Raw genomic sequence first — 71,518 nt, forward strand, 5'->3', positions numbered from 1 at the left:
CCAGAAGGACATTTCTTTCAACAGAGCTAAGGTGAAGGTTCCCCTCGCACATCTGTGCTAGTCGTTTCAAAGCCGAAGAGCCAGCGCTGTCCGAAGACGTCTACGGATAATATTTGTCTTATAACTGTTTGTTTAATGGCGATCCAAATTTAGGACTCTGGAAAAAAAATTAGAATTGCAACTGTTGTAGCATCCCCATGCTCAGTGGCTAAGATGCTGAGCTTGTGGATGAGAAAGGTCGGCAGTTCGGTGGTTCGAATCCCTAGCGCCGCGTAACGGAGTGAGCTCCCGTGACTTGTCCCAGCTTCTGCCAACCTAGCAGTTTGAAAGCATGTAAAAAATGCAAGCAGAAAAATAGGAACCACCTTTGGTGGGAAGGTAACAGCGTTCTGTGTGCCTTCGGCATTGAGTCATGCCGGTCACATGACCACGGAGACGTCTTCGGACAGCGCTGGCTCTTCGGCTTTGAAACGGAGGTGAGCACCGCCCCCTAGAGTCGGGAATGACTAGCACATATGTGCGAGGGGAAGCTTTATCTTAACCTTATTGTCCAAAGCTTTCACGATTTAACATTCTTCGACTGTGAAAGCTTTTTCTGAAAAACTTCTCAGATCTTTCCCTCTTTGAAATCTTGAGAATAGTTTTTTTTTTTTTTTTTTTTTAAAAAGAATCTGCTTCAGTTCCCATGTCTTTTATCTTCTTTCATAGCTTCTCCGGTAACATAAGTTAAGAATACTAAATCTGACTGCATCTGCTCCAAGCCAAATCTTGCCGTCCCACCTGTTCTCTTCAGTTTTCCCAACGTTAACCTGTCTTTTGGATTTCAATATTGTGACATCTTGATTTAAGGCATCGCTGTCTTACTTAGAGGACTTTTGAGATGATGGGTCAAATTTTCATCCGAAGATCCTTGCAAAATACAAAACAAATCAGAAGTAATCCAGATGAGGCAGTCAGTTCAATTTACATTGTTCTTATATCGTTCGGGACAATTTTGCATCATTTTCATAACGACATCGTTATGCAAATCACAAAAGAACAATTTAAATTCCATCGTTGTGTACCCTTCATGCAAATGAAACAATGACTGATTTTTAATCACCTGCATAGTGATGTCATTGCACAAATGACCTAAACCCCACAAACGATGGATCGGTTGGTCTATTAAATCAAGTACAATTCACAGTCTTTGTCACAATCTCACCTGAATTACCGTATTTTTTGGACTATAAGCCGCACTGGGTATAAGATGCACCAAGTTTCAAAGAGGTAAGTAAGAAAAAAAAATTGTCCTCCCAGCCCCCAGAAGCACCATGAAGGCTTCAGCAGGGCTGGGGGGGGGAGGCAAAAATACCCCCGTTTTTGTGAAAAACAGGGCATTTTTTGCAAAAAACAGAGGCATTTTCTCTCCCCTCCAGCCCTGCTGAAGTCTGCAGAGTGCTTCTGGGGGCTCAAATAAAGTAAAAATACCTCTGTTTTTGCGAAAAAGGGCCTGTTTTCACCCATTTTTTGCAAAAATGGGATGCGAGGACAGGGCTTCGGGAGGGCAAAAATGGTTCTATTCGTTGTATAAGACGCACCAACATTTCCACACTCTTTTAGGGGGGGGAGGTGTGTCTTTGAAAAATACGGTATATTTTTTTGCTGAACCTAAGTCTCCCTATAATACCAGCTTCTTCTATTTCTCCAGTTTTTCCAGTGGCCCTAAAGTCACATTGACCGTGGCACGACAAAACCGCGCTCCACTAAAGCGCGCCCAATTAAACCGCGTCGCTGACGTCATCAGCAGGACGACAACAGCGAGCGCGGAGAAAAAAGGGTGCTTTAAATAGCGCTTTGAAAGCAAGCCGATTCAAGTTAAGGTAAGGGTTAGGTTTAGGGTTACTTTTAGGGTTAGGTTAAGGGTTAGGGTTAGGGTTAGGTTTAGGGTTAGGGTTAGGTTTAGCGTTAAGTTAAGGGTTAGGTTAAGGGTTAGGGTTAGGGTTAGGGTTAGGTTTAGGGTTAGGTTAAGGGTTAGGGTTATGTTAAGGGTTAGGGTTAGGTTTAGGGTTAGGTTAGGGTTAGGTTTAGGGTTAGGTTAGGGTTAGGTTTAGGGTTAGGTTTAGGGTTAGGTTTAGGGTTAGGTTTAGGGTTAGGTTTAGGGTTAGGTTAAGGGTTAGGGTTATGTTAAGGGTTAGGGTTAGGTTTAGGGTTAGGTTTAGGGTTAGGTTAAGGGTTAGGTTTAGGGTTAGGTTTAGGGTTAGGTTTAGGATTAGGTTTAGGGGGGTTAGGTTTAGGTTTAGGTGTTAATTTTAGCTTTAGCGTTCACAGCGTGCTTTTTTCGTCGCGCTGTGATGACATCAGCTACGCGGTTTCGTCGAGCGCGCTTTAGTCGAATGCGGTTTTGTGGTGGAACCACATTGACAGCACTTTTCAGGGCAAAAGATCAGTTGAAGTCTTTGTGGCTTCAGTCTGTTCTCTAAGGGAGAGGTGGAAAAAAAGGTTTACGGTTCTCTTTCCAACTTCAACCACGAAACCTGTTGCGGGAGGACCCAACACATTTTTGACATTCTCATCTCGGAGACAACTTCCTTTGTCTTCTTCTCGCTTGACGTTGAAAGCCTGCGTTCAATCACGGCACATCCTTTTTGATGCCCTTCCTTTCATCCTTCGACTTTGAGCTGCAGATCATCATTTATTTTTAGACTGCTTAACATATATGCTAAGTGCAGGGCATCACTTCACTTGAAATAAGGGTAGTCCTTCCTTCTCTACAAAGCCATGTCGTAAGAGTTCAGATTTCTTGAAGATAAGATACCTGTTCTGACCCCCCTCGTTCCACCCCAAAGCACACTCCGAGCCAGAGATAAATTACAGCATTTAATTAACAGACAAACAGGTTCTTGGCAGCAACCCAGCACAGACAAGCTTGGGGAGCAATAACCACAGATAAGGCTTGGCAGCAATCCAGCCTGCCAAGCTCACACAAAGTTCTCTGACATTCGATCCTGTGTTGACTTCTGCAAAGAGGGCGTGTGCACAAGCAGTCCTTTTTATAGTCTGGAGAGGAGCCTAATGACCATCAGCTGAGTGCAATTACTTCCTGTAATTGCATAATTGTTCCTGACGCTTAGTAGCTCTTCGATGGCGTGCATCCAGGAACAACTCACTACTGGCCTCCGGCTCACTCTCCCTCGTCTCCTCCCCACTGGTCCAAGGCTCAGATGCCTCCTGGTGGCCAACCAGCCTCTCTGCGCCCTGCTCGGAGTCGGAACCCTGTCCAGGGTCCTCCACATCCTCCAGAGCCGACTCAGAGGGCCCCTCACTGTCGGAGTCTGGTGGCAGCTCCAATGGCTCCTGCTCGGCCACAACAGACACCCATATTTTTCGGAGTATAAGACGTTCCGGAGTAAAAGACGCACATTAGTTTTTTGGGAGGAAAATAAGGAGAAGAAGAAATTCTGGAACCCATGGTAACAAGGTCAGCCAATGAATAGTCATAGCAACTACTGTATTTTTAGGAGTATAAGACACACTGGAGTATAAGACACACCAAGATTTTGAAGAGGTAAATTTTTTAAAAAGGTTTTGCACCCTGATGACCTCCCAAACTTTCTGCATGCCTCATTTTTTGTGAAAAAACAGGGCATGCAGAGAGATACACAATAGTTTGATCAGGTAAAGGTAAAAGGTTCCCCTTACACATATGTGCTAGTCACTCCTGATTCTAGGGGGCGGTGCTCATCTCTGTTTCAAAGCCAAAGAGCCAGTGCTGTCCGAAGACGTCTCCGTGGTCATATGGACTGGACTGGACTGAACTAGGATAGAATAGAAATAGAAATAGGAATAGGAATAAGGACAGAATAGGATAGGATAGGATAGGATAGGATAGGGTAAGATAGGGTAAGATAGGGTAAGATAGGGTAAGATAGGGTAGGGATAGGGTAGGATAGGATGCAATGGAATGGAATGGAATGGAGTGGAGTGGAGCAGAGTGGAGTGGAATGGAGAGTAGAACACAATATCAGGCTGGACTGGGCTGGACTGGACTAGGATAGCATAGGAATAGGAATAAGGACAGAATAGGGTAGGGTAGGATAGGATAGGGTAAGATAGGGTAGTGTAGGGTAGGATACAATGGAATGGAATGGAGTGGAGTGGAATGGAGAGTAGAACACAATATCAGGCTGGACTGGACTAGGATAGAATAGGAACAGGAATAAGGACAGAAGAGTAGAGTAGAGTAGAGTAGGGTAGGGTAGGGTAGGGTAGGGTAGGGTAGGGTAGGGTAGGGTAGAGTAGAGTAGAGTAGAGTAGAGTAGAGTAGAGTAGAGTAGAGTAGAGTAGAGTAGAACACAATATCAGACTAGACTGGACTGGACTGGACTAGGATAGAATAGGAATAGGAATAGGAATAGGAATCAGGATAGCCTAGCCTAGCCTAGCCTAGCCTAGCATAGCACAGAACAGAACAGAGCAGAACAGAACAGAACAGAACAGACCTGGAAGGGACCTTGGAAGACCAATCATAAATCACCTTTTAATGCCATTTGCCACTTCAAACAGTTGATAAGGAATAGTTGTAAACTTCATGCTCACTGCAATGATTAATAAATTTCCACTTAGGACGCCTTTTTTAAAACAAAGTAAAACTCATAACTGTGTTCTTGAAACACATTGTTCTCTCTCGACAATTAGCAGTCTGCTGTGAGAAATACGAGAAGAACTGGATACAGTCGGAGTTATTGCAGTGATCCGGTCCCTTTTGCTATTAATAGAAAGCATTTGCTCTTTCAGCCAATGCAGGCTCCAGCTGCAATCAAGCAATAAACCTTAATTAAAAGAGGATTACTTCGGATCAACAGTACCCTCCTTCTGGCAAAGTGTTTGTGATGGTTTTTTTTCCCTGGTCAAACTTTCAGCAGGACAGGATGGGATGTCCCACCAAGATTCAGAATGGCTATACTCACACGTGACCCGTCAAAACCACGGTCCACAAAAGCGCGCTCGACGAAAGCACGCATTTGACGTCATCACAGCGCGACTAAAAAAATTAAAAATTGAAATAAAAATAAAATTAAAGCAAGCCAATTCACATAAAGGTAAGGGTTAGGTTTAGGGTTAGGGTTAGGGTTAGGTTAAGGGTTAGGGTTAGGTTTAGAGCATTAGGGTTACGTTTAGCGTTAGGTTAAGGGTTAGCGTTAGGTTTAGCGTTAGGTTAAGGGTTACGTTTAGGGTTAGATTTAGGGTTAGGTTAAGGGTTAGGTTTAGGGTTAGGTTTAGGGTTAGGTTTAGGGTTAGGTTTGGGGGGGTTAGGGTAAGGTTTTCGCTTTATTTTTACATTTATCGATCACAGCGCGATGTTTTCGTCGCGCTGTGATGACGTCACGTACGCGCTTTCGTCGAGCGCGATTTTGTCGTCCGCGGTTTTGTGGTGGAACCATACTCACATGCTGCATAAGACAGTTCATTGGGGATTTTGTGGGTTACATCCAGGGATGGGATTCAGCCTTCAGGCAAACCAATAGATAGGTGGCACGTGGAGCCATATCGGTGGGCACGTGAGCTCAGTTCCAGCGCATGCCAGCTGATTTTCGGGCCTTCTGGGCCCATCAGAAGTCGGGAAACAGGGGCCTCCAGGGAGTGGGGAAGGCTGTTTTCGCCCTCCCCAGGCTCCCCGAAAGGCTCTGGAGCAGTGGTGAGACGGCACTGTAGATTTGTGGAACCTCTTCTATAGAAGAGGTTAGAACTGGCAGGAACCCACCTCTGGTTGAATCCCACCATTGGCTGCATCGGGTCAGCTACTGTGATTTGGAAACTTATGTTTCTTGAGTTAACGAGTTGTGTGAATTAATAAATTAAAGGTGACCTTGACTTAAACTTGACTCCTAAAGATTATATTCATGGCTGTGCTGATGTAGAAGTATTTTGCCATTCCTTTCTTCAGGACTTCTTTTTTTGTGCCTTGACTTCCCAGTCTAGCTTATATAGAATAGAATAGAATAGAATAGAATAGAATAGAATAGAATAGAATAGAATAGAATAGAATAGAATAGAATAGAATAGAGCGGAGCGGAGCAGAGCAGAGCAGAATATCAGATTAGACTGGAAAAGAAGAATAAAAACTTTATTGTCACTTTAAAACAGAGGTGGGTTCCTACCAGTTCGCACCAGTTCGGTAGAACCGGTTCGTCAAATCTACCGAACCGGTTAGAAGAGGTTCCACCAGTGGACCCGGAAAGCAGGCCACACCTACAGAAGAGGTGCCAAAAAATTTTTGAAACCCACCACTGACACACACAAACACACACACAGAGAGACTCACACAGAGAGAGAAAGAGAAAGAAAGGAAGAAAGAAATAAAAAAAAGAAAAAAGGAAAAAAAAGTGAGAGAGAGATGAAAGAAAAAGAGGAAAAAGGGACAGGGAGACAAAAGGAAGGAGAGAGAGAGAGATAGAGAGAGAGAGAGAGAGAGAGAGAGAGAGAGGGAAAGAAAGAAAGAAAGAAAACACATGGCCGACAAGCCACTCCCACCAGGTCACATGGCTGGCAAGCCACTCCCACAAAGGAGGCCACACCCACAGAGTAGGTTCGAAAATTTTTCGCAACCCACCACTGCTTTAAAGGTACACTTATCAGCAGACATTAAAATGAAATTTCGTTACATTCAGCTCTCAAAAGATAATCATTATGCCTACACCCACATGGGTATGGGAATGGATATCCCCGGGGATCCTCCAGCCGAAGCCTTAAGCAGACCTGATATTTATAGTGTCCAAGATCAGACAAAGCCTTAGTAAGGCCACACCTAGAGTACTGCATCCAATTTTGGTCACCACACCATAAAAAAGATGTTGAGACTCTAGAAAAAGTGCAGAGAAGAGCAACCAGGATGATGAAGGGACTGGAGGCTAAAACATACGATGAACGGTTGTAGGAACTGGGCATGGCTAGTCTAGTGAAGAGAAGGATCAGGGGAGACAGGACAGCAGTCTTCCAATATTTGAGGGGCTGCCACAGAGAGGAAGGGGTCAACTTATTTTCCAAGGCACCCGAAGGCCAGACAAGGAATCATGGATGAAAACTGAACAAGGAGGGATTCAACCTAGAAATCTCCTGACAGTGAGAACAATCAACCAATGGAACAGAAGTTGCCTTCGGAAGTTGTGGGAGCTTCATCACTGGAGGCTTTCAAGAAGAGACTGGACTGCCGTCTGTTAGAAATGGTGTAGGGTCTCCTGCTTGGGCAGTGGGTTGGCCTAGATCAGGGGTCACCAACCTTTCGGTCCTTGGGGAACCACTAAATTCATAATTTTAAATCCCATGGACCATCAATATGAATCCAGTGCCCAACTCACTGAAGCGCCTGGACTCCCAGTGATGGGATGGGGTTCTTCAGGCATTTAGCTCGGCCACCTGTTGCAGATCAATCTGACATTGTTAAAGGGGCAATGCCATCACCCATCTGGACTTAGGTCGGGCTAATCCTAGAAGCCAAAGATGTGTGCGGGGTGTTGTTCTGGCACAGGGGTGTCAAACTCAATTTCAATGAGGGCTGCATCAGGGTTGTGTTTGATCTTGGGGGCCGTGGTGGGTGTGGCCACAGTGGGCGTGGCCAGCTTGACATCACTTGTGTCGGGGGCACCTGTGGTGGCCCAAGTGCTCTGCTCGTGAAAACGGGCTCCCGAGCTCCGTTTTCAGCTGCGACCGCCTCCTGCAACCCTCTGCCAGCAAAAACGGGGCTCGGTAGGGCCGCCCATAGCCCTTAGGAGCTCCGTTTTTGCTGGCAGAGGCACCACGGGCTGGTCTTTCACTGTTCCCAGAGAGGCCCCGCGGACCAGATCTAAGCATCCCCTGGGCCAGCTGGGCCCCCAGGCCTTGAGTTTGACATCCCTGTTCTTGGTGGATCCTGAACCCCTTGCCCAGGGGTGGGTTCCGGCTGCTGCTACTGCCAGTTTGCTCAGTGATGCACCACCCCATACATGCTTGATGCGTGCTATGTGCGCATGCACAGTACTTGAAAAAAATGGAACTCCCAAGGGCTGTGGGCGGCTCTCCCACGCTCCATTTTTGCTGGCAGAGGGTTGCAGGAGGCAGTCACAGCCGAAAATGGAGCTTGGGGGCCCGTTTTCGCTAGCAGAGCACTCGAGCCACCACAGGCGCCCCCAACACAAGCGATGTCAAGCTGGCCACGCCCACTGTGGCCACGTTCATCATGGCCCCCAAGGTCCAAAAAGAAGATGGCAGTGCCTACGGCGCCGCAGAGAAAACCGGTTCAGGGACGTGGCAGGCCGAGTTACTACCTGCTCGGCTGAACTGGTCCGAACCGGTAGGAACCCACCTCTGCCCTTGTCACTCCCTCGCAGCTGCTGCCCACCGTTTTGCCTCCCCAGAGCCTAGAACCGCACAACGTCATCTTCTGCTCTCTCGTTTCCTTTCGGGTTCAAAAAGCTTTGGAGCTCTTGCTGCCAACGCTCCTTGGAAGAGCCACGCGGCCGAGCTGATGCCCAGGAGAAATGCTGGGGAGCCTGCGACGGTAACCGAAATCCAAGGCTCACCGAATTGTGCTTCACAAGAGTCGGCAACCTAATGCTCCAGATTTGTACACCCCGAACGCCACCCCCTCGGCACCTGTTGGGAGTCCGAGGGGATGAAACAGGCCCCTCCGGGACTCCTGTTCCCTCGAAATACTCCCAGCAATGCCAGGAATTGGGAGCCGGACCAGAGAAAAGAGATGAAAACATAAAACGTTGCAGCTAACGTTTCAAAGGCAGCCCTTGTTAAAGGGGCTGAACCTGCTGGCCTCTGGCTGAACAAGCCACCGAAAACATTTCAGCCAGAACAAAGATCTCTATTTGTTCAGACAGCAGCAAACGGATTTCACCAGGCAGGGAAGAGAGAGGCGGCGTTGGTCCCTGGAGGTGGCATGTTGAAAGTGGAGGAGGCCACGTGCCACCTGCCAGCGGGGAAAGACGGTGTTGAAATGGACAAAATCAGATTCGTGTGAGCCAGGAGAAAGTCAGCATATTCCCAGTTTACGACCTTTCTTGTCACAGTTGTTAAGCAAATCACTGCAGTTAAGTTAATGAGACAGTTGTTAAGTGAATTGATTGGCAGAAGGTGGCAAAAGGTGATCACACAACCCTTGGATATTGCAATTAACAGTAGCGGAAATTTTGTTTCCGGTAGCGGAAATGTTGATTAGTTCGGAGAACCGGTAAATACCACCCGTGGCTGGCTCCGCCCCCATCTATTCTCTGCCTCTTGAGTCCCAGCTGATCGGGAGGAAATGGGGATTTTGCAGTATCCTTCCCCTGCAGTAACCTTAACACAGTGGTGGGTTTCAAAAATTGCTCGAACCTACTATGTGGGTGTGGTCTCCTTTGTGGGAGTGGCTTGCCACCCATGTGACCGGATGGGAGTGGCTTGCCGCCCATGTGACCGGATATGAAGATGCTGACGACACTTGTCAGAACCACCTTAAATTACCTCACACACAGCACTGGCATGCATAAGAATATGATGTAAACTTGTTTTTTAAAAGGCATCTTTGGTTTGCGTTAAAACAACTTCAACATACGCAATGTTCTGATTGCACCACAAACACAGTAGTCATCCTTACCTTTCACAGAGGCACTGAGTTTTATAAATATGAGCATGATAGTGTAGAATAATCATATCCAAGGACCAGTGGTGGGTTTGAAAATTTTTTGGAAGCTCTTCTGTAGGTGTGGCCTGCTTTCCGGGTCCACTGGTGGAACCTCTTCTAACCGGTTCGGTAGATTTGACGAACCGGTTCTACCGAATAGGTGCGAACTTGTAGGAACCCACCTCTGCCTTAACAGTGTTGGGAGGTACCTTGTAGGTCATCCAGTCCAACCCCCCACTCAAGCAGGAGACCCTAGACCATTTCTGACAAATGGCAGTCCAGTCTCTTCTTGAAAGCCTCCAGTGATGAAGCTCCCACAACTTCCGAAGGCAACTTCTGTTCCATTGGTTGATTGTTCTCACTGTCAGAAAATTCCACCTTATTTCCAGGTTGAATCTCTCCTTGATCAGTTTCCATCCATTATTCCTTCTCTGGCCTTTGGGTGCTTTGGAAAATAGCTTGACCCCCCTCCTCTCTGTGGCAGCCCCTCCAATACTGGAACATTGCTATCATGTCTCCCCTGGTCCTTCTCTTCACTAGACTAGCCAGGCCCAGTTCCTGAAACCATTCTTCATATGTTTTAGCCTCCAGTCCCCTCATCATCCCAGTTGCTCTTCTCTGCACTTTTTCTAGAGTCTCAACATCCTTTTTATAGTGTGGTGACCAAAACTGGATGCAGTATTCTAGGTGTTTGTCTTACTAAGGCTTTATAGAATGGCATTAGTACCACACTTGATCTTGATTGTATCCCTCTGTTAATACAATTTAGGATTGCATTGACTTTTTTGGCTGCCGCTGCACACTGCTGGCTCATATTTAGCTGGTTGTCCACTAAGACTCCAAGATCCCTCTCACCGTTACTGCTATTAAGCCTGGTTTTATCCAGTTTATATGTGTGTTTTTAGTTTTTATTGCCCACGTGTAGGACTTTCCTTTCCTCTACAGTGAATTTCATTTTGTTAGGTAGGGCCCAATGTTTAAGTCTGTCAAGTTCAGTGGTGGGATTCAGCCAGTTCGCACCTGTTCGGGAGAACCGGTTGTTAACTTTCTAAGCAGTTCGGAGAACCGGTTGGTGGAAGAAATCTCCTTTTGGTTTTTTTCCATTTTTACAGGGCTAATCCTGTAAGGAAGGCAGGAAGGAAACATTCTGGTGATATTTCTAACCTAATCTATTGCCCTGCTTACAGAAACTGCCTCTCCCATTAACCCTTGTTACATTGTAACAGCTAAAGCAAAGCGGCCATTGACGTGAGTGACTTTGAGTTGGCTACGCCCACATGGTCACATGACCACTGGTCCACACCTACCCAGCTGGTCATTAGGGCAGAGAACCAGTTGTTAAATTATTTGAATCCCACCACTATCTTCTAGGGTGTTAGCTATTCCTGCCATCTTAGTATCATCAGCAAATTTGGTAAGTTTCCCATTCTGTTTCCTCATCTAAGTCATTTATGAAGATACTGAGGAGTACTAGCCTAAGACTGAACCTTGTAGTACCACACTGCTTACTTCTGTCCATGTAGACGTAGACCAGAGGTGGGTTCCTACCAGTTCGCACCTATTCGGTAGAACCGGTTCGTCAAATCTACCGAACCGGTTAGAAGAGGTTCCACCAGTGGACCCGGAAAGCAGGCCACACCTACAGAAGAGCTTCCAAAACTTTTTGAAACCCGCCACTGGTCCTTGGATATGATTATTCTACACTATCATGCTCATATTTATAAAACTCAGTGCCTCTGTGAAAGGGAAGGATGACTACTGAGTTTGTGGTGCAATCAGAACATTGCGTGTGTTGAAGTTGTTTTAACGCAAACCAAAGATGCCTTTTAAAAAACAAGCTTACATCCTATTCTTATGCATGTCAGTGCTGTGTGTGAGGTAATTTAAGGTGGTTCTGACAAGTGTCGTCAGCATCTTCATATCCGGTCACATGGGTGGCAAGCCACTCCCATCCGGTCACATGGACAGCAAGCCATTCCCACAAAGGAGGCCACACCCACAGAGGAGGTTCGAACAATTTTTGAAACCCACCACTGACGTAGACCCATAAAGGACTACTCATTGAGTACAGTCTGTCAGCCAGTTGCAAATCCATCTGGTGTGGTGAAGCTATTTGTCCCACTTTTTTTCTAGCTTACGAAGAAGTAGGTTGTGATCTACTTTGTCGAATGCCTTGCTGAAGTCTAAGTATATACTATGTCCACAGTATTTCGCTGGTCTACTAATTTAGTCACTAGGTTGAGGAATGAAACAAGATTGGTTTGGCATGATCTGTTTTTAGCAAACCTGTGCTGGCTGCTACCGTATTTTTCGGAATATAAGAGGGTGAAAATCTGGGTGCGTCTTATACACTGGATACAGCATTTTTGGCCTCCTGAAACCCCGTGCCCTTTGCAAAAATGGCCACGCATGGCCTTTAGGAGGCTTCCAGAGTGCTCTTGGGGGCTGGGGAGGGCAGAAACGAACAAGAAATGGGCAGTCTTTTGCTTGTTCCCCCCACCACCACCACTCCTGGGAGCACTCTAAAAGCCTCCTAAAGGCTATGCCTGCCCTTTTTTGACAAAAAAAACGGGTCCATTTTTACAAAAAACAGGCCGTTTTGGGGAGGTCAGCAGTGTACAAAACCTTTTTTTTTTATTTGCCTCTTCAAAATCTTGGTGCGTCTTACACTACGGTGCATCTTATACTCCAAAAGTTATTCCTAGCAGCGATAGTGATCTGCAGTGATTCACAACCATCATGGCAAAAAGAAGGTCATGAAATGGGGGACAAGGCTCACTTAACAACCGTCTCGCTTAGCGATGGAAATGTTTGGCTCGATTGTGGTCGTAAGTCGAGGATTATCCCTATCCCATTCATCCGCCCTAGTGCCACGAACGCACAGAAACTCGGAGGCTGTGGATGAGGGGGTCTGTCTGTCTGTCCGTCCGGAGATGGGATTTACGTAGGATTTGCAGCTCAGCTTCCTCGAAACATCAGCTGCTGCCGAAGGCCAAGGTCCATTTGGGAGCCTGTGCAATTTGATCCCTGCCCTCAGATCCCAAAGATCCTGGCCTCGGTGTCTCAAAAATCTAAGAAGGGAAGCAGCTCAGCTCTGGCTGGCAGTTGTTCAGGAGAGACGGGGAGAAAATATTTCAGAGTCATTCCCCTACCTACTTTCTGAAAGAATTCTGCTGTCCTTGTACAAAGCCCTGGAAAGGGAATGCAGAAGCAGCTAAAGAGAGAGGGAGACCCCCTCACCCAGAGCAAAAGAGAAAGAGGAAAGGAAGACATTGGGTCGGTATAAGAAGCTCCCATCTCCCTAGATATGTGGATTTGTAGATGGTCCTTCGGGGAGGGGGTTGGGGGGAAAGAGTTTGAAAATCATTTAAAATTTTAAAATATCTCTCTTTTTAGCAGCGTGATCTTTAATTATTCAAAATAAGAAAAGAAGGAAGGAAAAAGGAAGGAAGGAGGAAGAGAAAGGAAAGGAAAGGTGGAAGGAGGGAGGAAGGAAGAAAAAGGGAATAAGGAAGGAAAGAAAATAGGAAAGTAGAGAAAGGAAAGGAAAGAGGGGGAGAAAGGAAGGAAGGAAAGTAGAAAGGAAAGGAAAGATGGAGGGAGGGAGAAATGAAGAAAATGGGGAAAAGGAAGGAAAAAAATAGGAAAGCAGAAAAAGGAAAGGAAAGAGGGAGGGAGAAAGGAAGAAAAGGGGAAAAGGAAGGAAAGAAAATGGGAAAGTAGAGAAAGGAAAGGAAAGAGGGGAGAGAAAGGAAGGAAGAGGGGAAAAGGAAGGAAGGAAAGTAGAAAGGAATGGAAAGAGGGAGGGAGAAAGGAAGAAAATGGGAAAAAGGAAGGGAAGAAAATAGGAAAGTAGAGAAAGGAAAGGAAAGATGGAGGGAGAAAGGAAGAAAACGGGAAAAAGGAAGGAAAGAAAATAGAAAAATAGAAAAAGGAAAGAGGGAGGCAGAAAAGGAAGAGGGAAAAAGGAAGGAAGGAAAGTAGAACAGAAGAGAAAGGAAAGAGGGAGGGAGAAAGGAAGGGAGAAGGAAAAAAGGAAGGAAAATAGGAAAGAGAAAGGAAAGGAAAGAGGGAGGGAGAAAAGAAGGAAGAGGGGAAAAAGAAGGAAGGAAAGTAGAACAGAAGAGAAAGGAAAGAGGGAGGGACAAAGGAAGGGAGAAGGAAAAAGGAAGGAAGGAAAATAAAAATAGAAAGAAAGATTAAAAAGGCAAACTGTAGCTACAAACTAAATAGGAAAAAACATCCATCCAATGTGTGGTGGAAGGAGAGGAGAAGGAAAGAAGAAAGAAGAGGAAAATAGGGAGGGGTGGGAAGAGTAGGTGAGAGAGTATGAAGGGGAAGAAGAGGAGAGGAGTAGGGGAGAGGAAGGGGAAGAAGAAAAGGGAAAGGAGGAAAGAAGAAAGTAGAGAAGAAGGGAGGGAGGGAGAAAAGGAAAGAAAAGGAGGCTATTGGTAAAATAAAATAGGTTTATGGGATGGTACGCACAGCAATCCCGATTATGTATTTTCATTTTTACATGGAAAAATGAATTTTCCAAAGTGTAAGTACGCACTGTGAATAAATAACTATGAGAATGTATACCTGTAAATGTATGTATGAGATTAAAAAATAAAAAACAACTTTTTATTAAAAAAAAAAGAAGCAATGTGTGGTAGAAGCTTAGCTGATGGATCGAGTTGCAGCTCGTGAAAAGCTTGTTTTCAAAGTTGGAGTTTGAACATTTCTTTTTTGAATGGGTTTTATCACTTGGAAACCTGACACGTGCGTTAAGGGACTATCCATATTCTGTTGTTGTTTTTTTTAATTCCGCAGCCCTTGTTCCTGGGTATTTAGATTCCGAAATCCCGGTTGCATTTCTACAACACCCTCTTAAAAGAATCTGGGAACAATCCATGAAACTTAAGCCTGGTTGAGTAGATTGACAACCCACCAACTGCCTCTGTTCTATTTATTTTGGAAAAGACCAGACCTCAAATCTTGGCGTTGGGCATCCCTTGTTAACAGATGTGGTAGCCACAACTATCTTAATTTAAAAGCCGGCCTGTCCTTCCTTATCATTGTAGGAAGTTAAACCCACCTCTCTCCTAGAAAAAAAAAAGAAATATCCTGGGAAATATTGAAAAGGCAGAATATTATATTTCCCTGGATGAGAAATGGAGAAACATGTTTTTAGGCAGGAAGCAGACTCACTCTTAATAGCCCCCACCTTTGTCAATGGACCATTAAAAGGCCTGAGCCAGTCTGTTCTGCATAACAAAGATCTCCCCCTTCAGCTCCAGGGTGATGATGTAGGAAGTTAAAACTCACCTCTCTCCTAGAAAATTATGAAATAGCCTGGGAAATATTTCAATATTGAATATTCAATATTGAAATATTGATATTATATTTCCCTGGATAAGAAATGGAGAAACATGTTTTCAGGCAGGAAGCACTCTTAATAGCCCCCGCCTTTGTCAATGGGCCATTAAAAGGCCTGAGCCAGTCTATTCTACATAACAAAGATATCTCCCCTCTTCAGCTCCAGGGTGATGGGATTAAGGCATGATACCCATCTCAACACAGGGCACCTGGGAAGAAGCAATGCTCAACCCAACCTGGACTCAAAGCCCAGCCTAGAGAGTTGCCCCTGCATGGCCCCATGGGAGTCTGACAACCAATCAGAATACAAGCTCAAGATCAAAGGCCAGAGAGGGCATAAAACCAGGGACTTTCAGCATCTCTCTCTTTTCTCTTCTTCACCCAACATCTGGAAGCCTGTGATCCCCCTTTTCTGTTCAGGAACTCAAGCCATGTGGTCCTGTCCATCATTAAACCATCTTTGCAAGCAGCCTCCATGTTTCCAGGGTCTTTCCCCCCCCTTGGCACTGAACCCAGAAGGACATTTCTTCCAACAACATCTTCTCTTTGAAATCCATAAACTGTCACTGGGTCTTCAGGTTGCCCCAAACAGCTGTTTTTTCTCCCCTCTGCTCTCTATTTCTTGTGAAAACTCTAAAGGTTTTTTCCCCCTATTGATACATTCTCCTGTTACCATTTCCAATTTCTACCAACAGATGTTTCTCTCTATATCCAGACAACAGGTGTTTCTTCGCCCGCCAAAGGCAGGGAGGATAATAGGAAACACAAAATCCATGTGCTAAAACCATCTGCCCTAATTAAAATGTGCAGAAAATCCCTATTGTGGAAGGAGCGATAAAAGGGCCAAAGAACGAATTTTGTGCTCTTTGCTTTCCAAGGAAAAATAAAAACTTAGACATTGCTTCCAATTATATTAGCATTCAGGACACATTAAATCAAAAGGTGGGGGTAGTCCTCAACCTACGGCCACAACTGAGCCCAAAATTTATGTTGCTAAGTAAGATGCGTTAAATGAATTTTTATTATTTTTTATATAGGGAATTTATATTGCCGCCTATTTGCACATAGCAACTCAAGGTGGCTTACGTGTTAAAATATTCATGACTGGGAGAGACATGGGAACAAGGTCAGCCAATGAATGGGCACAGCAGCCAAGTCAGCCAATGGGATCTTAAACAGATCTGAGTCTGTGCAGAGAGTTGAAACAGAAACTTAAGCAGTCTGCTGCTCTGAGAAGTAAACCAGCAGTCCATCTGGGTTTGTCTGCTAAAATGAAACTAACTGCTAATGTCTGCTTGTAACTCTTCTGCCTTGTGTTTACTTGGAAAAACCACCTGTTGGTATTGTACATTTATTCATCTATTCTTATGTATAGAAAGAAGTTAATGAATCCAGCTGAATCAGGGGACGCACATGCGTGGGGGCCGCATGCATGGGGGGGTTCGGGTTGCGTATGCGCACATGCACATGCTTTGGGCACTCGACACCAAAAAGGTCAGCCATCACCGCCCTGTGCCATCCATCTGGTAAACTCGCTGTCAGGCCTGCAATTATATTCCTTTTAGAATTTTGGCCCGCCACACTGTCTCTTATTTCATTATGCTGTTTCATTAATATAGTTGATGGGAGGAGGGAATAGACAGGAGTAGGATTGTGGAATGTATTGTTATCATTCTTTTCTAGAAGCCAAGGTCATCTTTTCTCTCCACACTTTTACACCTGATCGGAAGCAGCTGGGTGGAGACGCCAGCGTGAAAGAAGAAGATTGGACCATGCGATGGATTGTGGGTGTGGGGACAAGATCATGTACTTTTAGCTGGGTGGGATTCTGATGTCATCTCCAGAATTGGGATTAACACAGACGTGCTAAGATGTCTGCTTTATTAAATTGGAACTTTAAGGATCGTTTTGCCTTGGACTCTGATTTAATTCTACATGACACTTGGAACGCTGACACTCGCAAGATTCATTTGTCTTGCCGTGTACATGTATACATCCAAACCAGATTGCATTGTTTCTCCGTGTCATATAAGATATGTGGGTTTATGCATTATTTATTTATTTATTTATTTATTTATTTATTTATTTATTTATTTATTTATTTATTTATTTATTTAGTTAGTTAGTTAGTTAGTTAGTTAGTTAGTTAGTTAGTTAGTTAGTTAGTCAGTCAGTCAGTCAGTCAGTCATATTCATGCTTTCGAACTGCTAGGTTGGCCGAAGCTGGGAGAAGTAACTGGAGCTCACCCCGTTACTCGGCGCTAGGGACTCGAACCGCCAAACTGCCAACCTTCCTGATCCACCAGCTCAACGTATTCATGTTCATGCAGTGTATATCGGAGGTGGTGACCCTTTGAGAGCTGCACGCAATGAGATTTCATTTGAAAGTATGCCGATGAGTGTACCTTCAAAGTGACAATAGCATTATTCTAAGTCTTAAGAGAACCATCTGTCCTGGCTGCTGTTCTTTCTTTTGCTACTTTTTCTGTGCAGCCGAGATCAAAAATGGTTGTTGTTTTTTTTTGATTTTTTGGTTTTTACAGGCTGCTCTTTCTTTTGCTACTTTTTCTGTGCAGCCGAAATCAAAAGTGGTTGGTTTTTTTTGGGTTTTTACAGGCTCACCCCATCCCGTTCTTTGTTGGGTTTTGCGGTTTGAAGCTCTCACTGTAATTTCAATGGATGAAGCTTTTTTTCTTTTTTGCTCAGGGAAACAAAAATTGGTTTATCACGAGGGCATTTGATAACACAGATGGTTTGGCACCAAAGGGGTTAAAATAGCACGAGAATTTGCAGATGGCTCAGTGCAAAAAAACAAAAAATGTCAAGAAATGGTGAGATTGCAGATATACAGAATTGCAAGAATATCAAAATGCTCGTTCTCGTCCTTCAGACCTCCAAACCAGTTTACAAAACGCAGGGTAGAATTCTTTGGACAAATCCCTGCGTCTTCGGAATATAGATTTGCTAAATTTGGGGGCATCTCCCATTCAAATCCGGATGAAAAATCTTCAGCAAAGAATCCGATCGAAGATGTCCGACAGCAAGAGGTTTGTGGTCTGGAGTCTGTTGTCTGCGCATGCAGGTATGAACGACAGATGAAAGGACTCCAGCAAATGTCAATCTAAGAGGTTTACTGATTGCGCGATGCTTGGTTGTTTTCTTGCAGATGTTTCATTACTCAACTAAGTAACATCATCTGTGCTGTAAGGGAGTGAGATTTGCTCTTTGTTTACATACAAGTGGCTCTATTTATTTCCAGTTTGTAAACATTACTTCTTTAGGTAAAGGTTCCCCTTGCACATGCAGGCTAGTCATTCCTGACTCTAGGGGGCAGTGCTCATCTCCATTTCAAAGCTGAAGAGCAGGTGCTGTCTGAAGACATCTCCGTAGTCATGTTGCTGGCATGACTAAACGTCGAAGGTGGACAGAATGCTGTTAGCTTCCCACCAAAGGGGGTCCCTATTTTTCTACTTGCATTTTTACATGCTAGGTTGGCAGAAGCTGGGACAAGTAATGGGAGCTCACCCCGTTATGCGGCACTGGGGATTTGAACCGCCAAACTGCTGACCTTTCTGATCCACAAGGTTCAAGGCTCATTTTATTTATATGCCACCCTATTCCCAGCGAGACTCAGGGCGGCGCACAAACCCAAGGAGGGGAAGGGAAACACAAAAACTACAACAAAAAGTACAGGGCATATAAAACAACCAACAGCCACACGATTCGAGAGGGGAAGGGAACTCATCGACACAGCCAGGTTTTAACGGCTTTTCGGAAGGCCTGGAGAGAGGTGAGGGTCCGAATCTCTGCGGGAAGCTCGTTCCAAAGGGCCGGAGCCACCACAGAGAAGGCCCTCCCCCGGGTAGTGGCCAGATGACATTGGCTAGTAGAGGGAACCTGGAGGAGGCCTAATCTGTGTGATCTAATGGGTCTTTGGGAGGTAATTGGCAGCAGGCGGTCTCTCAAGTACCCAGGTCCAATACCATGAAGGGCTTTATAAGTGACGACTAGCACCTTGAAGTTTATCCGGAGACCAATCGGTAACCAGTGCAGCTCGCGGAGGATAGGTGTAACGTGGGTGTACCGAGGTGCACCCACAAGCTCAACATCTTAGCCACTGAGCCATGGCATCCCCTACAAATGGCTTGCCATGCTCCATTTATTTCTAGTTTGTAAACCTTACTTCTTTATGTAACTTTAAATGTTACTTCCTTATAGCTAGCACTGATGCTGAGAGCACAAAGGACCCCTCATTTCAACCCTGGGCTACCAACTTCCCCTTCCTTGTTTATTTGATGATCAATTGTCCTCAAGAGACCATCAATGGCATTTCATGGGAAGATATGTAGGTCATCCTCAACTTACAATGTATTTGAGCCCAGAATCAGAGACTTTAAGTCATGCCAGTCCTTAAGCAGGACACCACATGATTGCACCTGGTTTTATGACTTTTTTGCAATGAAGTTTGAAGTTTCATTTTATTTATATGCCGCCCTATTCCCTAAAAGGGACTCAGGGCGGCGAACAACTCCAACGGGAAGGGGAACATGCAATACAAAATAGACATTTAAAATAACCAACAACCACACCTGTCGAGAGGGGAAGGGAGCTCATCAACCCCAGGCCTGCCGGCACAGCCAGGTCTTAACAGCTTTTCGGAAAGCCAGGAGAGAGGTGGTCATTAAGGGAACACTATAGTTGTTAAGTGAATGCTGGGGTCATTAAGCAAAACCATTGTCTGTTGTTGTTTTGCCAGAAACTGAAATTAAATGCCAGTTTCCAGCAAAAATAAACAAACGCCACCATATATTTTGGTCCTATGACTGCAGGATGCTGCAAAAAGCAATAAATGCAGGCCAGGTGTTGAGTGTTCCAAATGTGATAAGGTGACCCCAGTGTGTGAGTGTGTGTGTGTGTGTGTGTGTGTGTGTGTTTGTTTGTTTGTTTGTTTGTCTGTCTGTGAGTGAGTGAGAGAGAGAGAGACAGAGACAGAGAGAGAGGTACACAGAGAGAGACAGAGACAGAGAGAGAGGGAGGAAGGGAGTCAGAGAGAGAGAGACACAGACACACAGAGAGACAGAGAGAAACAGAGGGGAAGGGAGGGAGAGAGACAGAGACAGACAGACACACACACAGAGAGAAGGAGGGGGAGAGAGGCAGACACAGACAGACAGGCACACACACAGAGAGACAGAGAATGAGTGGGAGACAGACAGACACACACACACAATGACAAAGAGGGAGGAAGGGAGAGACAGAGACACACACACAGAGGGAGGGAGGGAGGGAGAGAGGGAGGAAGGGAGTCAGAGAGAGAGAGACACAGACACACACAGAGACAGAGAGAAACAGAGGGGAAGGGAGGGAGAGAGAGAGAGAGAAAGAGACAGAGAGAGGCACAGAGAGAGAGACAGAGAGGGAGGGAGGGAGTCAGAGAGAGACACAGACACACAGAGAGACAGAGAAACAGAGGGGAAGGGAGGGAGGGAGAGAGACAGAGACAGACAGACACACACACAGACAGAGAGACAGAGAATGAGTGGGAGACAGACAGACACACACACACAATGACAAAGAGGGAGGAAGGGAGAGACAGAGACACACCTACACAGAGGGAGGGAGGGAGAGAGAGAGAGAGAGGGAGGAAGGGAGTCAGAGAGAGAGAGAGACAGACACACAGAGAGACAGAGAGAAACAGAGGGGAAGGGAGGGAGAGAGAGAGACAGAGATAGACAGACACACACAGAGAGGGAGGGGGAGAGAGGCAGACACAGACAGACAGACACACACAGAGAGAGACAGAGAATGAGTGGGAGACAGACAGACACACACACACAGTGACAAAGAGGGAGGAAGGGAGAGACAGAGACACACATACACAGAGGGAGGGAGGGAGAGAGAGAGAGAGAACTTTTGAAATTGTATTTTATAAACAAGGCTTTTTTGGGCTTAGTATTACCCATGAACTGTACCGTGGCCAACAGACCACGGTTAAAGCCAACTGTGACACGCCAAAATGGAAACGTAACTTGTGGTTGGGTATGTGCAGAGCGTAGTTTTTTTAAACGGCACCAGAAAACATTGTGAATAGCAAACCATTGGATTCCCTCCTCATCCCTGGGGAATCACATCCTCCTACAGTTGTTGTTGTTTGTTTGTTTGTTTGTTTGTTTGTTTTACAAAAGATAGGATAACTTCGATGAATTACGCATCCAGCCATCCTCACCAGACATCAACCGCGGGCTCCTCGTGGGCGCTCGAGAGAGGAGACAGCCAAGGACTCACGCACCGGGCCGGGGAAAGGAAGACTGAAGGGGAAGCGGCGGCTGGCGAGGCGGGCGCGCCTTTGGCTCTGGCATCATCGCCACGTCGGGTGAATAATTCATCGGCCGGGCAAGCCGTCCGCTAGAAGCGCGCAGGGCGCAGAACAAGACGCCTCCCGACGTTTTTCCGACCTTGGGACGCGCTGCGCCCGTCCTTGCTATCCAGACGCGTCTGGGGTGGACCACAACACCCATCACCCAGCTTTGGGGCTGAAAGCTGGCGTGATGGGGCTTGTAGTTTAAGCACGTCGCAAGGAGCCCGAGGAAGTAAAAGGGACCGAAGGAGGAGGAGGAGGCGGCGACCCCCATACGAACCTGCCAGCCTTGCCCACCGAAGCGATACCCGCCGAGGTCTCAACCATTCCCACGCTCTGGCTGGCTTTCCCACGAACGCGTTTCCCTCGATTAGGTGACTAACTTTCCTGACAGTTAGTAAAATTAATCAGTGGAAGGACTTGTGAATGCTCCAACCCTGGAAGTTTTAAAGAAGCTGTTGGGCATCTATTTGTCTGAAATGGTGTAGGGTTTCCTGTCTAGGCAGGTGGGTTGGACTAGAAGACCTCCAAGGGCCCTTCCACGGCAATTCTAGAGTAGAATAGTCTATTCCAGTGTTTCTCAACCTTGGCGACTTTAAGTCCTGTGGACTTCAACTCCAAGAATCCCCCAGCCAGCTGTGCTGGCTGGGGGATTCTGGGAGTTGAAGTCCACAGGACTTAAAGTCGCCAAGGTTGAGAAACACTGGTCTATTCTATTCTATCCTATCCTATCCAGTAGCGAAATTCATTTTTTTTACTACCGGTTCTGTGGGCGTGGCGTGGCGGGCGTGGTTTGGGGTGGGCTTGCCTAGTGGGCGTGGTAGGAGAAGGAAACTGCAAAATCCCCATTCCCACCCCGCTTTGGGGCCAGCCAGAGATGGCGTTTGTCGGTTCTCCGAACTACTTAAAATTTCCGCTACTGATCCTCCAGAACCTGTCAGAACCTGCTGGATTTTACCCCTGATCCTATCCTATCCTAACCTTACAGCCCATCAAACAAAGAATATCTAACCCAGGTTAACTCGAACCAAGCTATCCCAAAGATGCTTTTTTTCAAGAGCCCATTGGACTTTCTTGTTGTTTTTTTTAAAGACATTTGGCTCTCCTCCAAGAAGCTTCTTCAGCCCTGAGTGGATGGTGAGGAATGGAAGGGTTTGCCAGTCTTGATGCCCACCCATCCAGTAGGAGCTGAAGAAGCTTCTCGGATGAGCAGCGAAAGGTCTTCAAAGAGAAACAAGGAAGTCCAGTTGAAAATAGCAATAGCAATAGCAATAGCAATAGTTAGGCTTATATACCGCTTCATAGGGCTTTCAGTCCTCTCTAAGCGGTTTACAGAGTCAGCATATTGCCCCCAACAACAATCCGGGTCCTCATTTTACCCACCTCGGAAGGATGGAAGGCTGGGTCAACCTTGAGCCTGGTGGGATTTGAACAGCCAAACTGCTGAACTGCAGTGCTGCATTTAACCACTGCGACACACACACACACACACACACAGACACCCACCCACCCACCCACCCACCCACCCACCCCCCTACCTTTGGGACAAAATCCATGACCTGGGATGACTGAGAATCTCCACGGACATCTCATTAAGATAAACCCGCGTGATGGGAGAGTGGAGGATCTCCCACGCTTTCGCCGAAGCCAGGCACAACAAGAAACTCACGGAGTCCCACGGTGTGAAATGAGAGAGGCATTTGTAGGTGCTCAGCCATAAACCACAGCAATTTTAAGCTTTTTTTAAAAAAGCGCAGCGGTCCCGGAGCTCAAACTGCTAGATGCCAACTTTCCCGCACTTTAAATCCAAATTTTGGTCTTTTGGGATCATTTACGGCGCGCTGGAAAGCGTGGGAAAAAATAAACAATAACTCGGGATGCGGCCAACCGAGCATGCGCAGAACGGTATCGCAGTTCGCCGGCTGGCGTTCAGCTAGCTCAGTGTTTCTCAACCTTGGCAACTTGAAGATGTCTGGACTTCAACTCCCAGAATTCCCCAGCCAGCGAATGCTGGCTGGGGAATTCTGGGAGTTGAAGTCCGGACATCTTCAAGTTGCCAAGGTTGAGAAACACTGAGCTAGATATAACCCAGGTTTATAAAGATGGTTCGTTTGAGCCAGCGGAGGAATCGTCCTTCCAGGCCTGGGTGGGACTTTCCAAACTGGACTCTTTGCTCCGGCGAGACTTTCTCCAGTTGACAAGGAGGCAACCTTGCGCGCGCCCCCTTTGGTACTCTCAGTCCCATCATCCCCCGCCCAACAAGCCCGCCTTTATTGAGATCATGAAAACCGCTCTCCTCCTCCTCCTCCTCCCCGCCCCAGGCGGTCGAGGGCTGGCGGGATCTGGTGATTCGCTTAGATCTACTCCCCCCCCCCAAAAAAACCCTCCCGCGGGCAGCCCGATCCGGATGCCGAATCTTTTAGGCGATCCGGATTGGGAATCTTCAATCCGGATTTTATTTTTTTTGGGGGGGGGGGTGTCTTCAACCAAAGGGCTATAAATGGGAACCGTTTAGAGTTTAACAGAGTTGGAAGGGACCCTGTGGGTCATCTAGTCTAACCCCGGCGCACACTTTTTCCCCCCTCTGTTGCAAACCCCGCCACGAGGTTTGGTTGTCACAGGGAGACACTCGCGTCCCTTCTTACTCTTCCACTGATTTCTCTCCCCACGCCGCGCCTTGTAAAAAAAAAAACACCTTCCACGCCAGTATTTTTCCTCCCTTTTTTTAAGTTTTATTTTTCTTTCTCCTATATACATTCACAAATATATATTCTCCTAAGTACTATTAATATATCACAATATATTTAAAAATATAACCGGGATCGCTCTCCTGCCCCCCCCCGCACATCCATTTATTTTGCAACAACCTTAACTCCTTTCATCCTCCCTTCTCTCCCTTCTTCTCCCCTCCTCTCTTTTCTCTTTTCTTCTTCTTCCCCTCCCTCTCCCCCACTCCTCCTCTCTTCTTCTCCGTCCTGCCCCTTCTCTTACTCTTATTGCTCTTTCCTTACTTCCTCTCCCTTTCCCTTTCTTCTTCTTTTCCCTCCTCTTTCTCCCTCCTTCCATTGTTGCATTTACTTATTTTCTTCTTCACTCTGATGGATCCCCCCCCTTTCAAACCTTGACCGTTTGAAGACGCGTGGACTTCCAAAAGTCCCAGAATTCTTCGCTGGCTGGGGAATTCTGGGAATTTGGAGCCCAGGCGTTTTCAAGTTGAGAAAGTTGGGCACCCACCCATCCCATCGCGAGGCAGGGAATTCCGCGGGACGCTACTGCAAAAGTCCTCTTTAATTTTCTTTTGGAGAGCTAGCCAGAAGGGCGGGATGGAGAGGTCGGGGATCGAACCGCTCTTCCGTCAAACAAACCCCTTACATCGCCTGCAGCCACTGGTGTATTAAACCATTAAGCAGACTAAGCCCGTGCTTAGGGTACCAGGCCCAAAGGGGGGCACCACAAAGTTGAGAAAGAAAGAAAGAAAAAATAAAGATTTGTACAGAATGTACAGGGGGGGGGGGAACCAAGATTTGTCAGCTCTTAGGGCACCAGCGAGCCTTAATCCGCCACTGCCTGCCGCGATTCCGGACCGACGTGGGAACAGACGTGACACCCGCCTCCACCCTCCACCCCTGGCCAAAAGAGATCCCCGGCTCCGTTCCCGGCTCCTTGGCTCGCTCTCTTTCTCGCTTCCTCCCAATTCGGGAACCTTGCCCGGCGGGGAAGAAAACCCACCAGCTGGTGCGTAAAAGCGCGTTTGGTGCGTAAAAGTGCCGGCTTGCGCTCTCTTTTCGCCTCTCCGGCCCGGCTAGGGGTGACCCTCGCCTGCTTGGCCGTCCTTCCTCCTCCTCCTCCTCTTCCTCTCCTCCTCCCCCCAGTCGGTGGTCCTGCCAGACGCGCCTACACCTCCGCCCCTTTTCTTCCACACACACACACACCCGTTCCGCTTTGGGAAGGTCTGGCGAAGCGAGCCTCCTTTAGACTCCAAGCATGTCCAAGAGAAGCTGCGTGAGATCACCCGGGTTATAAATATCTCCGTGCCAGCGCCGCGCTCTCGGAACCCCGCGCTCGCTCGCTCGCTCATTCTCTCTCCCTCTCGCGGGGCCGACGACTATGCCGCCTTCCCGGCGCGGCGGAGCGCACGGCCGGCTGCCCCGTAGGTGCAGCGGCGGCGGCGGCAGCTGCAGCGGCGGGAGGAGTAGCAGCAGCAGCAGCCGCCGCCGCTTCTCCTCCTCCTCCTCCTCCTCCTCCTTCAAAATGCCAGGCGCGTCTCTCGGGCTGGAAGCATGAGCTTGCCTTTCTCCAGCTGCCTCCTCCTCTTCCTCTTGCTTAGTGGCCACTTGAGCCTCCCGGCTTTGGCGCACCCGCGGCCCCCTCGGGCGCAATTTGGAGAGGCCGCCGAGCGCCACAACCTTGGCAGCAGCGGCAGCAAGCTGGGAAATCGTTCCGCTACTTCGTCTCTCTCTTCTTCCTCCTCCTCCTTTTCCTCTTTCTCCTCCTCCTCCTCTTCCTCCTTTTCCTCCTCCTCTTCTTCTTCCTCCTCCTCCTTTTCCTCCTCCTCCTCCTCCTTTTCCGCACCTTCCTCTTATTCCTCCCCCTCCGCGGGAGTTCAAAGCGGCGGCGCGGAGATGAGCAGCTTTAAGTGGAGTCCCTCCGGGCGTCGAACGGGCAGCCTCTACTGCAGGGTGGGCATCGGCTTCCACCTCCAGATCCATTCGGATGGGCACGTCAACGGCTCTCACCACGACAGCCTTTTAAGTAAGTAAGCAGGCCAGCAAGCGAGCAAGCGTGGGCGCCTCTCCGGCCCCCCTCGTTTGGCCGAAGTGGGGACGGCGGCGCCCCGGTCTCTAACTTCTGCATTGAGGGGAGCCGGGATGGGGGAGGGAGTCGGACTTGGCCGTCCGTGAGCGCGTCTGGTTGCACGCCTGAGTTTTGTTGTTGTTTTTTAAAAAGTTTTTTATTTTTAATCTCATACATACCTTTGCAGATATACATTCCTATGGTTTTATTATTCACATGGTGTAGTAACAATTTTAAAAATTCATTTTTCAAATATAAAAGTTACAATATATAGTCGGAGTTGCTTTGCTTGCCATCCCATCCCCCTATTTTATTTTAACACAACCCTGCTTTCCCCCCCCTTTTTCTCCCTCCTTCACTACTTTCTTCTTTCCTCCTCTCCTTTCCCTTTTCTTCTTCCCCTTCTTCTCCCCAACTCCTCTCCTCTCCTTCCTCTTCTCCCCCTTCCTACCCTCTTCTCCCTGTCTTCCTCTCCTTTCCTCTCTCTCTCTCCTCCTCCTCTCCTCTCTTCCTTTCCTCTTTCTATTGTTGTGATTACATATTTTCCTCTTCCATCTGGCATTATTTTTGGGATGATACTCCAGCAAACCCAATTCTATCTTTCTATTTACCATTTTCCCTTCCCTTTTCCTCATTATATTTTCCAATCTATTATTTGCACATGCCTCATCCTTTGAACATATATTTGTATATTCATACTTTTTTGAGTTTTTTTTTTTTAAAGTGCATCTTAAAAACATTTAATTGATAGTTCAGAATGTCTCACTTGGCTCAGTCCCTGGGTGATTCCACTCGGTTACTAGCTTTGAAGCGCTCCGGGAGTTAAATTCAGGTGCTTCAACCCCTTTGGGAATTTTTGCTGCTGTTCAGCAGGCAGTGAAAATCCTAAACACTGAACAGTGAAATCTGGACGAGAGTTACATCTCTAAATAAAGTGTCTGCAAATTGGAAGAGATCTGATGCTAATGAAAGCTGCTGAGCAAAGCCTTAACAAATATGTGGATAAGCAAGCCACAGGATAATGACCAGGAAAATGAAAATACACCAGATTGAAGAGGAAAATATGTAAATACAACAACGGAAAGAGGGGATGGAGAGAGGAGTAGAAGGAAAGGTAGGAAGAGGAGAAAGGAGAGGGAAAGAAGAAAAGGAAAAAGAGAGGAAGAAACGGAGGGGAAGTAACGGTAGGAGAGAGGGTAGGAAAAGGAAGAAGAGGGGAGGAGTGGGGAAGAGGAAAGTGAAGTAGAGAAGGGAAAGGAGGGGAGGAAAGAAGAAAGGAGAGAAGAAGGGAGGAAAGGAAGAAAAAAGAAGTTGGATTGTTGTAAAATAAGATGGGTGTACGGGATGGTAGAAAAGCTATCTCGATTATATTTTTAAACTTAAGGGGAGAAAAATGGTTGTAAAAAATAACACGTTATAAATAATAATTATGAGATTGTATATTTGTGATTGATTATGAGAAATAAAAAAAAAATCAAAAAAAGAAAAGAAAATGACCGGGAACATATTAGCAATAATTATTGAGGGTGGGGGGACTCAAGTTTCTACTTTCTTGAAATCTGGAATATTTCTTGGCTCTTCAGGGCACCAGTGTCCAGTTAAGTAGGTTTAGACTTTCAATTTAAAAAGACAGAATTTTGTCCAAGCTGTTAGCTTCATTGACTTGATGGGAAGCAAGGCCTATTGAAGTTAAGGGCACGTCAGTTGATGTAACTTTGGAAGAAATGGGCCGCTTGGGATTACAAAATAGCAATAGCAATAGCAGTTAGACTTATATACCACTTCATAGGGCTTTCAGCCCTCTCTAAGCGGTTTACAGAGTGAGCATATTGCCCCCACAGTCTGGGTCCTCATTTCACCCACCTCGGAAGGATGGAAGGCTGAGTCAACCTTGAGCCGGTGAGATTTGAACCGCTGAACTGCAGATAACAGTCAGCTGAAGTGGCCTGCAGTACTGCACCCTAACCACTGCGCCACCTCGGCTCCAAAAACCAATTCCAGAACTCAATGCAAACATCTGACTAGGTGGCTTAGTGTCTAAGATGCTGAGCTTGTCGATCAGAAAGGTCGGAAGTTTGGCGGTTCAAATCCTAGAGCAGGGGGTTGGACTAGATGACCTCCAAGGTCCCTTCCAACCGTGTAACCTTTTTACTGTTTATTTGAAGGAATGCAGTACAGGTAATTCTCCACTTAGGACCACAATCGAGCCCAAGTTTTGCGTTGCTGAGTGAAGAAGTTGTGAGCTTTCCTCATTTTACAATTTGTTTTTTTGTGTGTGTGCCCTGGTTGTTAAGTGAATCACTGCAATTGTTTTAAGTTAGTAACATGAATTAAGTTCAAGTGAACAAGGTTGTAAGTCAGTTGCTACCGGTTTGCAACGGTTCGGGTGAACTGGTAGTGGAAATTGCAACTGGATCTCCGAACCGGTAGGAACGGCAAGCTCGTCATGCCCCCCGAACTGGTTCCCCAGTCATCGCGGCATGGATTTTTTTTTTGACATTTTCAATGTTCTGCACATGCGCAGACCTATTTACAGGCAACTGTGCAGGCGCAAATCACATGCACACTGAACTGGCAGTAACGTCGACAGAATAGCAATAGCAACAGCAATAGCAGTTAGACTTATATACCGCTTCATAGGGCTTTCAGCCCTCTCTAAGCGGTTTACAGAGTCAGCATATTGCCCCCAACAACAATCCGGGTCCTCATTTTACCCACCTCGGAAGGATGGAAGGCTGAGTCAACCTTGAGCCGGTGAGATTTGAACAGCCGAACTGCAGAACTGCAGTCAGCTGAAGTAGCCTGCAGTACTGCACTCTAACCACTGCACCACCTCGGCTCTAAAGCAACCCCTGTTATATGTTTGAAAAACGGTCCTAAGTCACTTTTCTTCAGTAACTTTGAACAAGAGGTGGGTTCGGACCGGTTCGGACCAGTTCGACTGAACCGGTTGAAATTTTTGTGCAACTAATGCCAGGAGCAACCCAACCCTGCTTTGAACGGTCACTAAATGAATGGTTGTAAGTTAAGGACTATCTGTGGAACAGTGGGGGTATACAACCAGTACGCCCAGGGCCGGATTTAGATGAAAAGTGGCCCTAGGCTATTCCACTTATGAGGCCCTTTCACCTCCCATTTTTAAGTTTGTAAATTACATGAGAGACAATAAAATACATCATTACTGTGATAGATATCAATATATATCAATATATATATAGCTGGCCTCCCGACGGAGGGCGGCTCTGCTCTGCGGCAAAGGCAGCGAGGCCAGCCGCCTCCCCTGCTGCACTCAGCTGCCCTGCTCGGCCCCCTCACCCTCACCTGCCTGGCCGCTGGTGGGCTCCACGTCGACGGGGCGGCTACTGGGAACGGCCGCGCCTCTCGCCCGACCGCCGGTGCCGGGAACGTGGGCGGGTTCCCCAACTGCCGCGGCGCTGGAACGATCTTAACCAATACATTTTTATGTTTGTTTATTAGTCATATGCGTAGAATTTCTCCTTATTTTCGGTTCAGTGTTTTAGTGTTCACTGTTTTTAGAATAGTGTAATTTTAATTTTGCTAACAATTTGAATGTAGGCCCCTCTTGATCTTGAGGCCCTAGGCTGAAGCCTATTTAGCCTATAGGAAAATCCGGCCCTGGGTACGCCCCGGTACAGGCGTACCAGTGCGTGCTGGGAGCACCAGGTACCGTTCAGGTATGGTGCTCCAGAGGGCCCACCTGCAGGCCCTCCTTACCTGTATTTGAGCCGATCGGGGCATTCGCGCGCACACACGGAGTGTATGGTGCCTGCAGGCTGTGGGTACGCATGTGCATGCTGCAGGCATGGATTTGGTGGACGCCCGGCCCCGTTGCAGCCTACCGGTTGCAACAGGATCCGGAACCCACCACTGCCGTGGAATGATTGGCCAATGCTAAGGGTTGGGAGGGGTCCTGTTGCAAATAATGCATGGTGCAAATGAAGGGGGGGTACGTGAAAGGCACCACAAGAGTGAGAATCACAAGGCACAGAGTTGATATATTTTGCAGCGTCGCATGTTTTTCCTGGACTGAACCACTTCAGGCAGCAGCTAGGAAGTTTGTCTCCCACCCCAAATATTTGGCATCTTGAAAACGCATCAGGTGGAAGGATACGCTCCAAGGGGGTCTCCCTCTCTTTGAGGAAACAATTAAATGCTAACCTTCATTTCCATTGGCAGTGATAATGTCGGCATAGGTAGAAGCCAATCTGGTGGAGCATGGGAGCCTAGCGGTGAAGACACTCAACCCCCCCCCCCGTTCTAAAGGTTGAGAGTTCAGTCCTAAGTAGAAGCAGATATTTCTTTTGCAAAAGAAAAAAAAACATATCTGCTGTGAACTCCACGTAGGTGTCAGGAAGGGCAACCGGCCAGTAAATGCTCAGGTCCATTCAAGTCGCCCCTCAATTCTATCCTGAAATAAGGGATTAGAGGGTTGTAAAAAGGAAAAAAAGGGGATGGAGAGTGGCTGGCTGGCCTGAGAAATCAAGGCGACTCCAGCCTTGTTCCTCCTGCACCTGAACCAGAGTGGATGAGAAACATAGGATGGGGAAAGGAAGGCATCTTAGAATTACAATCTCTTGTGGCACTAGCATATCTATTAAAGCAAGAAAAATAAAATGCACAGGTACAGTATAGGTGGTACCTTGCTCAATAGTAGTAACTGTGAGAGGGATCTTGGAGTCCTAGTGGAAACCATTTAAATAGGAGCCACCCGTGTGCAGCAGCTGCCAAAAAGACAACACAGTTCTAGGCTGTATAAACAGAGAGATAGACTCAGGATCACGTGAAGTTACCAATTTAGAATGCCTTGGTAAGGCCACACTTGGGATATTTGCATCCAGTTCTGGTCGCCACAATGTAAAAAAGATGTGGAGACTCTAGAAAGAGTGCAGAGAAGAGCATCAAAGAGGATTAGGGGACTGGAGGCTAAAACATATGAAGAACGGTTGCAGGAACTGGGTCTGTCTAGTTTAATGAAAAGAAGGAGTAGGGGAGACATGATAGCAGTCTTCCAATATCTCAGGGGTTGCCCCAAAGAAGAGGGAGTCAAGCTATTCTACAAAGCATCTGAGGGCAGAACAAGAAGCAATGGGTGGAAACTAATCAAGGAGAGAAATAACTTAGAACTAAGAAGAAATTTCCTGACACTGAGACCAATTAACCAGTGGAACAACTTGCCTCCAGAAGTTGTGAATGCCCCAACACTGGAAGTCTTTAAGAAGAAATGGGACAAGCTAACGATGGAACTAAGAGATAGAGAGGAAACAGAATACTATCAGGCATGGAATAGGTGGTATAATTGGCTTGAAAAGAGATGTAAAATGAATGCCCAATGAATACATATAAAATATAATGAAAGGAGAATGGTATATATTTAGAAAGTAATAGAGATGTAAATATTGTATATGTATGTAAAAATGAGAAATTAGGAAACAGAGAGGAATATGTCTAAGACAATACGTTGTAGAAAGGAAAACCTGAAATTAGAAACAAGGAATACCGATGACAGAAAGCTGTAAAAGGATAATTGTGATTTTAATGTTTGGAAAATGTTCCATAATTTTTTTTTTTAATAAGAAGAGATTGGACAGCCATTTGTCTGAAATGGGATAGGATGGAATGTTTTTAAGAAGAGATTGGATAGCCATTTGTCTGAAGTAGTGTAGGGTTTCCTACCTGAGCAGGGGGTTGGACTAGAAGACCTCCGAGGTCCTTTCCAACTCTGTGATTCTGTTAACCACGGTGTTGCTAAGAGTCAGCTAATGCCAGAAAGCCAATTCAGTGTCCTTGCCAGCAATAAAGTTTTGAATTCAAACATCACTTCCTCCATCTGACCAACATGTGGCAGAAGGCAAATTTTCTGTCCAGAATACGATTTCTCAGTCTTAAGTACCGACATAATTATGTCCAAATTCTATTCATCACCCAAGGATTCAGAAAGTGATGATAGTGATTGAACTCCCCTTCTTTTTAAAATTAAGAGGGATGATTATGTTGTTGTTGTTAGTTGTGAAGTCATGTCCGACCCATCGCAACCCCATGGACCACGTTCCTCCAGGCCTTCCTGTCTTCTATCATCCTCTGGAGTCCATTGAAGCTCACAGCTACTGCTTCAGTGACTCCATCCAGCCACCTCATTCTCTGTTGTCCCCTTCTTCTTTTGCCCTCCATCTTTCCCAGCATGAGGCTCTTCTCCAGGGAGTCCTTCCTTCTCATTAGGTGGCCAAAGCATTTGAGTTTCCTCTTCAGGATCTGGCCTTCTAAAGAGCAGTCAGGGTTGACCTCCTCTAGGACTGACCAGTTGGATGGCCTTGCAGTCCAAGGGACTCGCAGGAGTCTTCTCCAGCACCAGAGTTCAAAGGCCTCAAAGATGACTATGACAAGTGCTATTAATAGATGGGACAGCCTAAACATATCCAGGTAGTCCTTGACTTACAGTTGTTCATTTAGTGACTCTTCAAAGTTATAACCGCCCTGAAAAAAAGTGATGTGTGTGACCATTTTTCACACTTACGACCTTTGCCGCCTCAACAGCGGTCGCATGGTCAAAACTCAGGCGCTTGGCCACTGGTTTGCATTTATGACCGCTGCGGTGTCCCGGGGGTCACATGATCCCCTTTTTGCGACAAGCAAAGAAAATAGGGAAATTAGATTCACTTAACAACCTTGTTACTAACTTAACAACGCCAGCGATTCACTAATCAGCTAAGGCAAGGGAAAGGCCGTAAAACAAAGCAAAATTCACTTAACAGCTGTCTCACTTACCAACAGAAATGTTGGGACTCCATTGTGGTCGTAAGTCGAGGACTACCTGCCTTCAGGCTTGATGGCAGTAGAGAAATGGCCAAGATGAACTTTTGGGAGCCCCTGGATTTCTTGTGGTTGGCTGGGCTGTTTTTGCAAAATAATGAGCTTGTCGGAGAGCGATTCTTCCTGCTTCTATTGCAGTCTTCGACCTCACAACAATATTGATGCTGTTTAACCAAGGCTTTTATTTACACAACAAGAACTGGAACATCTGCTGAGCTCTTCCAGCTGGAAAAAATAGCCCTGTGTCAGCATTTCCCACGATTCACCCCATTTTTTTCAGTCTCTCCCTGTCTCTCTCCCTCTCTCTCTGTCTCTGTGTGTGTCTCTGTCTCTCACTGTGTGTGTCTGTCTGTCTCTCTTTCTGTCTGCCTGTCTCTCTCTCTCTCTCCGTGTCTCTGTCTCTCTCTCTGTCTCTCTCTGTCTCTGTCTCTCTCTTTGTCTGTCTCTCTCTCTCCCTCTGTCTGTGTGTGTGTGTATGTGTCTGTCTGTCTGTCTGTCTCTCCCCATCTCTGTCTCTGTCTCTCTCTGTGTGTTTCTGTCTCTGTGTGTGTTTGTGTTTGTCTGTCTGTCTCTCTTTCTGTCTCTCTCTCTCCCCATCTCTGTCTCTGTCTCTGTGTGTTTCTGTCTCTCTCTCTGTGTGTGTGTTTGTCTGTCTGTCTCTCTTTCTGTCTCTCTCTCTCTCCCCGTGTCTCTCCCTCTCCCCCCCCCTCTCTCTCTGTGTGTGTGTGTGTCTCTGTCTCTCTCTGTGCGTTTCTGTGTGTGTGTGTCTCTCTCTCTGTGTCTGTCTGTCTCTCTCCCCGTCTCTGTCTCTGTCTCTCTCTGTGTGTTTCTGTCTGTGTGTGTGTGTGTGTGTCTGTCTGTCTCTCTTTCTGTCTCTCTCTCTCTCCCCATCTCTGTCTCTGTCTCTGTGTGTTTCTGTCTCTCTGTGTGTGTGTGTTTGTCTCTCTCTCTCCCCGTGTCTCTCTCTCTCCCTCTCTCTCTCTCTCTGTGTCTCTGTCTCTCTCTGTGCGTTTCTGTGTGTGTCTCTCTCTCTCTCTGTGTCTGTCTGTCTCTCTCTCCCCGTCTCTGTCTGTCTCTCTCTGTGTGTTTCTGTCTCTGTGTGTGTGTGTCTGTCTGTCTCTCTTTCTGTCTGTCTGTCTCTCTCTGTGTGTCTGTCTCTCTCTGTCTTTGTCTCTCTCTTTGTCTGTGTGTGTGTGTGTCTGTCTGTCTCTCTCTCCCCGTCTCTCTCTGTCTATGTCTCTCGCTCTCTGTGTGTCTCTGTCTCTGTCTCCCTCTTTGTCTGTCTCTGTCTGTCTGTCTGTCTGTGTCTATCTGTCTCTCTCTCTCTTTTTCTGCCTGTCTGTCTGTCTGTGCATCTGTGTGTCTGTCTCTGTTATCTGTCTCTCTCTGTCTCTCTCTATCTCTGTCTCCCTCTTTGTCTGTGTGTGTGTGTGTGTCTGTCTCTGTCATCTGTCTCTCTCTTCCACTGCATTTTTTTTGACTGCCTTGTTTGAATGACCTCTGCAGTTTCAAGCCAATTTTTTTCTTGTATTCCCCTTTTGTTTTTCAGTAGCTTTTCTTCTGTTGGAAGGCAATTCCCATCATGCTCAGAAACGGAGCTCTGCTGGCGGGGAATTATGTTATCTTGTGTGATAAAACATCAACGCAGGGGGAAACCCGCACTATTATAAATTTTAAATATTTGTAAAATGAACTCACCAATACAGGAACTCCTCAATTTATGACCACAATGGAGGCCAAAAGGTGTTGCTAAGCAAAGCAGTGATTGAGTTTTGCCCATTTTATGACCTTTCTTGCTACCGTTAAGTGAACCACTGCCGTTGTTTCAGTCAGTAACACGGTTGTTAAATGAATCTGGCTTCCCCATGGACTCTGCTTGTTAGAAGGTCACAAAAGGGGATCACATGAGCCCGGGACACTGCAACCGTCATAAATATGAGTCAGTTGCTAAGCGTCTGAATTTTGATCATGTGGCCATGGGGACACGGCAAGGGTTGTAAGTGTGAAAAATGGAGATAAGTTCTTTTTTTCCTGGGCTGTTGTAACTTCAAACAGTCACTAAATGAGCGGTTATAAGTCGAGGACAAATTCAATGATTATGGCACAAACCAGCAGTGGTAATTCCAGTGGTAATTGGCACACTGGGTGCTATTCCAAAAGCACTGGAATTACATTTAAAACAGTTAAAAATTGACAAAATCACCATCAGTCTTTTGGCTCCTGCATAGACTATCACCATCAAGGTCCTACTTACCATTCACAAAGCGCTCCATGGTAGTGGATCTGGCTATTTGAGAGACCGCCTTCTGCCAATTACCTCCCTCCGTCCCATCAGATCGCATAGAGTAGGCCTCCTCCGAATTCCATCCGCCAGTCAGTGCCGACTGGCGACTACGCGGAGGAGAGCCTTCTCAGTTGCAGCTCCGACGCTATGGAACAATCTCCCCATGGAGATCCGCACCCTCACCACCGTCCAGGCCTTCCGCACAGCCCTCAAGATCTGGCTATCCCGTCAGGCCTGGGGATAAGACTCTACTCTCGCCCCTCCCGAATGTTGAATGAATGTTGTGTTTTTACTGCTAATTATTTTTACTCACATTTTCTTTTTGTGTTTTGTCCTGCACTCCCCTCCCCTATTATTGTAAGCCGCCCTGAGTCCCCTCAGGGAAAAGGGCGGCCTATAAATGTTTAATAAAACTAAAAACTAAAACTAATCAGTCAAATGCAAAAAGCCGCACTGCTTGGATCTGCATGCATATTACGAAAATACGTTATGACGTCCTAGGCCCCTGGGTGGGGCCTGACTAGTAATCAGTGCCAAATCTGGTGAAACAACTGGCCGCTGTGATACAATTGTATAATAATATTATTAGAGGCCTCTGACTTAATGCATAATAAAGTCAAGGAATTAACTTCAGCCAAGTACATTTGACGAATTCGCAAGATATTAAAGTCCAAATTGAATGGAGGAAATATCATAAAAGCCATAAATACCTGGACTATACCTGTGATTCGATACTCTGCAGGAATAATTGACTGGACCCAGATGGAGTTGGATAATTTGGACAGAAAAACAAGGAAACCTATGACAATGAATCATGCTTTGCACCCTAAAGGTGATGTTGACCGATTATATCTACCAAGAGCAGAGGGTGGTCGAGGACTCCTACAAGTAAAACAGACTGTGGAAGAAGAAAAACACAGCTTGAATGATTACATCCAGAAAAGTGAGGAGCCAATGATTAAGGAAGTAAATAAAGGAGGCCCTTTAAAGACAACTAAGTCAAAAGCTGAATATAAGAAAGAAGTAATTGAGAAGCAAGCTGAAAATTGGAAAAACAAAGCTATGCATAGCCAATACTTGAAAAGTATTGAAGGCAAAGCTGACCAAAAGCTAACTTGGAACTGGTTAAGATCAGGAGCACTGAAAAAAGAAACAGAAGGCTTTATTTTGGCAGCTCAAGAACAAGCCTTAGCCACAATACATGAAGGCAAAAATTCAACATGTTACCACCAACAGAAAATGTTGCTTCTGTAATGAGAAAGACGAGACAGTCGACCACTTGATTAGTGAGTGCAGCAAAATTTCACAAACTGATTACCTACAACGCCATGACCACGTTGCTAAGATCATTTACTGGAAAATGTGCCAAAAGTTTGGATTTGAGTACAGCTCATTTTTGGCCTCCTCGGCCTCCAGAAGGTGGGTGGGGGCTGGTGGGTAGGTGGGGCAATTTGAGTGGGGCATCCTTGTGGTCCCTTACGGGCTGAATTAATGGCTTCGGCGGGCCGTATCTGGCCCCGGGCCATAGTTTGAGGACCGCTGCTTTAAGGACTAGTCTATGCAGGAGCCAGAAGTCAACAATGAGTCAAATGCACACAAATGTGTGTACACACACACACACACACACACACACACACACACACTGCAAAAATTGTTAACAACAATTTCAGTCTAGGAAGCTTCCTTCCTTCTCCTTCGCCAACATTTTATTCACATTATGACAGGACGGGTTTTGAGGGAGAGGAAGTGAAGGGAGATGTCTTGATACGAACTACAGTGGCGCAGTGGTTGGAGTGCAGTACTGCAGGCTACTTCTGCTGACTGCCAGCTGCCTGAAATTTGGCAGATCGAATCTCACCAGGCTCAAGGTTGACTCAGCCTTCCATCCTCCCGGGGTGGGTCAAATGAGGACCCAGATTGTTGGGGGCAAGAGGCTGACTCTGTCAACTACTTAGATAGGGCTGTGAAGCACTGTGAAGCGGTATATAAGTCTAAGTGCTATTGCTATGTGCTGAACAGGGGTGTCATGAAAGTTTGGGGGGAGGGAAGAGGGGGAGGAGACCAATTGGCAATTGATTACTTTGCTTCTGATATCTGGCACCCAGGCCTAATTTGGCAGGAACTTGGAACCGATGCAATAGAGCAGGGGTCTCCAACTTTGACAACTTTAAGCCTGGCGGACTTCAACTCCCAGAATTCCCCAGCCAGCTTTGTTGGGATTTTGCAGCGGGGGATGGCTGATTTTATGCTAGAATAGTTTTGTAAGGAAAAGAAGGAAAGAAAAAAAAATTTCCTAACTCTGCAGAGGAAGACATTCCAGCCTGGAGAAACCGCAATGTTTTGTTTCGCTCTCAATGTTGTGTTTCCCTCCTTCAAAAGTTAGATCCTTTTGCATTTCCAAAATCCCCTTTGTTGACCTTCAAAGCAAAAAATCTGCTTCTGTTTTTTTCCCTGCTTTTCGATGGCCCTCTGAAGCAGAGCTAGGAGAGCAAAATGCACCCTTTTGAGATGCAAATCCTCAAAAGGACTGGGAGGTAGCAGGGAAACAGAAGGGGAGGAAGAGCTGTCTAGCAGTGAAGTATTTGATTCGGAAAGGAGAGAGAGAGAGACAGAGAGAGAGAGGGAGGGAGGGAGAGAGAGACAGAGAGGGAGGGGGCAGAGAGAGGGAGAGATAGAGAGAGAGACACAGAGAGAGACAAGGAGAGATAGAGAGACAGAGAGAGGGGAGGAGAGGGAGAGATAGAGATAGAGACACAGAGAGAGACAGGAAGAGAGAGAGAGGGGGAGAGGGAGAGATAGAGAGAGACAGACAGAGATAGAGAGACAGAGACACAGAGAGATACAAAGAAAGACAGCGAGAGACACAAAGAGATAGAGAGACAGAAAGACACACACACACACACACAAACACAGAGGGAGAGATAGAGACACAGAGAGAGACATAGAGAAAGACAGACAGACAGACACACACAGACAGAGAGACACAGAGAGAGGCGGGGGGAGAGAGAGAGAGAGACAAAGAGACAGAGAGGAAGGGGGGCAGAGAGAGGGGGAGAGAGAGAGATGGAGTGAGGGAGAGAGACAGAGAGGGAGAGGGTGAGAGAGAGAGAGAGAAAGAGACAGAGAGGGAGGGGGCAGAGAGAGGGAGAGATAGAGAGACACACAGAGAGACAGGGAGAGATAGAGAGACAGAGAGATAGGGGAAGAGAGGGAGAGATAGAGAGACACAGAGAGACAGGCAGAGAGAGAAAGACAGAGAGAGACACAGAGAGGGACAAAGAAAGACAGAGAGAGACAGAAAGAGAGAAACAGACACACACACACACACACAAACACAGAGGGAGAGATAGAGACATAGAGAGAGACATAGAGAAAGACAGAGAGAGAGAGAGAGAGAGAGAGAGAGAGAGAGAGAGAGAGAGAGAAAGAAAGAAAGAAAGACAGAGAGAGGAGGGGGAGGGAGGGAGGCCGAGAGGCTACATTTCAGTCCATGGAGACGTGTTGCATTAAGGAAGGAACTGTGACAGCCAAACCCAGCATTTCTCAACCTTGACAGCTTTAAAATGTGTGGGCTTTGACTCCTTGGAGGCTCATGCTGCCTGGGGAATTCTGGGAGCTGAAGTCCAGACTTCTGATCAAGGAGAGATGCAACCTAGATATAAGGAGAAATTTTCTGGCAATGAGAGCAATCAACCAACAGAAGTTGCCTTTGGAAGATGACCTCAAAGGTCCCTTCCAACTCTGTTATTCTGTTATCTTAAAAAAAAAAGTCAGTGTTGAGAAACCCTGGCCAAACCTATCCAGGAAATCTGATGTAACTATGACTTCCATTGCTCACAATTCTGATTATTTGCTATCTCTGGAAAGGGAGAGTTGTCATCTAGCCCTTTAGGAAGACGCCCTACAGACAGTCCTGGATTGACAACTTCTTGGCTTGGCCTTCAGGGGCTTTGGAGAAGAGGCTGACCTTCTCCGCTTTGGGGCAGCCCCTTAGATATTGGAACACTGTTTTCCCATAACTATAAAAAAGGAATATCCCCAGCAACAATTCTAGAGTAGGCATGAGCATTGATGTTGTTGGGAGACAGTGTTGACCGCTGTTGAGCAATCATCAAAAGATCAAGTTCCTTTGGAAGGTCAGTTCAACATCCAGGTTGATGGCTTCTCTCCTTGGGAATCAGTGGGTGATCTAGTTTGGGGCAGAGGACCTACCATATTTTTCAGAGTATAAGACGCACCAATATTTTGAAGAGGCAAATTAAAAAAAAAAGTTTTTGCACTCTGCAGACCTCCCCAAAACAGCCCATTTTTTGCAAAAACAGGCCAATTTTTGTCAAAAAAAGGGGCATGCATAGCCTTTAGGAGGCTTATAGGGTAATCCTGGGGGCTGGGGGGGGGGAACAAGCAAAAACCAGCCCATTTTCTGCTCATTTCTGCCCTCCCCAGCCCCCAGGAGCACTCTAGAAGCCTCCTAAAGGCTATGCATGGCCATTTTTGCAAAGGGGGCGAGGTTACAGGAGGCCAAAAACACACATTACAAAAATCAATTCCAGAACTTGAGAGACCGCCTCCTGCCAATTACCTCCCTGCGACCAATTAGATCACATAGACTAGGCCTCCTCCGAGTTCCATCTGCCAGTCAGTGCCGACTGGCAACTACAAGGAGGAGAGCCTTCTCAGTAGTAGCTCCGACCCTTTGGAACGATCTCCCCGTGGAGATTCGTACCCTCACCACCGTCCAGGCCTTCCGCACAGCCCTTAAGACCTGGCTAGCCCGTCAGGCCTGGGGACAAAGATAATTGCCCCCACCCGAATGATGAATGAATGTTGCTTATTATTTTACTTCATGTATTGTATGTGTTATTGTTTGTATATCCCTTCCCCTCATTTTATGTAAGCCGCCCTGAGTCCCCTCAAAGAAAAGGGCAGCCTATAAGTATTAATAAATACCTAAATACCTAAATACCTAGGCTTCCTCCATAGCCTGGTGGCCATATGCAGGGATCGGATTGAAAAATTTTAGCAACTGGTTCTCTGCCCGGTTGCTGGATGGGCATGGCCATGGTGGGTGTGACCTACTCGACTTCCTGCACCACGGCGGGTGGGGGTGCATTTTCACCCTCCCCAGGCTCCAGAAGCTTTCCTTGAGCTTCCCGGAGAGCCAAAACAGCCTCCCTCCGAGCTCCAGAGGACTCCTGGAGGCTGGAATCAGATCCTTTTCCAGAGTTCTGGAACTTCTGGGAGGCCCATTTTTCACCCTCCCAGAGCCTCCGCGCAGGCCCTGCACTTACCTGGCATCCAAAATGGGCTTTGGGAAGTCTCCTGGAGAGGTGGGCAGGGAGGGGCACGGCCAGCCAGTCCTTTCAAGTACCGGTTCGGCGAACCAGATGAAAAATTAGCATCTGGTTCGCCCGAACCGATCCAAACCGGCTGAATCCCACCCCTGGCAATATGTTTCTCTCTAGCTTTTTTGTGTTGTGGTTGTTGACCATCTCAAGAGCCTGCATGTCCTATTCGAAGTTGCAAGTGGAGCAAGACAAGGGACGCGGAAATGTGAATGGGCTGTAACAGAATAATGTAATAACATCAATCAATGCAGTGTTTTCTGAATTGCACCGTCATGCAGTCTAATACGTTGTACCTGTCCAGTGTGGGCATGCCACTTTAAAATATGGAGGGTTGGGGTTTTATAGTTTTAGACTGAATGCCCACCTCGGCAGTGTGCAATTTGGGAATTCACCTGTCGCTCACAGAAGATCATGACCCTCTGTAAGGTTTCCGCATAGGAGATTAATTCAAGCTTATAGACAGGAATGTTGTCAATGAAAGTTCAAAACTAATTTGATACCAGATAAGGGTTAATGGGATTCAGGAGCAGTTGGTTCTGGATCATTTGTGGCAACGTAATGACTCTAAGCTGATGACAGGCTTAACTCCACCTGCTGTTCTCCTAGGTCACCCTGTATTTATGGGGACCTTATGAGCACGCGTGTGGCAGTGGTGGGTTTCAATCTTTTTTAGAACCTCTTCTGTAGGTGTGGCCTGCTTTGTGGGAGTGGCTTGCCACCCATGTGACCAGGTGGGAGTGGCTTGCCGGCCATATGACTGGGTGGGCGTGGCCAACTTGTAAAATGTGGTGAAACTCACTTAACAACATTCTTGCTTAGCAACCAAAATGTTGGCTCAGGAACTCTGGCATTTGAAGCCCACAACTCTTAAAGCTGTCAAGTTACAAGACCCTTGCACCCCAACCCTTTATGAAAAAAAAACCCAGGGGTGTTCAAACTTGACAGCTTTAAGACTTGTGGACTTCAACTCCCAGAATTCCTCCTCTCGCTCTTAATCTTGATGATGTGCGGACAAGCGGGGAGAGGGAGCTGGAACCAGTTCTAAACGGCCCTGTAGATTTGTGGAACCTCTTCTATAGAAGAGGTTAGAACTGGCAGGAACCCACCCCTGGCGTGTGGCCAGTATACATGAAGTTTGTACACCTGCAAAAGTATGCAGTAGGTATGAAGTTTGCAGCCTAAATAAAGGCCCTCTAAGGCAGATGTGTTAACCATTGAGTCACAGAGCTCGACTCCTTATCAGCCAGCCAGGGTGAAAGGTATCTATTTAGATTTTACAACCCCCGGTATGCCCAAATATGGGAGGAAGATAACTACTTCCATTCTCTCCACTACTTCCTGATAAGGAGTCAAGCTCTGTGGCTCAATGGTTAACACATCTGCCTTAGAGGCAATACAGCACAGGCTCGATTCCCAGTAAGGGTATGGCTAGCTGATGAGAGCTAAATAGCTTGAAATAGATCTATACTAGTCTCCCTTTATTTATTTATCAGCACAAATATAACAAATATAACAAAAAGGCAACAGTAAAAAATATTGGGTTTCTGTCTGGATGGTCTCTTGTGATGAGACGAAGGACAGAGAATGGAAGTAGTGATCTTCCTCCCATATTTGGGCATACCGGGGGTTGTAAAATCTATCTAGATCTAGATCTAGATCTAGATCTATATCTAGATCTAGATCTAGATCTAGATCTATACCATCTCTATCTCTATCTCTATCTCTATCTCTATCTCTATCTCTATCTCTATCTATATCTCTATCTATATCTATATCTATATCTATATCTATATCTATATCTATATCTATATCTATATCTATATCTACCAATTTTAATTACTTCCTTATTATTTATCAATAACAAGATATCTTTATGATATATACTTAGAGTTATACATTATATCACCAATCCTCTATCAAGTATACATAAATTCACCAATCATCTATTGAGTATGCTTTTGTACATTATTGTCTTTGTACATCATACATTCGAACAAAGGTGTTATTCCTTCATTTTTCAACAAGGTATTCTAAATAATCACTTCATATATATATACCAATTTTTAATTACTTCCTTATTAAACTTATTTATCAATAACAAGATACCTTTATGATATATACTTAGAGTTATACATTATATCACCAATCCTCTATCAAGTATACATAAATTCATTGTTATCCTTATCCATTTTAATACAAAAAGTTCTAAATTATTCAATTCATATATATATGTGTGTGTGTTTGTGTGTGTGTGCGTGCGCGCGTATGTGTATGTGTATATATCAGTCTTTCATTGTATCGGCTGATGGGGAATCTTAAATGAACATTTTATTTTTTTTTATTAAAAAGTTTTAATAAGTTTTACAATTATATACCTTTCCCCTTCCCTCCCTTCCCCACAATCCCACATCTCCTCCCCCGCCCACCCCCACAAACCTCCCAGAGCAAATACAGGGTATAAACATTTAACAATCATACACTAAAATAAACTAACTAACTTTAGCATCGTACCTTCGCTTGTACGTTAACTCCCCTTTTGTAAAGCTAACTTTAGATAAATTATAACATTCCTTGTTCATTCATTCATAAGCTAACTGAAATTTCTTAGTCCCATATTTATTGTGAATGTAGTCAATCCATCTTCTCCATCCCAGCTTGTACTTCTCATCTGAATGGTCCTTGAGGTATGCTGATATTTTAGCATAGTCTCTGCTAAGTTTGTTACTTTTAACGTCCATTCTAAAATGAACATTTTAGATGACAGCGTCCTTCCTTCTCCTTCCACTGATGCTTTTCACACGGAGGGCAATTAGTTATTACTAATAGAAGTCGTGGTTAAAATCCGCCCCACCCCCACCCTTTCCTCTGGCATCAGTTTTGTCCTTTAAAACCTCAGGACGTCTATAAATAAATGTATATTCAGATAAACGAAGCAGCGAGCAAAGGAGCAATCAACCGTGAAATCACCGGTTATAAGCCTAAAAAAATGTCAGGGAGGTTTTTTTTCCTGCTCTCCCCCCACCTCTCTTCTCAGATAGTGCAAAATGACAAGGCGTTTAAGTTTTCTCTCTCCTTTTTTTTTTTTTTTTTTTTTGTTTTGTCTGTCTGTTTCACGGTGCTATGAAAAATGAATTTTATTTTGGGGATTTCTGTCCTTTGTAGGTATTTTGGAAATATTCGCCGTGTCTCAGGGGATAGTAGGAATACGCGGAGTTTTCAGCAACAAATTTTTAGCCATGTCGAAAAAAGGAAAACTGCATGCAAGTGTAAGTACATCTTTCAAACATGCATTTCCAATATCTATCTATCTATCTATCTATCTATCTATCTATCTATCTATCTATCTATCTATCTATCTATCTATCTATCTATCTATCTATCATCTATCTATCTATCTACTTTCCTACCTACCTACCTATGCTGGCTGGGGAATTCTGGGAGTTGAAGTCCGGACATCTTCAAGTTGCCAAGGTTGAGAAACACTGTTCTAGCAGGAACATCAATTCAACATCAACATCAACAGTGAAACCAGTGATCAATTATTACCTTTGCAGGTAAAGCTTTGCATAAGATGGTTCTTGGTATAAGATGGGACCACCTGTATAGGATCTGCCTTTAATGACATGAATGAGTTATTATGAGCCGCGGTGGCGCACTGTTTAGAATGTTGCATTGCAGCTAATTCTGCTAACTGCCAGCAGTTTGGCAGTTCGATCCTGACCGACTCAAGGTTGACTCAGCCGCCTATCCTCCCGAGGTCGGTAAAATGAGGACCCAAATTTTTGGGAGCAATAAACTGACTCTGTAAACCACTTGTTCTGACCTAGGCTTCCCCAGAAACTATGAAGCAGATTCCTGGTCCCGACAAAACCCCTTTTATTAAACGAATGCGAATTCCTCTCATTCCCATTTAGCAAAGGCTTTGGCAAACAGTCTTTCAAAGGTGAATTTATGACCACAGACCTTATCTAGCTTGGAAAGCTGCCATGTAAATATGTTCCAAATGCAGTGCTGTGTAAGGAAAGACTTGGCACAGAGTCTGTGAGATTCACGGACAGATCTTTACACTCCTGAAATGAATGAATGAACAAATTGTTTCCTGCAAAAACCCACTCCCCTCTCATGCCTCTTTTATTTCCAATGGGAGGAGCCATTCACCTTCCACTTGTGGCTTTACTCCCGAGTCGGCCCTCATTCCTTAAGTGTTCCCTTCTTCTGGGAGTTCTGTGCATGCATACACCAGGAACAGGCTCCAGCTGTTCTTCTGCCCCACTAATCTCCGACTCATTCATATTCAGCAAAGCCTTTCGAGGGAGGATTTACAGTCACAGACCTTATCTGGCTTGGAGAGCTGACAGGCCGATATCTGCAAAACTTGGCAAAGAGTCTCGGAGAGTCACGAACCAATTAAGCGAACTAATTGTCTCCTACAAACTCCCCTCCCCTTCCGCTCCTCTTTTCTTTCCTCTGGGAGGGGCCATTCATCGTCCACTTGTGGCTTTACTCCCAAGTCGAACCCTGTTCTTTAGCTGTTCCCTTCGTCTCACAGCTCTGTGCATGCACACACTGGGAACAGGCTCCAGCTGTTCTTCTGCCTCACTGATGTCTGACTCTGAAGGCAGCTGATAACTGGCATACGGCTCTGGTCCCCTCTCTCCCTCCGATACAGAGCCCTCATCAGAGCCTTCCCCAGACTTTAGGACTGGCCCATGTTCCTCCCCAACCTCCTCACTGTCCGAATCTGCCGCCAGTTCCGCTGAGCGCTGGCGCTGGCCACAGCACCACTTAGAGAGGGGATGGAAAGCACTGTGAAGCGGTATATAAGTGTAAGTGCCATTGCTATTTACAAGCTTGTGATAATTCTTCACGGGCCGGTGTACGGAATGCTCCCACTCAATGCATTTTCGTTACTCCTCCCAGATAATTTGTATTCCTTTAATATTTCTTGTTCAAGCCCTGCCTTGCAGTAAAGTCACAGTTAAAATTGAATTAACTTCCTCCTCGTTTTCGAGCCTGTTACAGATGGATCCAAGCGAAGGGAGGTCATCCTGGAAAGGATTGTGACCTGCGAGTCTTCCTTTGAATCAGTGCAAAGAAATTAGCTGAAACCGTAGCCAAAACGTCTAAAGATTACTGGGCTAAATAACGCTGATAATGTAAAAACAGCATCTGCTGTTCTTCCTTGCTTTGGCAAGACGGATGGGCTAATGAGTTTGGAGAGGGCCTCTGCGGAGCTGTGCCTGTCACTCATAGGAAGTCTTTGTTACATCAAGGATGAGAAGATTGCTAGCCAAGCGCAAAATAACATTCGGTTCCTTTTGGAAACGGGGCGGAAATTCTATAGGCGCCTTTCCGTAGCTACGTTTCAGGCATCCACCGAAAAGGGTTGATTTAATTAAATTATAAAGCAGTTTGTCTGAAGGAAGCTGGATTTGGAAGCAAGGAGGATTCTGCCAATTCTTAGCTCCTGACACAGATGGCTTTGGTTTTCATTCTCTCTTTCTCTCTCTCTCTCTCCCTCCTTCCCTCCCTCTCCCTCTCTCACACACACACACACAAACACACACAGAAGCCCTGATGTTAGTGCCTCTCTCTCTCTCTGTCTCTCCCCTCCCTCTCTCCTCCCGCTCTCTCACACACACAGAAACCTCATGGCACGTGCCTCTCTCTGTCTCTCCCTCCCTCCCTCTCCCTCCCTCCCCTTCCTCACTCTCTCCACCCTCCCTCTCCCTTTCTCTCACACACAAAAATCTGATGCTATCTCTCCCTCTCTCTCTCGCCCTCCCATCCCTCCCTTTCTATCTCTCTCTCTTTCTCTGTATCTCTCACTTATTCCCTCTCTCTCTGACTCTCTTTCTCCCTCCCTCCCTCCCTCTCCCCCCTCCCTCTCACACACACAGAAACCTGATGCCACGTGTCTCTCTGTCTCTCTCCCCCACCCTCCCTTCCTCTCCCTCTCTCTCCTCCCTCTCTCTCCCCCTCTCTCTTTCCCACACAGAAACCTGATGCTACATGTCTCTCTCTGTCCCCTTTCCCCCCCAAAAAAGAGGTGAAAATCTGGGTGTGTCTTATACAGTGAACACAGCGTTTTTGGCCTCCCGAAACTCCACCCCTTTTGCAAAAATGGACATGCAGAGGGTTTGGGAGGCCTGCAAAGTACTCCTGGGGGCTGGGCTGGGCACAAACGAGCAAAAAAGGGCCATTTTTGCTCATTTTTGCCTCCCCCCCTCTGTCCCCAGGAGCACTCTACAAGCCTCCCAAACCTCTGCATGCCCCCCTTCTTTTGCAAAAAAAAAAAAAAAATGAGGCGTGCAGAGTGCAAAAACTTTTTAAAAAAAATTCACCTCTTCAAAATCATGGTGCGTCTTATAATCCGAAAAATACGTTAATCGCTGCTGGGCCCTTTTAACCAGGGCTGCAATGGAAGCGCCCCAGGTCAGGTCCTTTTTTATGATAACACTCAGAAACGTACAACTGGCCACTGGCTCCTCTCGGTCTCCCTTGATAAGCAAGGGCTGGATGTCTGATCTATTCCTTCTGTAGTCCACTATAAGCTCCTTAGCAGTAGCAATAGCAATAGCAGTTAGACTTATATACCGCTTCATAGGGCTTTCAGCCCTCTCTAAGCGGTTTACAGAGTCAGCATATCGCCCCCACAGTCTGGGTCCTCATTTCACCCACCTCGGAAGGATGGAAGGCTGACTCAACCTTGAGCCGGTGAGATTAGAACCGCTGAACTGCAGATAACAGTCAGCTGAAGTGGCCTGCAGTACTGCACCCTAACCACTGCGCCACCTCGGCTCCTTGGCCTTATTGGTGTTAAGGACCACCTTATTGTCTCCACATCACGAAAGCAACTGGTCCATCTTGTCTTGATAGGCGGACTCATCCCCCACTCCCAGTGGTGGGTTTCAAAAATTGTTCGAACCTACTCTGTGGGTGTGGCCTCCTTTGTGGGAGTGGCTTGCCACCCATGTGACCGGATGGGTGTGGCTTGCCGCCCATGTGACCGGATATGAAGATGCCGACGACACTTGTCAGAACCACCTTAAATTACCTCACACACAGCACTGGCATGCATAAGAATATGATGTAAACTTGTTTTTTAAAAGGCGTCTTTGGTTTGCGTTAAAACAACTTCAACACACGCAATGTTCTGATTGCACCACAAACGCAGTAATCATCCTTACCTTTCACAGAGGCACTGAGTTTTATAAATATGAGCATGATAGTGTAGAATAATCATATCCAAGGACCAGTGGAGGGTTTCAAAAATTTTTGGAACCTCTTCTGTAAGTGTGGCCTGCTTTCCAGGTCCACTGGTGGAACCTCTTCTAACCGGTTCGGTAGATTTGATGAACCGGTTCTACCAAATAGGTGCGAACTGGTAGGAACCCACCTCTGCCCCCTCCCAATCTGGAGATGAGTCCCATCCAGGGGTGGGCTGGGTTTGAGAGAACCTATAACTAACTATGGCCAGTTTGGAGAACCTCCAAATCCCACCTCTGGCTGGCCCCGCCCCTCCCAGGAGTCTCCATGCTGCTTATTTTTGATGCAAGAGAAGTGCAGGGCCCAAAGGCTCAGGGTGGGGGAAAATGGGCCTCCTGGAAGTTCCAGAGGGTGGAAACAGGCCCCTTTCATGAGGCAGTTTTTGCCTTCCCAGAGGGTCAAGGAAAGCCTCCGGAGTCTGGGAAAGGTGAAAGCGCCCCTGCCACAGCTATAGTACAGAAGGCCGACTAGGCCATGCCCACTATGGCCACACCCACCCAGCAACCGGGCAGAGAACCTGTTGCTGAAACTTTTGAAGCCCACCCTTGGTCCCACCCAGTGGTGGGATTCAAATAATTTACCAACCAGTTCTCTGCTTTAATGTCCAGCTGGGTAGGCGGGGCTCGGTGGTCATATGATCATGTGGGCGTGGCCAACTCAATGTCACTCACATCGATGGGCACTTCGCCTTAGCTGTTACAATGTAATAAGGGCTAACCAGAGAAGCAGTTTCTGTAAGCAGGTCAATAAAGATGAGGCTAGAAACAACACCAGAATGTTTCCTTCCTGCCTTCCTTACAGGATGAGCCCTGTAAGGTGGGAAAAAAACAAAAGGCGATTTCTTCCAACAACCGATTCTCCGAACTGCTTAGAAAGTTAACAACCGGTTCTTCTGAATAGGTGCGAACCGGCTGAATCCCACCACTGGTCCCGCCACTGTTGTATCATCTGCAAATGTCATAATAGTATTGTGGGAATGCAGTCATGCACATAAAGATTATAGAGTAAGGGACTCAACACAAAACCCTGTGGTGTGCCAGTGTTAAGAATAAGGGCTGAGGAGGTATGATTACCTCATCTGACCCTCTGAGAGTGTCCATACCTAGTCATTACAAAATCAATTAAAGCTTTGCTTGCAGATCCGTTTCTCTTTCTCCTCCTCCTCTCTTTTCTCCTCCTGCTTTCCTTTTGAAAAGAAATCAAACTCCACATGCAATCATTGGTACGAACCAATTTCCATGATTCATGTTCCACGAAAGGTGACTTTGTAATTCCCCGTTCCTTGTGCCTCCACCTTATCTCATCTATGGGTTTTATGCGATCTCCGGATGATGTATCTCTTTGGTGACTTTCCCTCTCTCTTTTTTTTTCTTATCATGTCCCTCCTGTTCTTTTTCCTAACTGCAGAAAATCAGGAGAGAAGGAAAGAGTGGCATAGTTTAAATCGGAGTTCCCCGAAAGCTTTGGGGGACAAGCCGGCAGGGGCAGAGGACAGGGTTCCATGTGAAGAGCGTTTCCTGCAAAAGCCCTACAGACTTTTATCAGGCTTGGAGAGCTGCCAGGCCGATATCTTCCAAACGCCATGCAATTACTTGGCAACAAGTCAGGAACAGATTTTCACCCTAATGAATTGAACTCATTGTCTCCTGCAAACTTCCCTCCCTTTTGCTCCTCTTTTATTCCCTATGGGAGGGGCCAATCACCTGCCACCTGTGACTTTACTCCCAAGTCGGCCCTGATTTCTTAGCTGTTCTCTTTTTCTGGCAGCTCTGCGCACGCACGCACTGGGAATAGGCTCCAGCTGTTCTTCTGCCCCATTGATGTCCAACTCCGAAGGCAGCTGATCACTTTCAGACGGCCCTGGCCCCCTCTCTGCCTCCAACCCAGAGCCCTCGTCAGAGCCTTCCCCAGACTCCAGGACTGGCCCAGGTTCCTCCCCAACCTTTTCACTGTCCAAATGTTAGCTGCTGGTGGGCCACAACACCTTGAAATAATAAACTTAACTGTCTATGGAGATTCTCCGTCATCCAGGTCATGGTTTGTCCCAAAGGTGCTTTTTTCAAGAGGCAATTGGACTTTCTTGGTTTTTCTTTGAAGACGTTTTTCTTCTCATCCAAGAAGCTTCTTGGATGAGAGCCGAGGTGGCGCAGTGGTTAAATGCAGCACTGCAGGCTACTTCAGTTGACTGCAGTTTTGCAGTTCGGCTGTTCAAATCTCACCGGCTCAGGGTTGACTCAGCCTTCCATCCTTCCGAGGTGGGTAAAATGAGGACCCGGATTGTTGTTGGGGGCAATATGCTGACTCTGTAAACCGCTTAGAGAGGGCTGAAAGCCCTATGAAGCGGTATATAAGTCTAACTGCTATTGCTATTGCTATTCTTCAGCTCTGACTGAATGGTGGGGGAATGGAAGGATTTATACTCCTTGCAGAGAGCTGGTCCTTTGCATCCTTTTAGAGGGTCGTTAAGGTCACCTGGAGGCTTATCTGTGTCATTAGGGTCACCTGAGTGGCGCAAATCGGTGTGGAGCTGTTCAATGGTTCCCAGAAGGCTCCACACCAGGGGTGAAATCCAGCAGGTTCTGACAGGTTCTGGAGAGCCGTTAGCGGAATTTTTTGAGTACTTTGGAGAACTGGCAAATGTCACCTTCTGGCTGTCTGGCAGAGTGGGGAGGGAATGGGGATTTTGCACTATTCTTCCTCTGCCACTCGCACCAAACCAGGCCCACAAAACCAGTAGTAAAAAAAATTTGAATTTCACCACTGCCCCACACCCATTTGCACCACTCAGGTGACCCTGAGGACACAGATAAACCTCCAAGTGGCCTCAACGATCCTCTAAAAGGATGCCAAGGACCAGCTGTCTGCAAGGAGCATCAATCCTTCCATTCCCCACCAATCCAGTCGTAGCTGAAGAAGCTTCTGGGATGAGAAGCGAAACGTCTTCAAAGAAAAACCAGGAAGCCCAGGTGCCTCCTGAAAAATTACCTTTGGGGCAACCATGACCTGGATGGCTGAGAATCTCTACAGATGTTTTAGCTATACAATTTGGGATGGACACCCTTTGAATGGTGTGGGAGTAAGAATGGATCTCCAGAGGGGAAAAAAAATTGCAGACTACAGGAACAAGAAGAGCCAAGGTAGCGCAGTGGTTTGGGTGCAGTACTGCAGGCCACTTCAGCTGACTGCGATCTGCAGTTCAGCGGTTCTAATCTCACCGGCTCAAGGTTGACTCAGCCTTCCATCCTTCTGAGGTGGGTGAAATGAGGACCCAGACTGTGGGGGCGATATGCCGACTCTGTAAACCGCTTAGAGAGGGCTGAAAGCCCTATGAAGCGGTATATAAGTCTAACTGCTATTGCTATTGCTATAAGCACCACTCAGGTGATCCAGAGGACACAGATAAACCTCCAGGTGCTTCAACGACCCTCTAAAAGGATGCAAAGGACCAGCTGCCTGCAAGGAGTATCAATCCTTCCTTTCCCCACCAATCCAGTCGGAGCTGAAGAAGCTTAGCAATAGCAATAGCAGTTAGACTTACATACCGCTTCATAGGGCTTTCAGCCCTCTCTAAGCGGTTTACAGAGTCAGCATATTGCCCCCAACAACAATCCGGGTCCTCATTTCACCCACCTCGGAAGGATGGAAGGCTGAGTCAACCCTGAGCCGGTGAGATTTGAACAGCCGAACTGCAGAACTGCAGTCAGCTGAAGTAGCCTGCAGTGCTGCATTTAACCACTGCGCCACCTCAGCTCCTTGGATGAGAAGCGAGACGTCTTCAAAGAAAAACCAGAAAGTCCAGTTGACTCTGAAAAAAGCACCTTTTTGACCATAAACATAACCAGGATAACTGTTGGTAAGGAAGGATCCAATTTAGATGCTGATGTCTGGAGATATATATATATTTTTAAGCAAAATTTACTGAGGTTTTTTTCTAGTGTGTGATTCTTTCTTCGCTGATGGCAAAGGCAGCTGAGCAAAATTAATGTCCCAGGAGACAAAGGCACTGCTTTTCTGTTTGACACAGATCTTGGGTGAAAACATAGGTCTTGCCTCAGTAGCTGTAGATAAGTTCACATCATTACTCCTGGCTCTTTGTGCTGTAGTACAAATGGCGAGGCGAAGATTAGAGAGAAGGCATGACCTTGCTAGCAGATGCTGGCTGGATGGGATGCAGCCTTTATTCCTTTTGGAAGGATGGCTCACCAGAATAGAATAACATTAGAAATTCCAGTAATGTAGTTTTCTGGAAATGCTGTCTAGAAAAGGTCTCCAACATCTGGGCATTGCTCAGATCTGAAATAATAATTAAAAAAGATGGACGTTTCGTTGCATTCTAGACTTATGCTTATATATTTACCATATTTTTCAGAGTATAAGATGCACCTTTTCGCCTCAAAAAAGAGGCTGAAAATCTAGGTGCATCTTATACACTGAATACAGCATTTTTTGACCTCACGAAACCCTGCCCCCTTCACCAATGGGCCTTTTTTTTTTTAAAGGGCTATACATGCCCTTTAAAAAAAAAACAGGGCCGTTTTCACGAAAAATGGGCCGTTTTTGGGAGGTCTGCAGAGTGCAAAAACTTTTCCCCCCCTAATTTGCCTCTTCAAAACCTTGGTGCGTCTTATACTCTGAAAAATACATTAGTTGGTCGTTATTCCCGTATAACAGAGGTGAGCTGTTTTGAGCTTCGGAGTTATTCTTTTTATTTTATTCCATAGTATTTTGGTTTTGTTTTTTTTGACAGTCCCAGAATCTGCTCGGATTGCCACGCCGAATTTCAGCAATATGATTGCTGAAAATTGGCAGCATGGGTTTCTGCTTTTTTTGAGGTAGGATAGCAGAATAATGGAGTTGGAAGGGACCTTGTAGGTCATCTAGTCTGACCCCCCCTGCCCAAGCTGGAAGACCCTACACCATTTCTGACAGATGGAAGTCCAGTCTCTTCTTGAAAGCCTCCAGTGATGAAGCTCCCACAACTTCCAAAGGCAACTTCTGTTCCATGGGTTGATGGTTCTCACTGTCAGGAAATCCCTCCTTATTTCCAGATTGAATCTCTCCTTGTTCAGTATTCATCCATTCTTCCTTGTCTGGCCTTCAGGTGGTTTGGAAAACAGCTTTATATACTGTATATAAAAAATCATTTAAACTTGAGAGTTCCCAAGGTTGATATCATACGGAACAAAACTGTGGTTGACTCTGGATGTTCTGTTTCATGTACCACAAGGCCCCCTCCCATAAGGTAACAAGGAGAACAGGTTGTGAAGAGGATGGGTAGCATCCCAGACAATCCTACGCATCATTTATGTGCCATATCCTGGATAGAAGGAAGTAAACTATCAATAATCTTTTCTGCTATCCTCACCACTCTCTGCACCCCCTTCCTTTCTGAAGCAATAATGCTTCCAAACCAGACAGTAATTCAATATTATGTAGCTGCTGGGAGCTGACAGATTGAAGTGACCTAAAATCCTACAAGGAAAAAAAAATATCTCACTGTTTTCTTCCAGGTTGTAATGTTGACTCCCTTCTTGTAAACCTTCCCAAGTAGACCAGACAGGAAACATGAGCATCTGAGCTAATTTTACTTTATTGTAAGCTACGTGAATTGAATCTTGCAACTCTGAAGGTACCAATCTCCCGCCATCTCTTTTTAACAGCCTGATAAGTTAGAGAAGTTTCTTTTTTGAGTTTCTTTCTGTACCACTTTTGTGGCTTCAGGTTCCCCTTGCTGTTTTCTGATCATTCCCGAGGTGTTCTGACCCAGGCCTCCCAAGATCATGAAGCAGACTCCTCATCCCGATAAAACCTCTTTTATTTAGGTTAAAGGGAATTCCTCTCCAGCAAAATCCTGACAAACAGTCTTTCATGAGATTTCACAACTACAGACCTTTATCAGGCTTGGAGAGCTGCCAGGCCGATATCTTCCAAACGCCACTCTGTAGCAGACAATACTTGGCAAGAACTCAGGAATGGATTTTCACCCTAATAAATTGAACTCATTGTCTCCTGCAAACTTCCCTCCCCTTTTGCTCCTCTTTATTCCCTATGGGAGGGGCCATTCACCGTCTACCTGTGCCTTTACTCCCAAGTCAGCCCTTGTTCCTTAACTGTTCCTTTCTCCTGGCAGCTCTGTGCATGTGCACATCAGGAACAGGCTCCAGCTGTTCTTTTGCCCCACTGATATCCAACTCTGAAGGCAGCTGATAACAGTCGGACAGCCCTCGCCCCATCTCTGCCTCCAATGCAGAGCCCTCATCAGAGCCTTCCCCAGACTCCAGGACTGGTCCATGTTCCTCCCCAATCTCCTCACTGTCCGAATCTGCCACCAGCTCCGCTGTCTGCTAGTGGGCCACAACATTAGGCAGCCTCTCTTCCCCTCCGTCTGCCAAGGTCATTCCCACATACCATTACACCTTTATCTTCTACAATTGTAGTATTTCTTGGTGATCTTCTCTCCGGCGCTAACCAGATCCAATCCTGCATGGCTTCCTGAAGATCAGCCAAAGATGGTCAGGTTCTTCTCCTTGCTATGATTTACCAAAATGACACAACACAAAAGGAAAGGCACATCTAATAAGGTGCAAGTATGCAAAAGGATATTAAAAGGGAGGCTTAGAAAGCATTTCTGATTTACGACTGGAGATCCTTTATCTGTAGGTATATGTGCTTCTTGCAAGTCTGCAAGATAGAAGGATCAGAAATCCACCCCCTTTTTCAGCTTCCAAAGAATTCTTCATTTTATCTTCTGACAATGCACTTCCATTGCCAAGCTGAGTTTGCAACTCTGCAGCTCAATCTTTTCTCTCTCCAGACCCACTGAGAGAAAGGTCATCTCAGTCCATTCATTAGCCGATGGAGGAAGCAACGGCTGTACTCTTTGTTTTCAAGGGCTGCCAGCCCTAGGAAGTAGTCAGAGTCAAACTAACATAACCCTGGAGGGCTGAAGCTAGGGGTGGGCTCCTATACCGGTCAGTACCGGTTTGCTGCGTGTGCTGTTTTGCAGCAGCCATGCATTGCCGGTGCATGCGCAGTTGAGTAAATATTGTTCTGCGCATGCTCAGAAACATGCGAGCAATGGCATAACAGATCAGGGAACTGGTTCTGGGCGTGGCCAGCCTGGGTCACTGCCAGTTCTGCGACCAGGCCACATTTTTGCTACCGGTTCGGCTGAACCAGGAGCAACCTACCTCTGGCTGAAGCTATTAGTGAATGCAAGTATTTGAGAAGACTAGGTGGGCTATGGTGGAGATCTCTAAGGTTCAGACCAGGGTGTCAAACTCAGGGCCTCCGGGCTGGATCTGGCCCTCAGAGTGCTTAGTTCTGGCCCGCGGGGCCACCCCGGAAACAGGAAAGGACTGGCCCATGTTGCATCTGCCAGTAAAAATGGGCTTGGGGGGGGTACGTGTGTGGAGGTCTAGCAAAAGAAACGAAAAACAAAACAAAAGGAGAAATGTTTCCTGTTTTGCATTTGAGCATGCAAGAAGGGACAGGAAGGGAGAAAGGGAAAGAGGAAAGAGGAAGAAAAAGAAGGAAAGAGGGGAAGAGAGCAAGGAGGGAAGGAAAGAAAGGAAAGAGGAGAAGGAAGAAGAAAAGATAATAAAGAGGGAAGGAAAAATAAATGTAAGGGAAGGGAGGGAGGAAGGAAAGAAGGAAGGAAGGAGATTATAATGAGAGTGAGGGAGGGCCTGAGGGAAGTCTGGCCTTAGCACTTGGTCACCACATGTGCCACCAACACGAGTGACATTGAGCTGGCCGCGGCCACCCTGGCCATGCCTACCTTGGCCATGCCCATCCCGTCCTCCTGAGGTCAATGAAAGGTAATGTGGTCCTCAATGAAATTGAGTTTGACATCCCTGTGTCAGGCCTGCAATTATATTCCTTTTAGAATTTTGGCCCGCCACACTTTCTCTTATTTCATTATGCTGTTTCATTAGTATAGTTGATGGGAGGGGGGGAATAGACAGGAGTAGGATTGTGGAATGTATTGTTATCATTCTTTTCTAGAAGCCAAGATCATCTTTTGTCTCTGAACTTTTACACCTGACTGGAAGCAGCTGGGTGGAGACGCCAGCGTGGAAGAAGAAGATTGGACCATGAGATGGATTGTGGGTGTGGGGACAAGATCATGAACTTTTAACTGGGTGGGATTGTGATGTAATTTCCAGAATTGGGATTAACACAGATGTGCTAAGATGTCTGCTTTATTAAATTGGAACTTTAAGGATCATTTTGCCTTGGACTCTGAATTAATTCTACATGATACTTGGAACGCTGACACCCTGACTTAGACAATCCTTACTGTATAAAAAAATAAGAATCTCTGAGAAAAAAGGGGCGGGAAAAGTTTGCCAGAAGACCTTCCTCCCCGAGAAATTGGGAAGAGAAGAGAAACAGTTTTGTTGACAGTTTCTCTCACCATGATTTCCCCCTCTTCCATATCGTAACGAGTAGACCTTTGACTTTAGCCTCCCTTCCCATCATCCTAATTGAAGAAGGTCTGTTGATAGACGGGAGACATGTTCCCATTCCCGAAACAAATTTAAGACCTTTGGGAGGCCATCACGTGAAACTCTCTTCTCAGATTTAGACTGGATCAAGTTGGCGAGAGGAATTCGTGACCAAGCAAACAGATCATCTTTCAGCTTCTCTCTGTTGTTCGTAGATCCCTAGCTCCCATCTTCTTGGAAGGGAGGGAAAAATAGCAGAGTTGGCTTCCTTCGACCAGCAAACCAACATGGGGAAAAATACGAAATGAAACATTCAGAAGTGCTTCCTCAAAACTGTTGTTTCCTTTTCTCTCCAGTGAAATGCAGGTAGAGATGAAAACGAGGTGGATGTGGAAAACAGATCAGCCGAAGGTGTTAAATTACCAAAATAAACAGCTTGTTCTATTGTTTAGGACAGGGGTGTCAAACTCAATTTCACTGAGGGCTGCATCAGGACTGTGTGTCAGGCCTGCGGCCATCTTTTCTTTTGCGTCTTTGGCCTGCCACACTTTCTATTATTCTGCTGTGCATTTTCTATTGTGGGAAAATGGGAGGAGGGATTGTATGACATTAGATGCTATGTAGCCAAAGCAGAATTCTTTCTAGAAAGCCAAGGTCATCCTTTGTCTCTGCACTTCTGCACCTGACCGGAACTGGGTGGGTGGAACTGCCAGTGTGGCAGTGGGAGATTGCACCATGCGATGGACTTTTGAGTGTGCGGGCAAGATCTTGAACTTTCAACTGGGTGGGGAAAACCGGGAAGCTTTCAGCTTCGGGTTTTCCCCCGATGTACCAACATGGCTCTCTTAATAAATTGGAACTTTGAGCAATACTTTGCCTTGGACTCTGATTTAGTTTTGGATGCTATTTGTAACTCTGACACTGTGGTTGATCTTGGGGGGAGGGAATGGGTGGGTGTGACTGATTAGATGGGTGTGGCCAACCAGTGAAAGTGGCCAGCTTCATGCCACTCATGAAGCATGGCCAACTGGGTGGGCGTGGCCAGCTTGACGCCACTCCCCAAACTGCTGGCATGTTTGCTCTTCGCACTGGGAAGACTAGGCCGAAGCCACACTGGCCCTATGTTTCCTCTTTGAAGTGACGTTGTAACTTCAAACCATCAGGAAACAAACAGTTGTAAGGCAAGGATTACCTGTACCTATTTTTTTTTGTAGTTTCATAAACAAAAGAGAGAAAAAAGAGGATATCAGGCTTGGTCATTTGAGTTCTGATGCTCTGGAACTGCCACTAAATATTAGATGAAAGAAAATAGGAGGACTTGTAATGAGATTTTAATGCTAATGCAAATCAATTTCCTTTTTGTTGATTCCGGCTTTTTCTTTTTCTTTTCCAGGCCAAATTTACCGACGACTGCAAGTTCAGGGAGCGGTTTCAAGAAAACAGCTACAACACCTATTCCTCAGCTGTCCACCGGACTGTGAAAACCGGAAGGGAGTGGTACGTGGCTTTGAACAAGCGAGGTAAAGCCAAACGCGGGTGTAGCCCACGAGTAAAACCCCAGCACGTCTCCACTCATTTCCTTCCACGGTTCAAGCAAACCGAACCACCAGAACTTTCTTTCACGGTGGCTGTCCCCGAGAAGAAAAGGCCGCCGGTGGTTCTCCCGGCCAAGCCCAAAACGCCTCAGAAGAAGCCGGTGAAGTACAGACTCAAGTTTCGCTTTGGATAGCAATTCCTCGTCCGTTCTCAAACGGAGAAACAATCACTTTTACTCAGGAACTGCCTCCCAGCAGCGCCGTGGTGCAGAAAGGCGGAACGCCATCTGAGCTCCCTTCCACTCCATCCATGGAACTCATTTTGAGGCCTAACTTACAAGCCGAACCGCTTTGGGAGAAGAGGGTTAAAAACGACACGGGGTCCTTCAGCTACGCTAAGGAGGAAAAGCACCAAAGGAATTCAGATAAATTCCGAAGGAAGCCTTAATTTTCCATCCCGTCTCTCTCCCTCTCTCTCTCTCTCTCCTCTCTCTCTCTCTTTCTTCTTCTTCTTCTTCTTCTTCTTCTTCTTCTTCTTCTTCTTCTTCTTCTTCTTCTCTCCTCTCTCTTTCTTCTTCTTCTTCTTCTTTTCTCTCTCTCTCTCTTTCTCTCTCTTCTTCTTCTTTTCTCTCTCTCTTTCTCTCTCTCTTTCTTCTTCTTTTCTCTCTCTCTTTCTTCTTCTTCTTCTTCTCTCTCTCTCCTCTCTCTCTCTTTCTTCTTCTTCTTCTTCTTTTCTCTCTCTCTCTTTCTTCTTCTTCTTTTTTCTCTCTCTCTTTTTCTTCTTCTTCTTCTTCTTCTTCTTCTTCTCTCTCCTCTCTCTTTCTTCTTCTTCTTCTTCTTTTCTCTCTCTCTCTCTTTCTCTCCTTCTTCTTTTCTCTCTCTCTTTCTCTCTCTCTTTCTTCTTCTTTTCTCTCTCTCTTTCTTCTTCTTCTTCTCTCTCTCTCCTCTCTCTCTTTCTTCTTCTTCTTCTTCTTCTTTTCTCTCTCTCTCTCTTTCTTCTTCTTTTCTCTCTCTCTTTTCTTCTTCTTCTTCTTCTTCTTCTTCTTCTTCTTCTTCTTCTTCTCTCTCTCTCTCTCTCTCCCCTCTCTTTCTCTCTCTCTCTCTCTGCTTTCCTGTCGTTGACCACGGATTGTCTTCTGCTGGCTTGAAATGGCTGAACTGCTGTGTGTAAAAATAACAAACTCTTCCGAGATGTGAAAGATTACCTCATACGTCGAGTCTATTCTCTCTCTATTTTTATTACTTCTACCTGGGTTTTTAATTGATTTATTTCTGTACTTTTGTGTGTGTGTGTGTGTGTGTTGTAAAATTGGGGGGGGAGGGGAAGATAACGGCTGATGTCACGTTCTCTGCATGTGTGTGTTTGTCTGTCCCATCACTCTTTTTTTCCCCCCTGCACTTTTAAGAACATGTTTGAAAATACCTCAAGTACGATTATCGGTGGATTTTGCTCAATGCATTCATTTGGTGATCTAAATGTTTTAAGAATTCAGAACTGTTGGAATCAAGTGAGAAAGAAAGAGAAATGTAATAAATTGATCCAGATGGAACGGTCTGATGTGAAATTACAATGACGATGCAGGTAGTCCTTGACTTACAACGGTTTGTTTAGTGACTGCCCAAAGTTACGTTGGCACTGAAAAAAGTGACTTATGATGACTATTTTTCACACTGATGACTGTTGCGGCATCCCCATGGTCACGTGATCAAAATTCAGAAGCTTGGCAACTGACTCATATTTACGACGGTCGCAGTGTCCCGGGGGGTCATGTGATCCCCTTTTGCGACCTTCCGACAAGCAAAGTCAATGGGGGAGCCGGATTCACTTAGCAGCTGTGTTACTAACTTAGCAACTGCAGTGGTTTACTTAACAACTATGGCAAGAAAGGTCGTAAAATGGGGCAAAAGTCACTTAACCAATGTCTTGCTTTAATTTTGGGGTCAATTGTGATCAAAAGTGGAGGAGGACCCTTACCTGCGATTTGTACAATGATGCCGTCTGTCAGGGTTCTGACCGATGCCCTCATTAAATCATGAGCCTTCAGCCAAGTTTCAAAAGAAATCCAATTATTTATTAGGAGTGTTGGGTAAGCTCCCTGTTGGGAGAGCGAGTACGTTCAGTGAAGCTGAATTGTGTTGGAGAACACACAAACCATCATACAGAGACACTGCAGTTTAAATGGGCTTTACTTTCGTGGAAATAGAGGTATTAGAGTCCATCAAACAGTCCAAGTCATACACGGATAATTCAGTCAGTCAGCAATGTCTTTCAGTTAAAGGATAATCCAAATAACATAGTCCAGTATCTTATAATCAGTTCAGTATTCAAAGTTTGCTAGCAGTTGCAAAACTTACAATAGCTCACGGCACTCAGATCAGATCAGACCAACATCTAACGAACAGAGAGATAACTAATAGTCATTCTGGCTCCCTCTTCTGGCCGATTGAGGAAAACAGCACCCAATCACATTTTACAGTATGCTTTAAAGAAATAGTTACAACAGGTACAACATTGTTATATGATTTATATATTGCCAATCCAACCGTTAGAATTATATTCCTAACAAGGAGCAACATGTTGGCACATACCCAAGTGAAGCCAGCTCTGCCCCTATGTAATTTACAGCCCAACTATGACCCTGTTTCACCCCTCCTCCCAGGCTGTGTCATAAATCACATTTTCCAATGGAGCATTTTCGCGGGCTCTAGAAATTATGCCCCTCTGGCTGTCTCAGGTTCCAGGTATCCTGGGTATACCTTGAGAAAGGTATGCGTGGAATGTACTTCTGGTTATGGCTGCCTTGCTGCTTCCTTAGTTTCATCCCCTACTGCCTATGGCAACTCGCGCGCAGGCCAGCGATGCTTTGTGAGTTGACGCCATCTTCTTTGAGAACACCAGTCCTTAAGGTCTTACCTTGTACGTTAAGGTGTTGCCATGACCTATTTAGTATGTTAGGGGTTGTTTTATTTGGGATTTCCTACAAATTTCAGCAGAAAGCAACATTTGAGGTCTGTTTGGCAGGCATTTGTGCGTTTCTCCTCAGTCTAAGTCTTAGCTCAGTGGCTAAGACGCTGAGCTTGTCGATCAGAAAGGTTGGCAGTTCAGCGGTTCAAATCCCTAGTGCTGCATAATGGAGTGAGCTCCCATTTCTTTTTCCAGCTTCTGCCAACCTAGCAGTTCGAAAGCACGTAAAAAAATGCAAGTAGAAACAGAGGAGCCACCTTTGGTGGGAAGGTAAAAGCGTTCTGTGTCCCTTCGGCGTTTAGTCATGCCAACCACATGACCACGGAGACGTCTTCGGACAGCGCTGGCTCTTCGGCTTTGAAACGGAGATGAGCACTGCCCCCTAGAGTCAGGAACGACTAGCACAGCTCTGTGAGGAGAACGTTTGCCTTTACCTGGAAGTTTTTAAGAAGAGATTGGACAGCCATTTGTCTGACATGGTGTAGGATTTCCTACCTGAGCAGAGGGTTGGACTAGAAGACCTCCAAGGTCCCTTCCAACTCTGTTATTCTAAACTGATTCTAAAGTTCAAGTCATAGGAAACAACCCTCTTTCTTCCCTTCCAAAATGTCCTGATTTTCAAAATAGCAATAGCAATAGCAGTTAGACTTATATACCGCTTCATAGGGCTTTCAGCCCTCTCTAAGCGGTTTACAGAGTCAGCATATTGCCCCCAACAACAATCCGGGTCCTCATTTTACCCACCTCGGAAGGATGGAAGGCTGAGTCAACCCTGAGCCGGTGAGATTTGAACAGCTGAACTGCAGAACTGCAGTCAGCTGAAGTAGCCTGCAGTGCTACATTTAACCACTGTGCCACCTCGGCTGTTAAGACCTCCTGCTGTTCCTTGGACAGCTGGACAGACAAATTTTATTTCGAGGCTGCAATGACAGTGTCTAAAATACTTCCCCTGTGACCCTGTGGAATTTCTACTCTTCTATGTCCCTAAAGAAAAAGCAGCTTAATCAGAGACCCAACTTCCATTCTGCAAACCAGATCAAATGTCGCCACACCGCGCCCCGTGAATGAGTTGGACTCAGCAAGGCAAAAAAATAATAATCCTTTTCTATAGGAGAACAGGGTCCCCCTTGTTCTTCCCGGCCATTTGAGACTCCTTCACGTTAAAAAAAAAAGAAAAATGAGGGGGATTTCTTTAAAAATGTACCAATGTCCCGATTCAAGGCCAGTCATGCCGAACTCCATCCGATAACTCATGTGGGTGTCCATGCAAATTGTCCAGTCGGGTGGAAAGGTGTGTTGAAAAGGAGTTTGATCTGGTGCTATTTTACCACAACTTGGAGTGGGCCGCCATTTCTAAATCAGGGATAAATGCTCCATAAAGAAGCAAGCCTTTTTTCCCCCACTGTGCCTTTCTTGACAAGCTCATAGCTAGGGAAGCATATGATCTGCACCAAAGTTAAGGATAAAACAACAGCATCAACAGGAAAAACTGACAGCAAGAAAAGCCATTTATTTAGAACTAGCTGGATACCCGTGCTTCGCTACGAAACTAGCGCTTTTATCAACCCCAACAATGTGGCTCCTCATTTTAACCACCTCAGAAGAATGAAAGGCTGAGTCAACCTTGAGCCTGGTGTGATTTGAACGGCCAAATTGCCTGCAGCCAGCAGTCAGCAGAAGTAGCCTGCAGTACTGCCCTTCAACCACTGCGCCACCGATGCTCATGAGAAAGTCCTCAAGGCTAATTGACACAAATGCATCTGAAGCCCTGGTGGCGCAGTGGTTAGAATGCAGTCTTGCAGGTTGACTCTGCCCACTTACCAGGAGGTAGGACACCAGGTGATCCTTCCTTTCTTCTGCACCATGAAAAAAACAGTTTGGCAGAGAGGATGAAGATTCAGCAGATGCCTTCACACTCAGAAACACGCGATTGTCTTCTGTAAGTGAAAGCAAATGCTTGACAAGACCTGCGGTTTTGGTTGGAATATTTTGCTTAACTGCAGGATGCTCTTCCTGAGTGCTGATTTCTCTTATGGCTTTCTGATCTATTGCACTCCACAAAAAATGGGGCTTAGTTGAGTTTAAAAGTCGCAACCAATGAGAAAAGCACATCTTCGAAGCCTTTTCTTCCAATCCACAGTCACTCTTTGTAGTTTTTTTTAACTTTTAAGCAGAAATATCATCGGCTGCCGTGAATGTTTCTTGAAGCCTAGGAGCAGAGAAATGGAACCCATTCATCAGCTGGTCCTGAATAGATTTTTGAAAGAATGCTTCAGATGAGTTTCAGACAATAATATTAAGCTTCGTGCCATAAAAATAAAATTCACCTGCTGGGTTTTGTGTATTAAAACCTTTTTTTTTGTTCCTCCTTTTTTTCCTGCTTAATAATTGGCAAGTTGCAAGTAACATGACTCAGTTACCCTAAATTCAGCTAAATTCTGTTCTGTCATATGCAGAATGTACAGCCAACCAATTGATAAGTCCAGTTAATATTACAATATTTTATATGTAATCTCTCTCCCCTTCTTCTTCTTCTTCTTCTTCTTCTTCTTCTTCTTCTTCTTCTTCTTCTTCTTCTTCTTCTTCTTCTTCTTCTTCTTCTTCTTCTTCTCTCTTCTCCTCCTTCTCCTCCTTCTCCTCCTCCCCCTCCTCCTCCTCCTCCTTCTCTCCCCTCCCCTCCTCCTCATCCCTCCTAGCCTCCTCCTCCTCCTTTTTATTGAACAATTTTCTTCATTTTGTAACACAATTTCAATCTTTACTACGCTCTGCTATCGGTACATCTAATATGTACATACAAGTTATTTACATTATTTTTCCTTTTCTTTTATGTGCATATCTATTTTATACAGTATACTATTATATATGTGTGTGTGTGTGTGTGTGTGTGTGTGTGTGTGTGTGTACCCACACATATATATACACACACACACATATATATATATGCTGGTCTTGTTGTATTCAGGTCTTTTCCCGTGTAAGATTGAGATTGTTTTGGCAATGTTTCAGTGAGGTGTCTCTCACCATCTTCAGCCCAAAACCCAGCCTGAAGATGGCAAGTGAGACCTCGCTGAACCGTTGCCAAGATAATCTCAATCTTACATGGGAAAAGACCCAAATACAACAAGAACAGCATGCCTACACCTGTGAAAATCTGCAAAAACACACATACACACATCTCATTTTTGTCACCTCTTAATTTACTTTAACCTTTTTGATCTTTACTTCTATTCTCCAACCAATGATACCATGTGTCCCAAATCAAATAATATTCCGTTTCTCCTCTTTCTTTTATTTCCATTGTTAGCTTATCCATCTCCGCACATTCTAACACTTTTTAAATCACCATTCCATCAGAGGGGTTCTTCTCCTTCTTTTTCTCCTTTTTCTCCTCCTCCTTCCCTCCTCCTCCCCTTCTCGTCCACCTCCTCCCCCTCCTCTTCTTCTCCTCCTCCTCCTGCTCTTCCTCCTCTTCTTCTTCCTCTTCTTCTTCTTCTTCCTCCTCCTCCTCCTCCTCGTCCTCCTCCTCCTCCTCTCTCTCTCTCTTTTACAATTGAGCTTTATTTTACATGGGCTTTTGATCACAATAAAGAGAATAAATAGCAGGAAACAACTTGTTTTCCTCTGCTTTTTTTGTACTTCTACCATTATTATTTCTATTACGTGCATGTTGATTAACTCAAATATTAACTTGCCTAAGAAGCAACAGTCCCCAGCCAAACATTATTTGGGGGAAGTACTTTCATCTTCCATTTTTTTCTACTCCGAGTAGTTATGACTCTCCCAATATTTTTCTCGTACTGCCTGATTTCCGAGAGGTTTTATTCACATCACGCATTTAGCGTGGTGACTAACTTAACCCCTTTTCTGGGTTTATACATAATATTGAATCATTAATCAGACAAACCGGATCTGTCCCCATAACCTCTAAAGAGGAAACCTAACGCATTGTGTGAAGGCATCTGGTAGGTCTCTAACTGACCTACTAAAGTGGAAAGTCTCTTGGGAACGCAAGGCAGGGTCAAAACTGCTATTCAGTGTTGCTCGATTCGGAAGGGAATGAAAAGAGATTTTCCCAAGCTCATCAACCATTAAGAATTATTGGAAATGACATAATGTAATAAAAAAAGCATACCATGCCAATTCAGAAAGAGCACTGTATGGTTGAAAGGTTCCCCTCCCCGACTTTGTTATAATTTATTAAAAAATTCAAAGCAACAGGATAAATAGTTCCATAAAGGGGAAAAAAAGAGCCAGCAGTTAGATAGATATATACATACAATACTGGATAAAGTGTCAGGCATTAAACGAATTATTTGCAATCATTATCAACGGATTAATTAATAATTGTATAGAACAATGTTCATGATGCCTTCTTAGGAAATAACCAGAAAGTTTTATTAATGAGAAATGCAATATTAATAACGATGTTACCACTATTTGTCATTGTGCCAAAGATAGATCTATGTATGCAGCCATGGGGGCATGGGGGCTAAGATGCTCAGCTTGTTGATCAGAAACGTCGGCGGTTCGAATCCCTAGAGCCGCATAATGGAGTGAGATCCCGTTACTTGTCCCAGCTTCTGCCAACCTTAGCAGTTTGAAAGAACATTAAAAATGCAAGTAGAAAAAATGGGGACCACCTTTGGTGGGAAGGTAACAGTGCTCCATGTGCTTTTGGTGTTTAGTCATGCCGGCCACATGACTAAGGAGATGCCTTCGGACAGTGCTGGCTCTTCGGCTCTGAAATGGAGATGAGCACCACCCCCTAGAGTCAGGAACGACTACTAGCACCTATGTGCAATGAGAACCTTTACCTTTACCTATGCAGCCAAGTAAAAAGGAGAAGAGAAGAAAAGCAGAAAAAAAAACTTGTAGAAGAAACAACAATAACAACAATAAAAGTAGCAGCAGCAGTAACAACAGTAAAGCTGTAGTTGGAAACTACTGCACATAATTTTAAATTCTCTTGCACTTTACCCAACAGTTAAAATTGTTTCTAAAAAGCATCTTTGTTTCGATTACTTTCCCCTCAAAAAACCATGCTTAAGTGTCTCAGTATGATACAGCCCTCCCTTCATGTTTCAATTAATTTTTAACAGTGTTCATAATCATCCTTGCCTCTTCTTAAGTTTTAACTTTTACATACCGTAACTACTAGATCAAAATGATTCTATGAAAACACAGTAACTGAATTTGGATCATGTGACACAGTGGTAGGTTCTGGAGCCTGGCATAGCGGGTACGCTGCACATGGGTGCCGGGCATCCTACACAGGCATGCGCTCTGCGCATGCATGCACACGCCACTGCCCTGCGACGCCCAGCTGCTTGGCAGAAGTCACGCAGGGGCCTCACACTGTGCTCACATGCGCAATGGGCCAGTCGCATTATAAACAGCCCTGGAACGTGGGTGGGTGGTTGGGCCAAACGAGCCACTGTACTGGTACGGTGGCTGCTGCTCCTGGCTACTACCGGTACGGCCGTACTGGGCTGTACTTCCTGGAACACACCACTGACGTAACCATGGGAATGCTGCAGGGGTTGTGCAAGTACTGGTGGTAAGTCACCTTTTTTCGTTCCTGTGGTCACTTCGAAAGAATGATTGTAAGTCGAGGATGATTGTCGGCACCAGCAACAACTGCATCATTTAAAAACAAAGTGTTTTATGGCTGCTTTTCATCTGTGTATGTTAAGCTGCCTAAAGATGCCCAACTAGGGAACAGAAAAATGCGGGCAGTAAATATATAAATAAGTAAGTAAATTTTCTGCTGTGTTAAGATTCAGCTGAAGCAGAGAACCGTGAAAAGCCAAAAAGAGATTTTAGTTCTTTCTTATGGATTCAAGTGGGATGAAAGCTTCTTATCAGAATCACAGGATTGGAAAGGACTATTTCACGCATGGAGGGCAGCCTCAAGCAGGAATCTAAATTGAATCAGAAGAACAAAGTTGGAAGGGACCTTGGAGGCCTTCTAGTCCAGCCCATTGCCTAAGCAGGAAAGCCTATCCCATTTCAGACAAATGGTTGCCCAATTTCTTCTTTAAAACTTCCACTGTTGAAGCACCCACAGCTTCTGGAGGAAAAGCCGTTCCACTGGTTAATTGTTCTCACTGTCAGGAAATTTCTCCTTTGTTCTAGGTTGTTTCACTCCTTGATTAGTTTCCACCCATTGCTTCTTGTCCTACCCTCAGGTGCTTTGGAGAACAGCGTGACTCCCCCTCTTCTTTGTGGCAGCCCCATAGATATGTTCTGACATATCTAGCAAGTAATGATCAGCTGTTTACTTGCATGTAAGAAACCCCTTTTCAAACAGGGTAGGAACCCGAGGTGGTATTAAGCAGGTTCTGACCAGTTCTGGAGAACCGGTAGCGGAAATGTTGATTAGTTCGGAGAACCGGTAAGTATCACCTCTGACTGGCTTTGCCCCCATTTATTCTCTCCTCCCGAGTCCCAGCTGATTGGGAGGAAATGGGGATTTTACACTAACCTTCCCGTCAGTAACCTTAACAGAGTTGGAAGGGACCTTGTAGGTCATCCAGTCTAACCCCCGACCAAGCAGGAGACATCTTTTTTATAGCGTGGTGACCAAAACTGGATGCTATATTCCCGTGATGGCGAACCTATGGCACGAGGAGCCATGTGTCAGGGCACACGAGGAAATGCCCTGTAAGCTGGGCAGCACACATTAACACGCTGGTCAGCTGACTTCGGCCTTCTTTTGAGGCCGTTTTTCACCCTCTGGAGGCTTTCCTGAAGCCTCCAAAGGGTGAAAAACCAGCCCTACGGGCAAACCGGAACTTCAGCAATGGACTTCCGGTTTGCTCGTAGGACCGTTTTTTGCCCTCTGGAGCCTTCAAGGAAGCCTCCTGAAGGCCCCTGAAGGCTCCGGGGGATGAAAATTGGCCCTACAGAAAACCCAGAAGTTCGGGAATGGTGACTTCTGGTTTGTCCGTAGGGCCGATTTTCGCCCTCTGGAGCCTTCAGGGAAACCTCCTGAAGGCTCCAGAGGTCAAAAATTGGCCTTATGGACAAACCGGAAGTCACCATTCCTGAACTTCCGGGTTCCCCGTAGGTCTGTTTTTTGCCCTCCAGAGGCTTCAGGAAAGCTCCTGAGGCCTCCAGAGGGCATCCAGGAGGGGCAGGGAGGCTGGTTTTGCCCTCCCTAGGCTCCTCGAAAGCCTCTGGAGAATTGGGAAGGCGAAAAAAATGTGGCAAAAGTGGGGGGGGGGTTGCTGATTGTGTGCATGCGTGCCCGCTAGGGGGGCGTGCATAGCATTATGGGTGTGGCACACCGGCCGTGCTCCCCCCGCTTTTGGCACGGCAGCCAAAACAGGTTTGCCATCACTGCTATATTCCTTCAGGAAGCCATCCAACTTCTACTCACAACACATCCAGGGGACGGAAGCCCCTCATTAGCTTGATAGTAGGTCACACTGTCAAACTTTTCTTCCTGTTGGAGAGTTTCCACTAACGCTCAGTTGGAATTTGCTTTCCTGTGACTTAGGTCTATTTTTATTTATGTGAATCGTGTCCTTAAGGTACCTTCCTGCATTTCTCCTTCTGAAGGAGAAATGTTATCAACAAGCCAAGAATTTCCTAGAAGGATCAAGCCCCGTAGATTTGTATTCCAGCATATGTTGGAATAGTTAAAGCCTCCCAGGGAAAGGGGAACAACCGATGATGCTTCTTTTTAATTTTTCCATTTTAACCTCCGATGCTCTGTCATTCATTAGGAGCAGATATAGACTCTGTGCTGTGGTTTCTCTCTCCATTTGAACGATTTGAACAAATGCACCTATAGACTGGGTGGAACCACACTTAATAGCAGTAACAGTGAGAGGGATCTTGGAGTCTTAGTGGACAATCAGTTAAATATGAGCCAGCAGTGTGCGGAGGCAGCCAAAAAATGTCAATGCAATCCTAAATTGCATTAACAGAGGAATACAATCAAGATCAAGTGAGGTACTAATGCCACCAGTGGTGGGTTTCAAAAATTGTTTGAACCTACTCTGTGGGTGTGGCCTCCTTTGTGGGAGTGGCTTGCCGCCCATGTGACCGAATGGGAGTGGCTTGCCGCCCATGTGACCGGATGTGAAGATGCCGACGACACTTGTCGGAACCACCTTAAATTACCTCAAGCACAGCACTGGCATGCATAAGAATATGATGTCAACTTGTTTTTTAAAGGGCATCTTTGGTTTGCATTAAAACAACTTCAACACACGCAATGTTCTGATTGCCCCACAAACGCAGTAGTCATCCTTCCCTTTCACAGAGGCACTGAGTTTTATACATATGAGCATGATAGTGTAGAATAATCATATCCAAGGACCAGTGGTGGGTTTCAAAAATTTTTGGAACCTCTTCTGTAGGTGTGGCCTGTTTTCCGGGTCCACTGGTGGAACCTCTTCTAACCGGTTCGGTAGATTTGACGAACTGGTTCTACTGAATAGGTGTGAACTGGTAGGAACCCACCTCTGAATGCCACTCTATAAAGCCTTAGCAAGGCCACACCTAGAGTACTGCATCCAGTTTTGGTCACCAGGATGCAAAAAAAAATAAATGTTGAGACTCTAGAAAGAGTGAAGAAAAGCAACCAGAATGATTAGGGGGCTGGAGGTTAAAACATATGAAGAATGGTTACAGGAACTGGACATGGCTAGTCTAGTGAAGAGAAGGACCAGAGGAGGCATGATAGCAGTCTTCCAATATTTGAGGGGCTGCCACAGAGAGGAGGGCTTCAAACTATTTTCCAAAGAACCTGAAGGCCAGACAAGGAATAAGGGGTGGAAAATGACCAAGGAGAGATTCAACCTAGGAATAAGGAGAAATTTTCTGACAGTGAGAACCATCAACTAATGGAACAGAAATTGCCTTCAGAAATTGTGGGAGCTTCATCACTGGAGGCTTTCAAGAAGAGATTGGACTGCCATTAGTCAGAAATGGTGTAGGTAGCGTCTCCTGCTTGGCCGGGGGGTTGGACTAGATGACCTACAAGGTCCCTTCCAACTCTGTTGATCTGTTTAAAAAATTGCATCCTGCACTTACCATTTCCCAGTTATGAAAGTTGTCCTATCCGTTTTTCCATGATCGCTATTAAATTGTGTGTGTGTGTCTTTTTGTGCTGAGAATTCAAGCAGATCTTCTTTTATTTCCCGAATGGTGAGCATTTGTGTATAGGCAGCGAAGGCCATGAATTTTATGAGCCAGTGTGCTTTCTGATTTTTCATTGAGTGATTTAATAGAACCAATGACCAAAAAAGAGAGCTCCCGTTTCCTTGTACAATGCACAAAGTTTTATTTGCGAGCTTTGCTGCAGACTTTCTATTTTCATTTTCTAAAGAATTCATTTTTAAGGTTCTTAATATAGCTTACATTGCTTTGATCAAACATTTCAGTGGTGGGATTCAATTTTTTTTTTTACTACCAGTTCTGTGGGCATGGCTTTGTGGGCATGGTGTGGCTTTGTGGGCATGGCAGGAGAAGGATACTGCAAAATCCCCGTTCCCTCCCCACTCCAGGGGAAGGATACTGCAAAATCTCCAATCCCACCCCACTCCTGGGGGAAGGATACTGCAAAATCCCCATTCCCTTCCCACTCCAGGGGAAGGATACTGGAAAATCCCCATTCCCTCCCCACTCAAGGGGAAGGATACTGCAAAATCCCCATTCTCTCCCCACTCCAGGGGAAGGATACTGCAAAATCTCCAATCCCACCCCACTCCTGGGGAAGGATACTGCAAAATCTCCATTCCCTCCCCACTCCAGGGGAAGGATACTGCAAAATCCCCTTTCCCTCCCCACTCCAGGGGAAGGATACTGCAAAATCCCCATTCCCTCCCCACTCCAGGGGAAGGATACTGCAAAATCTCTAATCCCACCCCACTCCTGGGGAAGGATACTGCAAAATCCCCGTTCCCTCCACACTCCAGGGGAAGGATACTGCAAAATCCCCTTTCCCTCCCCACTCCAGGGGAAGGATACTGCAAAATCCCCATTCCTTCCCCACTCCAGGGGAAGATACTGCAAAATCCCCATTCCCTCCCCACTCCAGGGGAAGGATACTGCAAAATCCCCATTCCTTCCCCACTCCAGGGGAAGATACTGCAAAATCCCCATTCCCTCCCCACTCCAGGGGAAGATACTGCAAAATCTCCAATCCCACCCCACTCCTGGGGGAAGGATACTGCAAAATCCCCATTCCCTCCACACTCCAGGGGAAGGTTACTGCAAAAACGCCATTCCCACCCCACTCTACTAACCTGCTTTCCTGCTCCATTCTCCTGTTCAGGGCAACAAAAGAAGATCAGCTGGGAGGCAGTAGGGGCGAGGCCAGCCTATTTGCTCCAAACTACTCAAAATTTCCACTACCGGTTCTCCAGAACCTGTCAGAACTGGCTGAATACCACCTCTGGAACATTTGATTTGCACCACTGTTTCTGAAGTGCCACATCCTCGGAATATAGTTCCCAAGACCCACAGCGATCCTATCATTTTCTGCAACATATCTCATGGCTGAAATACATTGTCATGTGGAAGTTCACACAACTCGCTGAAATTTAGAATGGATCCATGAAATGCAATGGAAAATAAAGAATACAGGTAGTCCTTGACGTACGACCAGAATTGAGTCCAGAAATTATGTTGCTAAGTGAGAAATTGGTTAAGTGAGTTTTGCCTCATTTTATGAACTTAATCCACTTT

At 45.9% G+C, this 71,518-nt stretch overlaps 1 protein-coding gene across 1 annotated transcript; it reads left to right on the forward strand.

Moving 5' to 3' along the window:
- The first annotated feature begins 25,624 nt into the window (after nucleotides 1-25,624).
- On the forward strand, nucleotides 25,625-58,267 carry FGF5 (fibroblast growth factor 5). Its single transcript, XM_087723763.1, has 3 exons — nucleotides 25,625-26,096; nucleotides 43,761-43,864; nucleotides 57,711-58,267. The coding sequence occupies exons 1-3, from the start codon at nucleotides 25,625-25,627 to the stop codon at nucleotides 58,044-58,046; spliced, it is 912 nt and encodes a 303-aa protein (XP_087579889.1). The 3' UTR covers nucleotides 58,047-58,267.
- The last annotated feature ends 13,251 nt before the right edge of the window (nucleotides 58,268-71,518 follow it).

The sequence above is a fragment of the Thamnophis sirtalis genome, unplaced genomic scaffold, assembly GCF_051295495.1.
Source record: "Thamnophis sirtalis isolate CommonGarterSnake01/CBP01778 unplaced genomic scaffold, rThaSir2_p1.2 scaffold_10, whole genome shotgun sequence".
NCBI lineage: Eukaryota > Metazoa > Chordata > Lepidosauria > Squamata > Natricidae > Thamnophis > Thamnophis sirtalis.

What these genes read in the sequence shown, in the direction of transcription:
- FGF5 (XM_087723763.1), top strand. Translation starts at nt 25,625, where the DNA reads ATGAGCTTGCCTTTCTCCAGCTGCCTCCTCCTCTTCCTCTTGCTTAGT. An exon ending in TCACCACGACAGCCTTTTAA is followed by an intron (nt 26,097 to 43,760) that starts GTAAGTAAGCAG and finishes TGTCCTTTGTAG; the next exon opens with GTATTTTGGAAATATTCGCC. An exon ending in AAGGAAAACTGCATGCAAGT is followed by an intron (nt 43,865 to 57,710) that starts GTAAGTACATCT and finishes TTTCTTTTCCAG; the next exon opens with GCCAAATTTACCGACGACTG.